The 56,879-nt window shown below is 42.0% G+C and overlaps 3 protein-coding genes across 14 annotated transcripts in view; all 3 read left to right on the top strand.

The window, feature by feature from the left end:
* cel.2 (carboxyl ester lipase, tandem duplicate 2) overlaps positions 1–2,016 on the top strand; it is a 5,570-nt gene extending 3,554 nt beyond the window's left edge. The window contains exons 8-11 of the mRNA XM_010893966.4: positions 209–392; positions 613–813; positions 901–1,110; positions 1,242–2,016. Coding sequence (XP_010892268.2) covers positions 209–392; positions 613–813; positions 901–1,110; positions 1,242–1,416 — 770 coding nt within the window. The 3' untranslated portion in view covers positions 1,417–2,016. The remainder of the gene's footprint in view (positions 1–208; positions 393–612; positions 814–900; positions 1,111–1,241) is intronic.
* Positions 2,017–5,721: 3,705 nt separating this feature from the next.
* zgc:92275 (Rieske (2Fe-2S) protein) lies at positions 5,722–19,438 on the top strand. Its single transcript, XM_010893967.4, has 7 exons — positions 5,722–6,409; positions 13,252–13,440; positions 13,680–13,858; positions 14,051–14,176; positions 14,271–14,390; positions 17,070–17,246; positions 17,547–19,438. The coding sequence occupies exons 1-7, from the start codon at positions 5,980–5,982 to the stop codon at positions 17,706–17,708; spliced, it is 1,383 nt and encodes a 460-aa protein (XP_010892269.1). The 5' UTR covers positions 5,722–5,979; the 3' UTR covers positions 17,709–19,438.
* A 5,247-nt stretch (positions 19,439–24,685) lies between these two features.
* grin1a (glutamate receptor, ionotropic, N-methyl D-aspartate 1a) lies at positions 24,686–54,193 on the top strand. 12 transcript variants are annotated; one of them, XM_010893968.4, is made up of 23 exons: positions 24,686–25,392; positions 27,737–27,871; positions 28,240–28,416; positions 31,295–31,357; positions 32,089–32,186; positions 32,439–32,560; positions 33,866–34,040; positions 34,145–34,289; positions 34,481–34,567; positions 34,834–34,984; positions 35,361–35,488; positions 36,023–36,187; positions 36,321–36,439; positions 36,767–36,879; positions 37,145–37,293; positions 39,169–39,326; positions 39,815–39,976; positions 40,240–40,349; positions 40,672–40,817; positions 41,118–41,174; positions 45,101–45,127; positions 45,945–46,058; positions 51,354–54,193. In XM_010893968.4, the coding sequence occupies exons 1-23, from the start codon at positions 25,144–25,146 to the stop codon at positions 51,420–51,422; spliced, it is 2,919 nt and encodes a 972-aa protein (XP_010892270.1). In that variant the 5' UTR covers positions 24,686–25,143; the 3' UTR covers positions 51,423–54,193. The 12 variants fall into 12 exon arrangements, with proteins under 12 accessions (XP_010892270.1, XP_010892271.1, XP_010892276.1 ...); XM_010893969.4 differs by having other exon boundaries at positions 34,834–34,972; XM_010893974.4 differs by lacking the exon at positions 45,945–46,058 and having other exon boundaries at positions 24,687–25,392.
* Positions 54,194–56,879: the final 2,686 nt, after the last annotated feature.

Here is a 56,879-nt window from a genome sequence, read left to right on the forward strand (position 1 = left end):
CTCACTCAGGTTGATGATAACACACTGTGGAACTCTGAGAGCTATAGCCTTTGAGAGGAAGTGACTAGCATGCATTAATGTCTGTAATGGTCACTGTATACAGATGAGCATTAGCCAGATGCTCATACACTGTACATTCTAAGCCCACTTTTTACCCAGGAATTCTACAGATACCTTTAAACAGTCTATCTCTGCCTGCCTCCTCCAGCCCCCATAGTGGACAACCTTGCCCTCTCGCCTGTGATCGATGGGGACTTCCTACCCGATCACCCGGGCAAACTGTTCCACAACGCAGCTGATATCGACTACCTTGCAGGGATCAACAGCATGGACGCCCACCTCTTCGCTGGCATGGATGTCCCCGACATCAACGGGGTCATTTCCGTTCCTGTGTAGGTGGCCATGCTCTGGTTACCTGGGAAAATGAGGAGACACTGTCCGGTGTTGGACATGTGCATAATGTAGCTTAAATAGAACGGCATATGTTCCCCTCAAAGCATTTCACAGAATCAACTGAGTATAAGAATCAAACTGATCAAATAAATAATAGGGTTATAATGTTGGGCATGTCCCCCAGTTGACTTGGTCATGTTTCTTGGCTTTAATCTGCAGGTCGGACGTGAAACTGCTCCTGGGTGCTTTGACCAAGAAGGGTGAGAATGTTACCAACAGCGCTTTGGCCGAGTACTCAGCAGACTGGGGAACCAAGCCCAGCCAGGAGACTATCAAGAAGACCGTGGTGGCCATCGAGACCGACTACATCTTCCTGGTTCCAACCCAAGTCTCCCTGTACCTACACGCCTCCAATGCCCAGTGAGTCTACTGCGCTGAGATTGTTGCTCCTCCCTTACTCCCCACCCCCATCTAACCACTCCCCCTCTCGCCCCCGCTCTCCACAAGGTCTGCTCAGACATACTCCTACGTGTTCTCTGAGCCCAGTCGCTTGGCCGGGGCCGTCAAGCCCTACCCCAGCTGGATGGAGGCCGACCACGCCGCCGACCTGCAGTATGTGTTCGGCAAGCCCTTCACCACGCCACTGGCATACTGGCCCAGGCACCGAGACGTCTCTAAATACTTTATCGCCTACTGGACCAACTTCGCCAGGACCGGGTAAGGAAGAGCTGCAGTTCAGTCTTCTTACACATTACTAACATTGTGTGTGTGTGTGTGTGTGTGTGGGGGGGTGTACTGACGTCAAGAAACCTAAGAGAAATCTAATGTCCACACCATGCCTACCACAGAGATCCCAACCAAGGAGAGTCCAAGGTGCCCGTGACCTGGCCTGCATACACCCTGTCTGGGCAGAAGTATCTGGAGATAAACTCTAAAATGAATAAGAACTACGTCCATGAGAAGATGAGGGTGCGCTTTGTTAACTGGTGGTCAAACATCTTGCCCAGCCTGCCCTCTGAATGATGTCATTTCCCCTGAGTATGGATGCATCTTAACATTATCACAGCACATTCGTAGTGACACAGATTGGTCTGGTCATGCCACAAATGTATCACAATATATATTTCTGATTGTTTCTGATTTCTCAGACAAGGCTACTTGATGATCCTTTTTACAGTTCACCAGTAACATTTTCAAAAATTATCATAAATGAACTTCATGAACTCTACTAATTAAAATATTTTTTCAAGGCAGATGTTGAAAGAAATTTGAATATTGGGGTGAACCTATTCTTCCAAGCTCAGAATTCAAAATTCAAAGTGGAGTTTTTCTTCTCTAGTGTTTTATTTTTTTTATGCCAGCAGAGATCACGGATGCTTTACTGGAGAAATCAAATGTATTTCAATCAGCGAATATGGGTACACAGTTGTTGGGATGAAGTAGCAGTTAAAACACCAGCCTATAAATTGAGCAACTCAGAACCAATATGGTTGATTTTAGGGCCAACAGACATTGAAATTCAATAAAATGTTTTTGTAATTGAATTCAATTACAATTGGGACTTGTATGTCCCAATAATTTCATCTTTACAAATTCAATATGTATATGTTCATGTTCAATATGCTAGATATTGCATTTATTGTGTATTATGTTTACAAACTATAATTAATAATTTTACACCAAGTCAAATAAGTTGGCTACCAGAAATATTATATGAAGAGTTCATATTATACCTCAATAAACCTGATGTTTACGATACCATTGTACCACCACTGTCCAACGAAACATTTCAAAGGGTCTGTCACACTTTAACTTCTTGCTTATTAGTAGAATACAGGATAACAGGTAGCTTGCTACCTAACTTGCTTGAAAAGATAAACAAATTGCTCACTATTCTGTTGCTTCTTCAAAATCAGGCTTCTTATGAAGGTATGCCAGTAATAATTTACATTTACATATAAGAAATTTAGGAGACGTTCTCATCTAGAGCTTCTTACAGTACTTAGTGCAGTTATATCCACATTGTATCCAAACTGTATTTTAATGAACAATTTATACTTGTTACACAAACAACCATGAAAAACATACCTGCTCAAAAGTACAACCCAAAAATGGTTAATTGAAGAACCATTTAAAAAGATGTCCTTTTCGAAGGGTTCTTGGAAGAACTTATAGGGGTTCCCCCACAGGTTAAATCTGGAGAACCCCTAAAGGACCATCCAAGAAAGAAGGGTTTACAACTAAAATGACCAGCCATCAAAGCCAAAAAACTAACTGAAATTATTGCCACCAACGGGGCTTTCATAAGTTTGCATATCCTGGCAAAAATTGTGAAGTTTTGGCATTGGTTTTGAAAATATGACTGATCACGCAAAAAAAAGTATTTTATTTAAGGATCATATGAAGCCATTTATTATCACAGTTGTTTGGCTCCTTTTTAAATCATAAGGATAACAGAAATGGCCCTGATCAAAAGTTTACATACCCTTGAATGTTTGGCCTTTTACAGACACATAAGGTGACACACACAGGTGAAAATGTCCCACACTTGTGGCTTTTTAAATTGCAATTACTGTCTGTGTATAAATAGTTAATTAGTTTGTTAGCGCTCACATGGATGCACTGAGCAGGCTAAATACTGAGCCATGGGGAGATACCGGTCCTGCTGATGGGTTGATGTCCTTCTACAGCCCTGTGCAGCTCTCCTCGTGTAACAGCCCGTCTCCTGGTATCTCCTCCATGCTCTTGAGACTGTACTGGAAGACACCGCAAACCTTCCTGTGACAGCACGTATGGATGTGCCATCCTGGAGGAGCTGGACTACCTGTGCAAACTGAATGGGCTGCAGGTACCGCCTTGTGCTACCAGTAGTGACAAGGACATTAACAGAACGCAAAACTATAGAAGAATCAGTCAGGAAGGATAAGGAGAGTGCATCTGCAAAACCATTCCCTTTTTGGGGGTAGTCTTACTGTTGCCTCTCCAGTGCATACAGTGGGGAGAACAGGTTTTGATAGACTGCCGATTTTGCAGGTTTTCCCACTTATAGTTCCTTGCGAAAGTATTCGGCCCCCTTGAACTTTTCGACCTTTTGCCACATTTCAGGCTTCAAACATTGTCGTGTCTTTTCTTCATTAACAAGCAGTAATGACCACTGACGACTTGCTTTAAAAAAAAAAAAGAACTGTTTACTGAAATTTAAGAACAGGATTAAACTTGGATACAGCCCACACACATGGAATCACTCTCATATCATTTCTCTACCCTTTTTTTTTCTGAGCACTCTCGCCTAGTAAGCATTAAAATGTCAAACTGTTTCTGTTATTATTAAAGATAATTAATTAAACATTTCTTATTCTAAATAATTCACAACAAACAAAGATATAAAACTGTAATTTTTTGTGAAGAATCAACAACAAGGGGGGGACAATCATGAAGTGGAACGAAATTTATTGGATATTTCAAACCTTTTTAACAAATAAAAAACTGAAAAATGTATATCTTTATGTTTGAGCCCTGAAATGTGGCAAAAGGTCAAAGTTCAAGGGGGCCGAATACTTTCGCAAGGCACTGTACAAAGCATGTAGAATTGCTCGTTTCATCTCTATGCTCATTTATCTATCTATAATTCATTTCTATCCCTCTATTATTCAAAATCTATTTGTAATATTCATCTGTCTGTCTTGATGTATTGCTGATCTATATCTATGATATTTGATATGTCTATGAATTGTTCATTGCTCCTTTCAAATACATTTTGCATTTATGAATCTCTAATCTATCTCTCTTTCATATCTATCTTTATGCTTGTTCATCTATCTATCTACCTGTATTAGTTGTCCTCCAAGATCCTTGTGAACTTTTACTGCTGCACACTCGAGAGCATTCTGACAAACTGCGCCACAGTGTGGTTTAGCAGCTGCTCCATAGCTGACCGGAAGGCCCTGCAACGGGTGGTGAAAAACCATCACTGGTGCCTTCAGCAGAAGTGGTGTCTGTGCAGGGCGCGCAGGATCGTCAGGGACTCTTCACACCCATGCCACAAACTGTTTGCCCTCCTACCATCAGACAGGAGTCTTCATTCCCACACCAGCAGGCTCAGGAACAGTTTATTCCCATCCACTGTAACCCTGGTGAACTCCGTGACCCAGAGATCTCTGTGACCCATCACTTACCATACCCCCCGCCACCTCTCAGGTCCTTGTTGCACTACTCCCTTGTACTACTCTGACACTGCCTTGAAAAGCCTGATAATGGAAGTTTCAGTTTTTTGTTGTTGTTGTTACACACACGTCTACCTCTGGGACCTTAGTGCTGCTATCTCTGTATCCCAGTTGATCATGCTACCCAACTACATTACTCTTTTATTTGCCTGGTTGCACATCTTGAATGCCATTTAGAAATTGCCAATTGTACCCGAACAACTATTATTCCACTTGTAACAAACACTGTACCTAATACTTAAACTTTCTGCCCTCCTCTATTTGCCTTAATTGCACATTTAGTATTGCCATTTGCACTGCATTTGTCTTCATTGCATATCTGCACATTGCACTTGTAATATACATATAGTTAATACTTGTAAATACTTAAATTTTTTGCCCTCTAGTTGCACTTCTGGTTAGATTCTAACTGCATTTTGTTGTACTGTACTTAGTGTTCAATGACAAAGTTGAATCTAATCTAATTTCCACCTCGCACTGCCTCCGGAGTTCGGATTCTCTCTTTCCCTTATAGGTTCCTGCATTTTTAGTGAGTTTTTCTTAGCCCCTCGGCTTAAACATTGCATCCTCTTGGGGATTTTATACTGGGTGTCTGTTTATGCACTTTGTTATTTATAATAACTTTCAATACAACTTTTAACCCAGTCGTTTGCATAGATGTCATTATCTGTGATTTAAAAAAAAAAACTGTTCAGACTGACATAGGTCATAGCCTGAAGGTCATAGCCTGTAGTTATATCCACTTCTACTTGTCTCAGCTGTAAAACTACCATAATGTTGAATTACAACTGTTAAAATACATTTGAGTTGAACATCGAACTTTCAAATCTGAAATAATATTTTGTAAACTTGATACATCGACACTTAATATACCTTTAATTTGATTGTTTTAAGAAAAACTAAATTAATTTCAAAACTGAACGCAATGTTCCATTTATAATATGATAATTAGCCCGCAACAGCAATTCGGTTCATATGTGCTGCTGGATTTGAATATATAGAAAAGATCATCTAAAAGTAGTGGTGTAAATTAAAACGTGGTTGCGCGCAGTTCATCGACTTAACACCTATCGGAGGAGTGGCCTATCTCCCAAGTGTCGCATCTTGTTTCCAAGGCTCACACTATTAGATATAGCCTAAGCATTTTACACCTGACGGACGGCTACAGTTTGGCAAACAGTTAAGTCAGTAGGCTTATTTGCAAAAGCCTCACTGATCACCAGGTATCCGAACCAGTGCGACTAGAGCGCTGCAGTGGCTCAAGCTGGAGGAAAGGTTTTCATGGTGAAGCGTCAGTGACAAGGTGACTGCCCCGGACACAGAACCATACAGTCTGAAGACCTATTTATTAAAACACAAGAGAATGGAGGGTCAACGCGTGTCTCTACTCCGAAAGATGATGGCTGTTGTGGTTATAAGCGTGATAGCAGGTATCATTATGCACGTGCGAGACCCATTGGACTCTATTTTAGGAGGTGGATACCCAGAGTTGTGGAGGAAAGCGGGACTTGTAGGCGCCCCAGCTCGGGCCGTGGCATGCATCTTCGCCGGGGTTTTGCTTCTTGCAATGGGCTGGCTGTATAGACTTCTATTTGCACCCCTGGAACTGCTCAGAACGCGCGATGAGGTTGGATACATTGCCGAAGACGGTCGCTCCCGCGCCCAGGCGGCAAACGAAGTGCGTCGGAGACGGAAAACTGGCGAACTGCCACCGGTTTATCCTAATGGCTGGTATCGAGTATTGGATTCTCACATGCTGGAGCGCGGGGATGTCAAAAACGTAACTGTTTTAGGTATGACCATCGCCAACGACAAAACCAAAAACACATTTCAGTAGGCCAATGTCATTCTCTGTTATATGCACTAACATAGCAGTAGCCAGTCTAGCCTAAAATAATGTTTGCGATACGTCTCACAAACGAATTAAAAGGCTGATGAAAATAGACTGACGCCAGACTGATATAACTGTGATTGTCACGTAAGACATTAAGCTATACATTACAATAACAAATCAAGTTGAAGATGCTACCTATGCAGCCAATGCAGCAATTCATTGTGGTGAAAGTACGCCTACCGTGCTCTCTATAAACCATCCATCTATATAGGCTGATTTAGAAAGTACCCGACCTGCAGTTCACAGTTTTGGACTCGCATTTGCTGTGTAAACATTGTCAAACAATGAAGCCCACGGTATTTTACAGAAGTAAAATTGGTTTTATATTCAACAAAAAAAATCACGGTTACCGTGAAAACATTAAACTTCCAGTCCTCACTGATTAGGCCTACTCCAATGATTTTTCACAAACGAGTTTTGTCGCCTAGTGCATGACAAAAAGACGTTAAGGGTAAAATGTCGGAATTGCTACAAATGACATTGCCTGTCAGTAGGCTCTTCCAAATGTCTTAATCCTTGTTTCTTCTCACGTCTTTTTAAAACTCATTGTGGGGCGGGACCTATAGCTTTCTCATCCAATGGATTTTGAGAAGTAGTCAGGGATTATTTAATTGAATGTCAGTGTTCTTTCTTTCACTAAATGTGTACATTTACTCTTCCTCAAAGGACTTTCATAGAAACTGATTTTATATAATAATAATTTAAAAAAATAGTCTACATCCTCATTTAGGCTACATTCTCATAGATTGTCATGGAAACATGATTACAAGTGCAAGTATTCTAGAAGTGCTGTCTAACCCGTGATATGCTGGAAAAAATGCGGTTTGATTTCGTTTCACATTTTGAAAAGTGACATTCATTCGTAAAACCTTTTGAAATCTTACAATATTGTACTTTTGATTTTGTAAGTGAAAGTGAATTGAGGACAAAAATAATTTGGGGTCTCTAAGTCTGATGACACTTCTGTACTGTCTTCAGTGCCTTAACGAAATGACAATTAACATACATATGTGAAAGGGAGGCAATGATAGGGAACAGAGACAAACAAGGTGTGCTTATCTGATTACATAAAGTCTGAGCTTGATAAAGTCTGAGTCAAGTATCATGGGCTAAGTAGCCTAAATGCAGAGAACTTGCCTACAAACTTGCCAGGCAACAAGTAAAAGATTTTAAACCAAGAGATCTTCAGTAGATCTAAATGCAAAAAAACTTTATTGCACCAAAAACTCTATTACAGTACTGTCTGTAAGTATCGGGGCAGTAAAGTCAAAGCTTTTTTTTGATGTACCCTCAAGGCATATGGATTTACTAGTAAAGGATGAATAGGATAAATTACAGACTGTCCCCTTTTATTTCTTGCTGTTTCAACAAATTTCTTACTAAGAATAACAGGCCTTTCAGAGTTTCATCCCCCAATTTATTCTAATAAATGTGAGGATTGCTGAACATTGTTTCAATGAATTAAATCCCTTTTGCCTTGTAGAGTCGGTGGGGTTTTGGGTGTACTGAAAATGTTCATGTCCTATGAAGACCAACACACAAATACTGCCAACCGAATAATAATCTTGATTATGAAAGTTTAGCTGAGAATTGATCATCTTTTATCATGTTTTAGACAACATTATGATGAGACTCCACAGATCAGGGATTCTCATATCAGACCCATTTTTATATGTAATTTTTTTTTTGCGACACCCTGTTAAACAAGTTATGTATTCAACAGCTAAAGGTAACTTTTATCGTTTGGTCTTTCTCTCTCTATTAAAATGTATAATCATATTTCCAGTGTCTTTGGATAGTATTTCAACCCCTTCAAATTCTCCACTTTTGTGGTGTTGTAGACTTAATTTTGTATAGTTGATTAAATTAAAAAAGTGTTGCCATCAATCTGCACACTATCCTATAATGCCAAAGCAAAAACAAGTTTTTAGAAATGTATGGCAATTTATTCAAAATTAAAATGGAAGTTCCTCATTTACATAAGTATCACAACCCTTTAATTAGTACTTTGTAGAAATGGCTTTGGCGGTGATCACAGCTTTTTGTCTTCTTGGAAATCCTCTCCCTGCTTTGCACACCTGGATTTGGGCAATTTTTCCCATTCTTCCTTTCAGATCCACTCAAGTTCTATCAGTTTGGGCAGCATTGGTGATCTTAGAATTTTAGGTCTCCCTACAGATGTTTAATGTGGTTCAGGTCCAGGTCTTGGCTGGGCCTCTGAAGGACATTCACCAGAAACGACTCAAGCACTGTCTTAGCTGTGTGCTTCTGTTTGTTGTCATGCTAAAAGATTAATTCTCAACCCAGTCCTGTGTGCTCGGGATCAGGTTTTCTTCAAGGACCTCTTTAATTTTGCACCATTCATTTCATTCACTTATCATGATACTTCCACCACCATGCTTCCCCCATAGGGATAGTATTAGCCATATAATGAGGGGTACCTTGTTTTCGCTAGATGTAGCGCTTGGCATTCAAGTCTAATAGATAGATTTTGGTCTCATCAGTTCAGATAATATTTTATCTCAAGCCCTCAGAGTTCTTCAGGTGCGATGTCATATGCCTTTTACTCAGCATTGGCTTTTATTTAAACACTCTACCATAAAGGCCTGATTGATAAACTGCCGCAGTGATGGTTGTCCTTCTGGCAGGTTCTCCCATCTTTGAAGAGCAACTCTTTAGCTCTGTTTGGGTTTATTCAGTTCATGTCCCTGACCAAGACCCTTCTGCCTAGTTACAAAGTGTGTTTGGATGGTCAACTCTCGTCTTGGTGGTTCCAAACATCTTTCATTTCTCAGTGATTGAGCCCACTGGGCTCCTAGGAACTATCAATGCTATACATATTTTTTATAACCTTCCCCAGATTAATGCCTCGACACAATTCCATTTGTCGGTTTTTGGAGATACCTTAGACTTGTAGACCAGTGTGTGAATTTATAAATCAAGTCTAATGAATTGAATTAGCCACAGGTTGACTCCTATCAGGTTCTAGTGCCATCTCAAGGATTATCAAAAGAAGCAGGATGCATCAGCGCTCAATTTGGATCGTCATGGCCTGAGTACTTATGTACATATCAGTTTTTCATTTTCAGTAACCTGGGAAACATCTATATAAAAAAAATTGGTTTGTCATTATGGGCTACTTTATGTAGATTGATGGCAAAAAATAGATCCATCAGTTTTAAATTAATTCTGGAACACACTGTAAATCTGAAGCTCATATTGTATAAAGTGACTGAAGTGTATCTGGAAATGATTGGGAAGATCTTGAGGCAATAATACAAAATTATCTTCTGTGTAGAAAAACCACACCCCTACCCAAAATGCTTCATTACAGCATTTTGCACTTTAGGTGTACATTTTAACAAACAACACTTAGCTTCATCTAAGTCCACTTGCCAGAAGATACCCTATCATGTTGCAAAACAACAGATTTGATTTTGTGTGTTCTGTCTGTATATGTTGTGTATCACTAGCAGTACCTTTAAAACCAAGTAACATTTGAAATATGTGTAAATGTTTGAGGTGAAAAAGAGCAATACTAATTCTAATTTGGTTTAGTGTGGAAAGTTTTTAAAATATTCTGGCTGCCTGTCTTTGTTAACCAAGAGCCACAAGGAACCGTTCATGTATTGACTGCTAGGAAACATTTAAACAGAAAAAAACAGCCTCCCGTAACATTATGACCACCTGCCTAATATTGTGTAGGCCCCCATTTTGCCGCCATAACAGCCCTGACCCGTCGAGGCATGGACTCAACTAGACCTCTGAAGGTGTGCTATGATATCTGGCACCAAGACGTTAGCAGCAGATCCTTCAAGTCCTGTAAGTTGCGAGGTGGGGCCTCCATGGATTGTACCTGTTTATATCGCAAACCCCACAGATACTCGATTGGATTGAGATCTGGGGAATTTGAAGGCCAGGTCAACACCTTGAAATCGTTATTGTGTTCCTCAAACCATTCCTGAACCATTTTTGTGGCAGGATGCATTATCCTGCTGAAAGTGGCCAATGCCATCAGGGAATAATGTTGCCATGAAAGGGTGAAATACAACAATATAACAACAGTGTCAAAGGAACAACCGCATGAATGGCAGGATATATACTCACATTTAACTGCCTGGTTTTGTCCACTAATTCCCACAAAACCATGTTTCATAGGCCAATCACACATTTTATAGAATTTGTCTTGGGACACTTAGTGTGGGAAACTAAATGAAATGATAATCATGCCATTTAATATAGACCACATTATTCCATTAACTCTGTGTCATTTCTAGGAAAATTTCACAGAGGTTTATCTACAGATAAAAATCTGGTGTTTGTCCATGTTTCTAAAATGCTGATATGTATTATTTAATTGAAACTAACCAGGATGTGGTATTTGTTCTTTTGTGCAATGTTCCCGCCATCAGGAAATCAGTGTTGTAGACAAATCTTATCCACTTTTTATCCACGCTTTAGTACCAAAGTAATGGGGTAGTACAATGATGTTTAAAAACCAAAATATCCCTTTAATGTCAGAATTTAACCAGACTCTAGCAACCCCCAAATAGAATTTTTCTTTTCAGAAAATTGCACTTTGACCAGGTAGAGCTTAACATGTCAACCTTGATACCTATAGATAGATAGCAGAAAAGTTTTAGCAGTTTATTAGTATTTTTATCTTGGATTAAATTGCCATTCACTGTTGCAAATCAACCCTTTTACTTTATTGGGCACTTACTACCACTTTTTTATTCAATCTCCTGAGATAAAAAAAAAAATAGATATATTTTCTCCTGTCTTCCCGTGTGTGACTGTGTTTCTGGTATTGCATGCACTACCCCAAATGTACTTTGTACTACTACATTCAGTGCTGCAAATCCATTACACTTACACATGTTGTAAAACTTAAGATATGTCTTACCTTTTGAATACAATGTTTGCTGCATCATATTCCAAAATGTCCTCGTTATTAATGCTGAGTTAAAGTCACAGTGTCAGGCTGCCGGGCCTTGAGATCGCTGGCAGTACATTACACTGTGCACCCTGATTTGTTCATACTTCATTTCTCTGAGCTTTACAACAACCTAAAGTGACCGTGCTGTAATTGACTTGTCTTCCACTGCGTTCTATTGCCTTTCTACCAGAAACAAAGACACACAGCCAAAGTCCCAAATGGGTTCCAGCCCTAAAATGGAAGCTTAATGTGATTCAGTGGAACTCTTGGTTGTCTGTTGTCTTTCAATTGACTCATCACATTACTGACAACTAGGACCAATTGGATAGATGCTATCTTCCCCGCCGCCACTTTTCTTCCCCACATGGACTCACCCAGATCCCCCTGTCACTCTCCAACTGTGACTTTCTCCTTCTTTGTTCCCTCCTCCTAATTTCTCTGTTCCAGTTTTCTAGCCACCAGTAAAAGTATGTCCCAGATTATGCTGACCCAAATCAGTGTTTGACATGTTCTGTTCTGGTCTGTTCTTTTAGCTTGCGGTTCTGTTGTCAATAGCAACACGTGTCCCTGATATTTGTCACTTAAGTTTCCCAGTTTAATTCTATACAAACTGAGTCTAGGACACCTTTGTTAATATGCAGTTAATTTACAAAACCATTAGCCGCAGGCCTGTAAATTCAACGAAGTCCGGGACTGTTCATTTTAACAAGAGGAAACTTTGCAGCGTGGGTGAAGGATGCTTTATTGCACGATAGGAAACCAATGTTGTATTGATTTTAGTCTAGAGGTGGCTGATGTGGTTCTGGAACGACAGTGTCATGGTGTGCTCTGCCTATCAGTTCTCATGTGGATGACCAGGCATTATTCCTGGGTTCCAACAACTGGGAGGGCCTTCTCACTGCTTTCTGTTGCCTGGGCCACAGTATCTGAACTTTAGTGACGGATGGGTGGCTTTAATCTGAAGGTAATCTTAGCTCTGTGGGGTCACGCTAAGTGGCTGAACCAGGCAGGTTGCTGCTTGGCCCCTGGTCCAGCCTCCAAGGCTCAGTACATAGAGTGCTGTGGCTTAGTGTGGTATACACATGCTGCATGTAAATATATAGCTCCTGAAAAAATTAAGAGACCACTGCACATTTTTCTTTCCTTTCCAAAAAAGTCGAAAAGGAAGGTTTAGAGTGAGGAACAGAAGGGTTAAAATTAAGAGACCACTGCAAATTGAACGCTTCTGTTCCTCACTGAAAAGTTTATTTTTCAACTATATATATAAACACAGTATATATGTAGGTAGCACATATATCAACACCTGCCCTTCACTGGTGCTGCGACACAGATTAAACGACTGGAGTCACATGGAGTCGTACTTGAGATAAACAATTAACAATGAGTTTTCCTGAGGATATGTAAAAGACAGCTTTGAAACACGTTCTCTGCGGCTTTGTTTAGTCCTGGAAATGAATAGGGCTTGTACTATTGTTTACAGTACTTAACAGGTGTTCTGGTTGCTGTTTATAGAAACCTCTAGAATAGCTTCAGAGCTTCACTGGAGGCACAGCTTAATTACAGGAGACCAAACTAGGTGAGATCCTAGACTACGGCTACCGCGGTTGTTGCCCTTAATACTTTGTTAACTGGGGACACCTTGTGGTAAAGAGAAATTCAGTTTACATTTCAAGGCCTTCAAGCATTTTACATTGGTGTGGCACAACTGACTTCAAGAGGATGTTTCAAGGATTTTATCGTAGTTGTTTGTTTCGTTTCGAAGCACCATTTCTCAGCCCTTCCCAAATCTTTCTCCCTCCCAGGTGAACAGGTGGCTGTGTTCCGGGGCACAGAGGGCAAAGCCTACGTGGTGGATGCCTATTGCCCCCACCTGGGTGCCAACCTGGCAGTGGGGGGCCGTGTGGTGGGACAGAGCATAGAGTGCCCGTTCCATGGCTGGCAGTTCCGGGGGGAAGACGGGAAGTGTGTAAGGATCCCCTATGCAGAGAAAGGTCATAAGCCACCCCAATTTAATGGGATTTATGCATATTTATGATGTGTCCCACCAAAAGAAAATGAGTAGAATGTCATTTTTGTTAATGGCTCTCAGTATGCTAAATGTAAATGTAACTATTTGATATTTAAAAGTTTTTTTCTGGTATAACAGTTTCACGTTTTATATGTGAACAATTGATCAGTTGTCATAGAGCACTATGATGAATTGAAGTTTTTTTTCTTCAATGGATATTAGTGCCGGAGTTTGCTAAAGTGCGCTGCTGGCCCAGTATGGAGACCAATGGTCAGGTTCTTGTGTGGTTCCACTGTGATGGAGAGGAACCTGGCTGGACGGTTCCAGAACAGGGAGAGATAACACGGGGGGAGTGGGTCTACCGGGGACGCACTGAGCACTTCATCAACGCACACATAGAGGTTTGTTTGGGTTGTTTTCTGTTTTAGTGTGTGTGTGTGTCTGAGTGTGTGTGGATACATCTGTATTTGATGTAGAATTTTATAGCTGTACTTTTTGTTATGTTCAGGTGTGTGTTCCTTTGTTAGTATTTGGCTTAGATAGGGAAGGCCAACTGTGCCTACAGTAAGTCTCTCTGTGACTGCCCCATGTAGGAGATCCCTGAGAATGCAGCAGATATCGCCCACCTGGCCCACCTGCACACTCCAGGCATTGTGAGTGGGGTTGACTTGCGCTACACTAACAGCAAGACCTGGGAGTTTGTACGGCATGACTGGAAGGTGAGGGCTTTTCCTGTGCAACCAAACCACACTGGGCAACGGTGCCTCACTGCTGTGTCCATACAAATGCGACGTGTGTTTTTTTTTTGTCCAGGTACAGTGGGAAGCTGAGTCTGAGCCCCATAAGCACTGCTCCCGGATGCTGGTGAAACATGCCCTGACTGTATTTGGTCGCCACTGGCCTCTTCTGGATGTGGATGTATTGGCGCGACAGGTACAGACCATACCTCACAGACAGAAATATGCTGCCCCCAAGGCAGTGCTAGATGTTGAATGAGCTAGGTTACAACTACACATTTATTTATTGGATGTTTCTCTCATCGATAAGGTTCTTGCTTGTAAATATCTGGGCATAAATAAATATAAAGTATGTTATATTGCCTTGCGCTAAACAGCAGGTAGGAGATTGTAATGCCAGCTTTCTGTTGCCAGTTCTGTATTTGCACAACATTGTTTATAAAATGAGAAAGACACTCTAACATCTTTATATGTAATGTATCATACCACATTTCACTTCTACGCAGGTGAAAGGTTGGTAATATGTCATTGTAAGCTGCAAAACATACTATCTACCGGGAGCATTTGGTTGTTGTTTCATGTACAGTATCACACCACAACCAGTACTGGGCTTTATAGAGCCTCAATGGGCTTCATAGAGCCTTAATCAAACTAGGGCAATAGATGCCCTCACTACTGCAAGTCTGTCGAATAACTTACAAGTAAATGTAAAAATGTAAACGCTAACTGTACTTGCTTTGAGGTGAGTCACCCTGTACCATGCCTGAAAGCACTTGGTGTTATGGAGGACTATACGTCTTCGCTCACTTCAGACAACCTAGAGCAACTGAATTCACATACCAGATCATACAATTTCCATTGCACTCCACAATGCCCTCTCCTACCTGGAAGAGAGAAATGCCTACTGTCCATCCATTATAGCTCTGCATTCAACACCACAGTGCTGTCACCACTAAGCTCAGAACTGTCATGAAGTAGTGGAGGTAAGAAAAGGAGCATGCCCCCATCTACATGGACAGGACTGAAGTAAAATGAGTGGAGAGTTCTTCGGTGTCCACATTAATAAGGAATGAACATGGTCCTCCAGACACACTCAGACAGTTAGGAACAAAGAATAACTCACTGCTATCCGGGACCTCTAAGGCAGGACCTCTATTTTTAGGATGACCTGAAAAAATAGACAAAGGCTCAAGCCACTCAAGCCATTGACTGTTCTGTATTCTACTGCATGGCAGGCAGTATGAACGCGTCAATTCTAGGACTGACAGGACTCTGTTCAGCTTGTCCTAGACTGTTAAAGAAGACTGACAAATGATTCATCAAATGGCTGCCTGTTTTTTCACCGCTCTGTTTCATTTTTGCATCTATACTTTAGTACTGATTATTTACACACACACACACAGTCATGCTTACCCTTTAACACACACTCACACACACCTTTACTGACGCTGCACATCTACATACATTCCAACTCATCATGCTGTATACGCTGCTGCTTCTATTTACTTTGTATTCTGCTGAGTCATTACTCCTGGTCATCAGCTCCACACTTGTAATCACTGTATCAAGCCATATTTTGGACATTTGTTATTATGTTAATATTAATTATTCTTTGTATAGATGCGCTATATTCTTTATGTAACCAGTTCATCATTTTATATCTACATTTATTTATCTCTTTCTCTTATTTTCTTTTAACTCTGCATTTTTGGAAAAAGGGCCTGTAAGTAAGCACTGTCAGTCTACAATGGATGTTTATGAAGCATGTGACAAAAATAACTTTATTTATGTTCATTACTGCATCTTATATCAGAAGTTCTTGTAGATCACTTCATTGCTCCCTAATTGTAAGCAAAGCTCTGCAAGTTGCCAACAAACTGTCACTGTCAGCTTGTAAAAAAAAAAAAGGAGGCACCAAACCCACCTACATGATTGGTTAACTCTCTGGGTCCTTCCGGTCTCCAACTTAGGTAAATCAGCCTTTAGTTTTAATGCAACACCCCCGTTTTTGGAATAATATGGGTAACTCGTTAGTTAACTGAAGTTCCAGTACTGGTCCCACTAGAAGTGTGTTTAGAACTGGTGAGTTTACCCAGAGGTTTTCATTGATTTCCATCATGTATTTGTCTTGTTGAAATGTTATGTATTTTTAAATACATTGATTTATTGTTTTATATCATTTTTATTGAACTCACCATGTTATTTGTTGAATGGTTTGTTCTCAAGGCACCATTGCAAATGAGACTTTGGTCTCAGCTGGGTTACCTGGATTGAAGAAAAGCAAATCGTATTCAGTGAATTCTTTCCTTGCAGTGTTGAATTCAGACATGAAACAGAGCAAGTCGTCCTTGTCAACAAGTGTTGGTCAGCTACCCATTGCCAAGACTGCTTTGGATTTTAGTGTCTCCATTAACTAAGCTACACTGTATATCACTGTCTCAAAGGAATAGCCTTGACATTTACACAGCTTTGTCACCTTTTGTTTTCACCTTACTGTGCTTCAGATTTATGTACATGGCTGCTTCAAAACAAAATGACAGAGTTACAGGTCTTCTCCACATTGCCAAATGGCCAGTTCAGTATCACATTAAATTGAACTAGCCATTTTGCATGTGCAGAAAAGGTCTGTGACTCTATCAGTTTCTAACTGTCAGTCTTTAGTCAACTGGGGTAGGTGAATGATCGCTCTGGTTGCCGCAGAGACCGACAACCCAGTCGTATCTAAATTCTCTCTGTTTAAGACTGTTTCACCATAGTATCAATAAGTGCTTCTATAAAAAGTACAACATTAGACTCTCCAGTGAGTTTAATGTTCCCAAAAATATTTGGAGTTGTATGGTTCATTTATGTGATCTAATTCAGTTGTATTCTTCAGGTGGGGCCAGGGGTGGTATTCCTGCTGTTTGACCACAGTTTCCTGGGTCGGGGGGTGATCCTGCACTGTGTGACGCCTGTGGAACCTCTACTGCAGTGTGTCTCCCACAGCATCTTCTACCAGAGCAACATCCCACCACTGGTGCCCAAGTTCATCCTGAGGGCAGAGTGCATCCAGGTACCATGTGTCCAAGTTCACTCCTGCCCTGAAGCTGTCAAACAGACAGTACTGTACTGTATGGCCATTGATCAAACTGGTCTGAAACTGGTCACCAAATAATATAACATGCATGTAAATTTGCCTTACTAGCCTTCCTAATCAAATCCAATTGTTCAAAACCTTGTGAACATATGGTACATCTTTATACTGGTCATTACAAAAAGTAATTCATTTGCCATGGCTTTTAATGTAAATATAAGTATTTCAGGTTTCAATGTGTAATGGTCTCCATTTTGATCTGTGTGCTTTGTGTCCCAGTTTGAGCGGGACGTAATGATCTGGAACAATAAGAAGTACATATCTAAGCCCCTGCTGGTGAAGGAGGACTCTGCCATCCAGAAACACAGGCGCTGGTTCAGCCAGTTCTACAGTGACAACAGCCCTCGCCTTCGTTATCAGCACGACAGCTTGGACTTCTGACCTCTGAACACACTGGAGGAGGCAGAGGTGAGGTAATGGCCAAAAAAGACATTCATTGACCAAGACGCATTCAATTATGGAAGAGAAGAGGACCCCTCGGATGCTGAGACATTTAATAACAGAAAATAGTTTGTTTTTTTGTAGGCATAATGTCAAACCAGTCAGCTCATTCAGTGAATGCTTGAGCAGTGGGATACAAACTAGCAGTAATGACAGCAGGGTTGTTCCACAAAATGAGTGCTTCTCTTTGAGAAGATATTATACACCAACCTTTACATTTTAGTGATTTAGCAGACTCTTATCCAGACAGACTTACAAGGTGTTCTTTAATACGCAGTGGATTGACATTTTCTATATGAATAAAAGTTTGCCAGTGCCAAAACTGAGCAATGTCACTGCTAAGAAAATGTTAATAAGTTGGCCGAGTAAACCTTGTTACCATGTTACACAGATGGACAGGCTACCAAATGTTTTAGCAATTAAGCTAAAATATACACTTGCATTAATTTGTCTCTGTCACACACAAGCTTTCATTCCCAGAGTTAAGAGGGGATTTATGGCTGATTTAAGATTATATCATCCCCTCTGTCATGGAGATGTCTGTTATGTTATAATGCCATGTAATTGGGTTTAGATGGAAAAACATGTTTATGAATTTGAAATCTTATTTTTACCATGTTACCAATTTCAAACTTCAACTTGACCCAGCATAATTTATTATTGTTTTAATGAGTTGCAACCAAGTGTGCAAAATGCGTTCTTATTGTTCCAAAGCCCTGAAATATTGCTCCGCATAGCCACTTAATTGGACCTCCACAGCAGCACAAAAGGCTGGTGGAAGGATTTTTCTTCTTCTTCCTTCCTTGTTATATTTCAAACAAAGCATGCAGTGTCCTCACATCTCCCATCACAGTTGTTTAAAAAGAGACCAGACTATCTTTGGCCAGTTCAGTGTACCAAACCAAGACTACCCGGGGGCAGCTAAAGGAAGTTCACTCTGGCCTCATTTAAGTGCCTAGCAATAGCAACTCTGTGATCCTGTAGGATTGATTGGACCTGAAAACTGCTACCCTCTTGCTGATCTTTCTTCTAAACTCTCCTGGTGTTTTCAATCCAGTTTATGCTCATGTCAATCTTACAGGATTCAGCCTGCATTACTGTGAAGACCCATCAACACCAAGCAATATGAATACGGTAGATATGCCAGAATTGCCTAGCCAATATTGTAGCTGTAAGTCCAAGTCTTCCCAGCAAAGAAGTATTATATATTTTTTTCATTTTTATTATTTTATTAGATATTCTTTTGGAGAAAGATCTAGAACGTATGTATTAGGTCGCTGAAAATGCACAGAACTGTTACAATTGTGATGATACAGTGTTTCTATAAAACATTTGCCTGATGTTGCAACAATATTCCCAGAACTATTCTTCCACATTTATTACATTTTAAGATGTTTAAAAAAGAATTCATTTGTTTTATCACTTGGAAAGCTAATGAGAACATTTGAGGAATGTTCTGTTGTGGTTGTTAAAGACGTTGTACCTAAATGTCAAGAGAACATTCCAATGATATTACTTTTAAATTCTTTTTTGGAATGTTATAGAAAAACCCTTGCCTCTGTCCAGGACGTGTTTGTAGTTTTCTAGGTATACTGTGTGAATTAACAAAAATATAAAATAATTTGTTGTCTGTTCATTGTCTATGGTTCCAGCAGAATTCAGTTGGATCTCTCTTCCTTCAGGCCCTGTGGACCTGTGACTAAAATTTCAAACTGTAAAGAACATAAAGTTAGAACTTTCTTTCCAGACAAAACACTCAAGGAAAACCCAAATTAGGCAGTCATGGCTCGCGAGGACAGTACTAAGTGTTTCAAAACGAGCGCTTGAGGCATTCATTTTTAATGAACACTGGCACCCAGCTGAAGCTTCAGGACCTGTCAGTTCAGTGTTTTTCTGTGGAGAATATCTTACAACTCAGGTGCTGTTTAACCCTGCCAGCGCATAGCAGCTCCTTCACATTGCCCCGCTTAGAATGCACAAGTAATATATACTATATAGAAGTGTGTTATATGATGATAGCATTACATAGTTATTACCTGGTACCTACCATTATGATGAACGTAGAATTTATGACTTTATTGCTAAAAGCAACAGCTACACACAAAATGTAAAATACGATATAACATTAGTAGACAACAGTACAGTACATAGACCCAACTAAATTTGAATCCTTTGCAATAAAAAATAGAAAGTATGAAAACCAGAAACCAGATCTTTACTTAGGAAGTGAGGATAAAATATTTACTTGAATAAGGTTTGGGCAGTTGCCTGAGTTGGACATCTATTATCATTAGAAATATTTTTTCAATTAACATTTTGTTTAATGGCTTCATACTGCACTTGAGGACTAAACAGTAAACTCTGAAATGATTGATACCCTTAATAAAGATCAGCAATAAATACTGTAATGGATATTGAAGCAAGGACCAAGCTGTATTTTAAAAAGAACATTTAATTATTTCCTGCTAATAAGATAACTGGGTTCAGCTCAGCAATCATGGTAACTTGTTTTGTAACAAGTTTTAGAAGGCGTGAGTGTAACAGAGTTACTCCATAGCAAGCAGCTAGCTGGAAATGCCACCTCCAATTGGAACCTTTTTGTACAGCTCAAGCTATTGGAACGTTGTCAAGCATTGGTTGCGAAGCACAGTACCATTGATTCGAGCCCAGCACGGTCCTATAAGACAGCGCTCCTTAGTTAGTACCTCTTCCTTCAATCAGTCTGACGTCAAGAACTGGTGCTGTAACCCAGATCGGCAGTTGGTCTCGGCTCAAAAATCGGGGGTAGCTCACTATGTAGCAAGTTCAGATGAGGTGAGTGTAAAAGAGCTAGGATGTGAAACTGAGTGAAATGATCAGTGTACAGCTTGGCCACCTGAGCATCTGTAGACACTGGGAGCCCAGCAGTCCTCATCTGTGAAAGTGCTTATCAAGACTGTGGACCATAATAAACAAGCATTACGTCAGAACTTTCATAATGAGTCATGTTTTGTGGAAACAGAACGGCCTAAGCAAAGAGTGCTGTTTAGTTTAATCTAAGCAAAATAAATGAAATGGCGGGTGACCTTGAGATGGGTCAAGCTGGGAATGGCTTGGAAGTCAAGGAAGGTATCTCACTGCTGTTGTGGCCAGGTGTCCTGCATTGTTAGGTATGGTTGAGAAAACAGAGGAGGTAGAGAAGGAGAGGGAGCAGGGAGAGTGCTCGGTGGACACAGCCCCTGCTCCTGCAGCAGCGTGTTCTGGGGGAGGTCAGGAAAACGCACAGCTCAGTCACACAGACAGATCCAGCAGATGGGGCTGACCAGGCATCTGTTCCGCAGGAGCTCAATTCTGATCACACCGAACAGCTTTAAAGTGTTGGGCAATAGTAAGAACCTAGGGGACAATGAGTGGTCCAGCTTCAGTGAACCGTACCGCCCTCAGGGATCCGCTGGCCCCGCTGCCCGATCCCAGTAGGGTGCAGAGCCCATTATGTCCACTGAGATGCAGCGGATGCAGTAGGTTGTGATCTAACAGCGGTTCTTGTTCTGGTCCTGGACACTTCGTTGCAGAGATTGCCAGGGATCGGGCCGCGGCTCCAAGACTTCACCGAGGAACAGAGGATGCCGGTCTCTCATGGAGTCCGTGTGGCTGCGTGGGTGTTACCTGTGACCTCCTAGTCTGGTGCAGCCGCGGCGCCCCTGCTGTCAGAGCTCAGATGTCTGCTGCCTTCCTGTTATCACGCTGGGGTTGCTGTTCACCCTAGTGAGGTGGATGATTTGTTCATCTATGCACTAACATCCTTTTGATTTCGCTACACATTGCAGTGTTGTCTTTGTTCTCAATAGGCCTCTAACAACCGTCGTTGCACCATGCGGTTCCAATTGCTCCATTGAGGACGCTGACTTAGAATTGGAGTCTGCTGAAAGTATCATCTTTTACACATAAAGAATGCACCGAACAGTGGTGCCCTGCAAATGTTTTGGAAAGATTGTTGTTCTTCCTGGATGTGTGGATGGCCAGAGAGGCTAAAAATACCCAAAGATATGAGTGCCTGTCTTACTGTGTCTGGGCCCTCTGGTTTCCCCCTGATCTACTGGAGCAGTTTGGCTGTATACTTCAGTGTATTCCCCCTGTTTATTCCCAGCTACTGCATTCCAGCCTGTTCCATTTTCATGACATGCACTTGGTCATAAATAACAATAAAACCTCCCAAATGATCCGACACGCCGCATCATATTTCTATGTATATTTTCAGTTTCCACACGAACCGTAAGCCACTTCTTGTCCAGGTAGATATAGATCTACTGAGTGAAGGTTCTCTCAACACCAGGACAGGACGTGAGTACTACCGCTGTCCACTGGGACAGGAGCATAGAAAACAAGGCAACGCTGCTCATCTAAATTTTATGCGGGGACCGCTCTCGACACAAGAAGCACATCAGACGCGCATCTTCCGAATACACCCGCAGACAACCCTCCTCCGTGAGTTACAGTTCTCTGTGTGCTAACACGCTGACAGCAAGAACACGCTTTGACGCCCATCTCTTAATCAACCAATGTGGCTGAACATGCGCAGCACTTGGTGGATGAACTCTCACTCATGTAAACGCCTAGAGACAATAGTGGCAGATCCCCCCCCCCCTGCGTATTATCACTCCCCCACTTGGAGGCTCACCTGTGCGCTGCTACTTTACATTCACATGTTTGAAAGGTATGGCTGACACACGCGCAGTTTGCTGCCAGGCTATGTGGTAGCGGGTAGGAGGGAAACGTGTGAGAGAGAGACACACGCGCAGGTCCCTCGACCCTGTAACCTTCCTCTGTGTAGGTGGTACGTGTATGTATGTTCCTGTCTCCGCGTGGGTGGCGTGAGTGAGCGAGTTGTGAATGTGTCTGCGCGGACTCCGGAGCGCGTGTAAGTGATTCCGTGCGTGCCTGGGTGCGTGCGTGCGTGCGTGCGTGCGTGTGTCATCGGTCCGCATGGCTCTTGAGTCTCCGTGTGTATGTCTGTTCTCTGCCACTGCACATGGTTATATAACGGCTGCATTGCAGGCTGGCCCAGCTGTGTTGAAGTGTGAGTGGTGGGCGGGGGTTGGAAAAGGAGGGGCATTAAGGGCTACAGGAATCTAGCAAACAAGAGTCCTTGTCGCTGCCGGCCTCCCCTCTGAGTGGTTCTCATTAGGCAGCGTTTAGCACACACCCACAGTGACACAGTCTTCCAGCCATCCCACAGCCTTATATAGTCACACATCGCCACGGCCCTTAGCTATCAGAAAATCAGTCGTGCAGTTAAGACGTTCTATTCTTGACACATGTAATTAAAGGTTACTTTGCATGATGCATACAGTGAAATGTAGGCTATTCAAACTAATCATGAGGCCTGAGGGGTTAATGCCCGATGCTGGCATTGATCTATATACAATTTCATGCTCAATAAATCTATGGCATACATCTATAATGATATGGGATTTTTCCATTCCTGCAGAAACCACAGACTTCACTGTATGTGTTCTATATACTTACTAAAGACCTTTGGTCTATTGTTGTGACATATAAAGAAGGAACTATGTGTTATGTTCAAGCTATGTGTGTGCTTCACAGAGACATAGCTGCCATTCCAAATGTATTCATTTCAATAGGTCAATTGTGACCTCATTTCCAAAATGCATCTTTCATCTGTAAATCAATGTGCGCATGACATTCAACACACAACAGGACTCAGTTTTTTTCTGTTAAATTAAATTTTTATTGACTATTGATTAAAAGAGATGAAACAGATAAGCTTTAACCACTAATAATCTTATTTATAAATAGCCCATCCCTCTTACAGCCCTTGTTTTCCTTGTTTAATCAGTTCCCTCAGAAACATCAGATTTTACATGGAACTGTGTGGGCAGATCTATGATAGCATAAATGTTCCAATTCCAATGGTTTTTAGTCTAAATAAACCTAGGCTAATATGCCTTTTCACTTATCCAGTGTAGTGTGTATAAAAGTAATAGCCTTGCAATAATGTCTTTGATGTTCAATACATTTATTTGGTATTATGCATTTTCATAAACTTAACACTCTGGAGAGAGGCTTGTTTCCTAGGTAACCAGGATCGTTGAAAATGTTCCCCAAGCTTAGCAAGATGGATGCTCTTGTGCCTGTTGTGGTTACTTGGACTCTTGATTCCCTCTCTATTCAGGGAAATTTAAAATGACACACCCCAGAGATAGAACGATGCAGACTGGAGATTAGTCAAGCCTCAATGCTTCATAAGACACAGGCTGGGCAATGCTCTAAGATGAAACTTTAAAAAAAAAAAAAATGCAATTTTTATATATGGCATGTCAAGGAATCCAGTAGACAATCGTCATAATTGTGGTTACGTAGGAGTGTTGGAGGTTTTGCATGATTGATTAAGTTAAAATATTTATAACATGGTTTCATAATTGATTGGATGCTTGGATCCAGCCTGGTTCTGTGGAATTATGGGAATTTACATCATATACCAGCTGAACTGACACTCTCAGCAGAATGATGGTGGAAGCTTGGGTCCATATTCCATGCTTTGTAGTAATGCTATTGGCTAAAGAATCCCATTGGAATCTTCTGGGTGACTGTATTATAAGTGTCAGTTTTTATTGCACTGGCAGCAACCAAGTGCAATATACCTTTATCTTCCCTAAAGTAGCCTACAATAATTCACACTCAGAAAGTATAATTTTGTCATCACATGGACGTGATATTATTTTTTACATAGATCAATAGGTGATCTGAAAAACCCCAGCCTTTTTTATTTTTTATTGGATGCCTAACTCTTCTTGCCATTCAGTTGCTATGGTTTATAATGTTATTGTAGAGATGTTGAAAATACACATGAACTAAAAAGAATAATGATTTGCTTCATTAAAAAATCTCGCGTACACTACGGAGGCGCGCACAACAGCGCGGGCACAGCTGTTAGCACCAAGGACAGCCGCTCAGCCCTGAGCGTCGCATCAGGTTTGCCACTTCACAGCAGATCTCCGCACCAAGCCCACGGAAGACCGGGAGAGCAATTAATTGCACAAAGGGAACAGCATATACCGCGAAAAATGCTCTCGCTAATTTCTATCGATATTGGAAACTAATAAATGTGTGAAATTATGTAAGCAAAGGAGAATGTTTGAAGAAAGGTTGCTGAAAACTGCAGAGATAATCCAGCAGCGGTTGAGAACCTGACCATGCACATTCCTCCGCATTGCACATAAATCAGCTGTTCAGATTTTCCACCCTGTCCAGTGGGACAGTGGTTTTAGACGTGGTAACCGGGTGAACCGTGCAGTCCAGAATCCGGGCAAGCCGACCCGCAAACACCAGGGAGAAACGCAAGCGGGGTCCACTGCGCGGTTTGGTCGTTCACACGATGCGTCTGTTTCTGTTGGCAGTGTTCCTCTCGTGCTCCTGTGCGCGGGCCGGCTGCGAGCTGAAGATAGTGAACATCGGAGCGGTCCTGAGCCAAAAGAGGTACGAACAAGTCTTTAAAGATGCGGTGACCCAGGCGAACCAGATCTACGGGAGGGATAAATTCAAGTTGACCGCCATCTCGGTAACGCACAAACCCAACGCTATCCAGATGGCTCTCTCTGTCTGTGAGGACCTCATCTCCAACCAGGTAATAGCTCCGGAAGGCTCCTGAGTCTCTGCATAGGTGTTCATTGATAATAGCTTAATTTAACGAGTCAGTTAGCCAGTACATCATCCATACAGTAATGTATGCAAAATGTCTATCATATCAATTATAATTGAAGGCTATATTAGGGCTATACGGGATTGTATTGCCTGTACATTTAAATTGCCTAAACTATGGCCACTATTGGAGAAATGAATCATATTTTTTAGCGTGATGCATCATCCAGCTTCTGTTTCAAGGGAGCTGACCGGCATGATTAATAGGGCAGATGAGGTCGATATATTGTGACCAGCACTATTTGCAATAAACAGAACAGTAACCATCTCATTGTCAGCTAAAACCCCAGTGCCTGCCTGTGAAACACTCGTCCACATGCTTCAGTCGCGTTGCTGTTTTCTAACAGATTTAGCTGCAAGCATTTAGATAGAGTTTTTTACTGTGTTCATTTTCAAGTGTAGCCTAAAATGATCTAAAATGATCATTTCGTTACTCAATAAACAATATTTTTCGAGTCTACGAAAACAATACTAGGTCTAAGAAATTTCAAACTAGCCTTTACTTATCTATAAAGTCGTAAATTCATAGATGATTTGTTATAAACATTACCCAATATAATGGGTAACTGCCCAACTTGAGACGGAAAACAAAGTGTCCTCAAAATGCGTTGTGGTCATTTCTAGCCCTGTAGCATATTATGTAGGCGAAGTTAAAGGTTAAAATAAATATTACACAGCAGTTAATAATAATAATAATAAATTCCAAGTTATTTTATTTTATTTTAGTCAGAACTGAAAAATAAATGTGGTCGAAGGTCGAAAACTGTTTTTTGGGAATAAGAGGACAAGTGCACCTCACTCTGCGCTGCTGCAGAACCACGGAAGTGCAAACGTACTAGTTAATCAAGATTAAAATGAATGACGCGTCATTTTACAACTAATGATTTTACCGCAGTTTCTATTTTCACCGCTTATGCCATGTGACGATATGATGCCTATAAGGAGGCCAACATGGCCGCGTGCGGGATGGGCATCTGCCTCAAAGCATCCTGAGGGTAGCAGTTGGGGTGTACATGCCTCCCTCATCTGCGGTTATATCCTATGAGAGTAGGGCATTAGATTGTTTTATGTATAATTACAGATTCATAATTATGAATGATTTTACCTAATAGATCAAACGAATCTAGTATGATGTTGTGCTGAAACACACAACAGTGTAGGTAATTGTTTTTCCCTTAAGGGAACATTACTCTCTTTTTCACTTCAAGGGCAATTATTTTTCAGGTCATTATGGCTTTTGCACATGAAATGCAAATACATGTTGTGCAATGTAAAATAACAATGAAAACAATGTTCATAAGTTATGTATTGCAACGTTACCCAGAGAGTTGTTCCAACACTGATTCACGTTGCTAAAACCCTGGTCCTTCCCATTCACATTAAGCATTACATTTATTTTGAAAGCAGCAATATAATGTAGTGAAAAGAGCTGAGGCGTGAAGAACCCCCCACTCTCTCTCTCACACGTACACGTACACACACACACACACACACACACACACACACACACACACACACACACACACACACACACACACACACAGCCTCTTCTCTCCATAATTCATCCACATTGTTCTAATGCTCCCATCCCCTTTATTGTCATGATAGTAAATGACAGGGATGGTTGAGTTACTAACACATCTTCATATGCTGCTTCCTTACGTTCTGTGATATCCAAGTCCCAGCCTCACGAGGGCTGCTGTGACGACAAATGCACCAATGTTCTACATGTACCTTTACTTGTCAAATGTGGGAGGATGTGTATATCCTCTCACATCGCTCAATTAGATAGTTTTGGCTCTGTGTTGATGCTAGTCACTCAGAGACAGAGTCCATGGCAGATGGGATAGTGGATGCCTGGAAGCGCTTTTTGGATGAAAAGACCTAATTTGAGGCCCAACCATAAGGGCTACACACACTAGACCATGATGCCCGCCTGCCATGCCAGTTTTATCTTCCCCCTCAGTGGCATAGATCTCACTGGCATTTCTCAAGTATCCTAATAATCAAAGAAATGAAATACAGTTGCACAGTGATAAGTACAGCTGAATTATGGAGCATCTGTCTGCTTTGTCCAGGATGAGTGTCAATCAGCTTTGAGACGTTTGAATATACCAAGCAGCCATTAAGTAAAGATGGTTGTAGAGGAAAGAGATTATTTTATACTTCCAATTGGCAGTGATAGTGCAATAACCCCTGCAATGATTGATCCTTTCACCTCTGTACAGGAAGTCTGCCAATCATAATTATTTATGAACGTGTGTCTGCAGGTGTATGCCATTCTGGTGAGTCATCCCCCACAGTCCAACGACCACCTCACCCCCACGCCTGTGTCCTACACTGCTGGATTCTATCGCATCCCTGTGGTGGGCCTCACCACACGCATGTCCATCTACTCCGACAAGGTAAGAAACGACAGACAGAGAGAGAAGGACAAAAAAGAGAATTGAGATTCAGGGAGGGAGTAGAGAGTCTGAAAAGAAGAGCGAGAGAGGTGAGGCAGAAGGTAGAGAGAGAAGAAAGAGAGTGAGGGGGATGGGCATCCCTGGGGATGGATACAGATGAGAGAGAAAAAGAATATATCCACACAACTTGGCTAGCTACCAAAATAGCCGGGGCCAAATTGCATCCTGCTCCAAATAGTCATGGAAAGATAACATTTGTATTACTCTTGGTTTTAATAATGAAGGGCAATGTAAGAAATGTCACAGAAGACCTGAATGCAAATATTTCCCCGTCACTTCATCCTTGGTTCTTTGTTTTGTCTCCACAGAGTATCCACTTGTCCTTTCTGCGGACTGTCCCCCCGTACTCCCATCAGGCCCACGTGTGGTTCGACATGATGCGGGAGTTTCGATGGAACCACATCATCCTGATAGTCAGCGATGACCACGAGGGGCGGGCCGCGCAGAAGAGACTGGAGACCCTGCTGGAGGAGAGGGAAACCAAGGTGAGGCGCTGGGACCCACAGGACCCCTCCTGTGTCTGTGTGGTCTCTGTTTAACTCAGTGGTCTTCTGTGTATGTAACTGTTTTCCTTTATGTCATGTGAACATCTCTCACTGACCATTGTGCAAACATTGGCTAACATCAATATGCTAGAGACATCTACAGCGTCTAATGTGATCTAATCTTTTACTCATCTCATGTTGCTTTTCACCATAATCCAATTCTCCTGTGTCAATCCACAACGGGAGCCAAATAGTGGACTTTAACCTGGGGCTTTGCAAAACATCAATGATTGCCAAGCAGAATGATGGTCAACAGATCCTTCATGTATATTCGTGGTGACATATGATGTTGGGAAGAGATGTAGGTCATACACCCAGTGATGTCTTTACTTGGAGCACTGTAATGTGATGCAAGGGGGACATAAATGAGTACATCAGGCTGTCTTGCTGTCCTGAGCTAACACATTACGGAGGAATAATCTGTGGGTTTATTGTGTCCTTGTCAGATGATGGATTATGGGCCCCATGCAAGTTAAATGACCAGCCTCCAACTGGTTTCTGTTCCCTAAAGGAAAATTTAAGGAACAATTAACACAGTTAAAAATAATTTTAGCATAGTTCACATCAGAATGTGGTTAGGGTTTGCCATGTTTATTCCCCTCCGGGGCTCCATGCTGTAATTGTGCGATGGAGTGAAATGAGTCCTGATTTGAAGAGTAATTGAATCAGAGACTGATTAAATGGTTCATGTGACATATGCTCACAATAATCCCCACTGAAGGCAGTGGAGGAATGTAGAAGATGTCGTGGTTCACCAGATACACTCACACTTGATCAGGATTGATTTAGAGTTATTGGAGGGGATAAATCATTTTGTTTTTAAATATGTTGAATTTATTGGATTTGACATATGACTGTGTTAAATTGTTGTGTTCATTCTTGTTGTATACAGTAAAGACATACATTACATTATAGAGTAGTCAATCAATTATTATACTTGTTCCTCCCTGGAATCCATATTTTCTGCCCTGGTTTTCGATCTCTCTTTCTCTCTCTCTCTCTCTCTCTTTCTCTCTCGCCCTCTCTCTTTCTGTCTTTCTGTCTGTTTGTACATAGATACTAATTGATTTACAGTTATCAGAAACCTTGGTATTGTAGACACTGCTATGTAATGTTGTAATGAACATATCCACATATCCAAGCTTGTGTTTCAAAATAAGAATTTGTGTTATTTCCTCGTGAATGAGAAATATTCTATATATTCACTTTTCATATTCTGTTTTGTGCGGATTATACTCACTAACTGTTGGTTAGTATACTGTGTTGTTGTGATAAGCCAAAGAGTCCGTGGTTTGATGGGGTTCTGTACCAAAGAGACAGTAGTTTGATGGGGTTCTGGACCACAGAGACAATAGTTTGATGGGGTTCTGTACCAAAGAGACAGTAGTTTGATGGGGTTCTGGATCAAAGAGACAGTAGTTTAATGGGGTTCTGTACTGAAGAGAAAGTAGTTTATTAGGGTTGTGTACACCAGATACAGTAGTTTTATGTGGCTCTATACAGCAGAGAGAATTGTTCAATGGGGTTCTGTACCACAGATACCTTATTTTGATGGGGTTCTGTAGCTGAAAGACATTCATTTTATGATGTTTTGTACCAAAGAGACAGTAGTTTGATTGGCTTATGTACGTAAAGACAGTAATCTGATAGCGTTCTGTACCACAGTCAGCAGTGAAACATTTCTAGCAGGAGTTGATTCAGTCAGAATTCTAACATTAGCGACACAACATACAATATTCATGCTTGACTAAAGTAGTAAAAATAGAGCAGTCAGAGGAACTCCTGTGGGAAAACAAAGCCAGTCATCTAGCCTTTAAAAAAAAATAAAACAGGGCACAGTTTCTCACAGAGACAGCTGCAACATGGTGGAGGTGGGTACTCAGAGAAATATACAAAAATAGGTTTGGGTTTGAGGACTCATTTCATGTTTAGATGATTTATATTCTAATTGAGTGCCCTAGTCCCATTCACTCCGATTAGATTAATGCTTGTTTTGCATCGTAATGATTCATGACTGTGTCCTGCCCTTGACACACTACAACAATTGCAAGCTCGCAACATTTGAAATAGGGAGCAATGTTTAACAGAGTAGCGCTGACCACAACAACCTCAGATTACATTTGAGGCAGAACTCACGTTTAATCCTTTCAAAGGAGCGTGAATACAACGGAGGAGAATCAGATTGATTCTGGATTGCTTGTCAGGCAGTATAATGAACCAATGCGGCAGAGTAAAAGTGGCATTTGGGAGGTGAAGGATCCCCAACGCTCTGGCTCCTGCCTGGAGTCGAAGCTGAGAGGTCAGGCATCAGGGGAGGCAAGTCTGTCAAGCAGAAGATGCTGTGTTGTTCTGCAAAATGGCTTCCGGACTAAGGCAAAAGCAAGAGGGACCTTGCGGCTCCTTTCACTGTATACAGGAGTTGAAGGGAACTCAAAATGGAGAGAACCTGAGGGGCAATTAGTGTGCTGCATTGTTGTTGAAATTGCTTTGTCCAGACCACATATTAGTCCTCTCAATTAAAATTTTTCTAAGGAGATTATAACTGTTTCTCGGGCCAATGCTCGATGATGGCTATAGCGTTTAAAATGAGTTATCTGCAGTATAAAAGATGCTAAAGGAGGTCATATGACATAGTAGCAAATAGGATTGCTTGTGGTGCGTTTCTGTCAATGATGTCCTTTGCAAGCCCCAGTGTTAGGGATCCCAATTTGAAGCAGAAAAGTGGAGATTTGTTGGAATGCTTTACTGCGATCCATTTTCAACTGTTTATAATATTCTTCTGTGTCTGCATATTTTCTCTGTGCACATTATTCATCAGAATAAAAAAAGGAACTATGAAAACCTCGACCAACTGTCCTATGACAACAAGCGAGGACCTAAGGTATATTTGCATGGTCAATGCACGCCGCCCACCAACTTTCCAAATGTAGCAACTAGACACCAGCCAACCAGTCACCAGCCGACCCAGAAATGCCCCTATCTCGGTAGCACGTGTTTCTTTTTTTCCTTTCAGACATTATCCCTATGATTTCACCGAAGAATGGTTTTTGTTATGGAAAGACTATAATTTTCAGTAAAAAAAAAAAAAAAGAGAAACGAACAGCGCTCCACTTCAGTCATATTCATTTTTCCTTCAAATAAAGGAATGCATGTTCTCAGAAGAAAAAGAGATTGCAAGTCTATTCCTTTGTGGAGATCCGGTAGTGTGGGACCAAACCCTTTCCCAGATTACTACCCTCCTCTTTTGTAGCACCTCCCTAGTTTTCAACAGCTTTTTGTTGGGGGAAACGGTTCCCCTTACTCCCCTTCACTTGTTTTTAGTTACTGGTTGCATTGACCTTCTTCTACCCGTACCTAACATGCACGTCCTTCTTTGGAGCCTTGATAACCCTCAGTTTGCATGCGAAAAATGCAAAAGTTTTTTTTCCCCTCCAAGCTTTTTTTTTTTTTTTTTTTTAGTTGAGCCGATTTTCCTGGATCGCTTTCCTTTTTGTCCTCTCTCCCTTTTCAACAAAAATCAACAAAACCTAGTGAAACAGGTAAAGGTGACAGCATGGTTTCTGAGGTCGGGGGTAAGTAGCTGGCTTGACTTATTTTGTGCCCCGATCACAGGCAGAGAAAGTCCTCCAGTTCAGCCAGGAGACTAACTTAACCGCGCTACTTCTAGAGGCCAAAGAGCTGGAGGCTCGTGTCATCATCCTCTCCGCCAGGTGAGACCCTCATACAGAACCTCCCATCATACCTCCCATCACTAACAATAACACTTCCCTTCTGACCACGATGCGTAAGGAACATTCATTAAGTGATGTTGTTTTCCTCACTCCTAGTTAGACCACAACATGATTTACTTTGACTTACATTTGACACTTCCGCAATTTCTCTGCAAGAGTCTGGCTTGATATCAAGCAGTAGTGATTGACGTTCCCATAACAGGTCAGTAACCTTATCGTTTCTGCTTCCAGTGAAGAGGACGCTGCTGCTGTTTACAAGGCTGCCCGTTTCCTTAACATGACCGGATCCGGTTACGTGTGGCTGGTGGGAGAGCGCGAGATGTCCGGTAAAGCACTGAGCGAAGCCCCAGACGGTATGTACCGTACACTGATGCCCAAAAGCAGAACGGAGAGAATGCCAGAACATGTAGGAGCCACCTATTATCACACCTCTACGATTAGAGAGGAAAAGACAGATTCATGCTTTGTGTTTAACAATGTACTGTGTGATATTTTTGTTACGTGTTAAGCATTTAAACGTTTAAGCATTTAATATGTTTAAAGGTTTTAAATGAGTCACTAAAGTTTACACTAAGTTCTTAAATACTATTTTGATTACAGAGTTAGGTTGAGTGACTCCAAACCAATTCATTTGATACAGTTAGGTTTTGTGTCTCCTAATCTGTTTCTTGACATTTACCTCATTCATATGTTTCTTTAAAATATATGTTGGGTTTTCCAAAGCTTTGCGCGCTGCTATTATTGTTCTATCCTTATATTAATAGCTTGGTTCTCATGAGTTTGTAAAGGGTGTTTTGCAACCCCCACACTGAAGTAGAATGGTAAGCTACAACAGGTCTTTATTAAAGTTCCCGGAGCCTGCACAAGTCTCACGTAACATGTCACTTTGTGGTCACCAATGTAAACATCAACCCAAGGCACTCCAACACTCCCAAGCCCATTATCTTACGTCTGACGGCACATGCAAACCTTTGTTACTCAGTGCAGATGGTTAGTAGCGCTGTTTGACGTAAGACAATTCCCCAAACCCTGTAGATAGATTATTTGTAAGACATGTCCATGTCTCACCACGTATAACTGTCTTAAACTCACCTCTGGGGCTTCTTTCAAGAGTCTACAAGACTACTGGACCAGTTGCAATAAAAAACTTAGCTGAAGTTGGATTGTTAATGTGATTTGTATATACATTTTTCTAATCTAGTTGATGTATGTTTGTTTGATCCCACACATACACTATAGCTTTTCTGCTTGTGGTATTTTCCAACCTGCCCCATGTGCAATGGGTAATAGAATTCCATCAATCCAACTTCAAGGGTCTCTTTTTTTTCCATTCTGAGCAAAGTTCATCAACAACCTCAAAATATGGATTCACCACTCTCTGATCAAGCAGAAGAAGAAAAAAACCACTGTCAGGTGAAATAACTCAGTCAGTATGAAGTTAGTGCTTCAGAGACTTCCCGTGCTTGTTTGTTTTAGCTCTGGATGAGTCTTCACCAGCGTCAGCAGCAGAGAGGGTGGTGTTGGACCTTTCCTCAGGATGGCTTAACAAGAGGCTCCTATAAGTTTTTATTTTGGGTATTGCAAAAGGATCCTGACGATTGCTTTGTCAAGCAGGTCATTTAATGGCTTTATTCTGCTTGTTGGCGTGATGTGAGCAGGTCTCATCGGCCTCCAGCTCATCAACGGCAAGAACGAGTCGGCCCACATCACTGATGCTGTTGCAGTGGTGGCCCAGTCCATCCAGGAGCTCTTCGAGAAGGAGAACATCACGGAGCCTCCCAGAGGCTGCGTGGGAAATACCAATATCTGGAAAACGGGGCCCCTCTTCAAAAGGTGCATTTCCGTGACTCTATATATAATTCAGGAAGACATCTACACTTGGCCGTTGGTATTTTTCTATATTTGCACGCTCACATCAAATTCAATGTCTGTCTCAGGGTATTGATGTCTTCAAAGTACCCAGAGGGCCTCACTGGACGTGTGGAGTTCAATGACGACGGTGACAGGAAGTATGCTCACTACAGCATTCTGAACTACCAGAAGAGTCGACTCATTCAAGTTGGGATTTACAACGGAACGCAGGTAACCTTTTCTAGAATGATCTGTTAATGCTTAATAAGCTTGGAAAGCGGTGCCTTTATGAGCTAGTTGCTGAGCCATAGCTGAAGCAGAAAACACTTCAGTATTGGACTCCCCTGTGCTTGGTCTTCATCAGCGCCACTCATTATGTTAGCACTTGTTTAATGGTTGTTAATGTTGTTATGACGCTGTAGGTTGTGATGAACAATCAGAGGAAGATAATCTGGCCAGGAGGAGAGACAGAGAAACCGCGGGGTTTTCAGATGTCCACAAGATTGAAGGTACCACATTTCACACTCCTCAAACAAGGTTATTTCCTGTAATGTAAAGCCGCCCTCCAATCTTACGGAGTCTTCAGGTGAATGGATCTCTGCTCTATTCTTTACCATTATTTCTCTACCCTTCTATTTCTCTCACCATCTCTCCGCCGCGACCGTGTGTGTTTCTTTTGTTTTTCTTGGGGTGGAGACGTAGAGGTCCCTACAGTGGGTCTAAGGTGAGCTGTACCCCAAGCGTGACAAACAGCTTCCTCTCCCATCTGTTGTAGATAGTGACCATACACCAGGAGCCCTTTGTGTATGTGAAACCCACAGAGCAGGATGGTACCTGCAAGGAGGAAAAAACATTAAATGGAGTGGCAGATATTAAAAAGGTGATCTGCACCGGACCGAATGAGACCATCCCAGGTAACCCAGCAGGGACGTTTATGATATCACTACGGCTACCAACTGGAGATTCATACATACAGTGTATATGCAGTATGTATCTATATGTGTGGGTTGTGTGAATGTTGTCAGTCTTTCTTTTTTTGAGGGGGGGGGGGGGGGGGCTTCTGCGTGTCTGTGTGTGTGTAAGTGCATATTGTCAGTTGTTTGCATTAATGTTTGTTTGTAGTGTGGGCACCGGCCGGCCTATCTTTTGAAAAATGTGTGTGTTTGTGTGTGAGTGAGTTGTGTGTTATGTCTGGTCGCAGTGAAGACGTGTGCTGTGTATAGCTGGATTTGGTCATATGGTTGAGCTGAGGATCCCCTTCAGATTGATTGTAACTTTCAACCCTCTCCTGCTTTGTTACAGGACGGCCAATTGTACCTCAATGTTGTTATGGGTTCTGTATCGACCTACTTATCAAGTTGGCCGGAACCATGAACTTTACTTATGAGGTGCACCTGGTGGCTGATGGGAAATTTGGAACACAAGAACGGGTCAGTTCCTATAGAAACTCAACTGTTCAATGAATAAAAAAACTTGTCACATTATTAAAATGTGTTTTGCATTCTATTAAGTTCTGTTGTTTACTTATATCTCATCAGATCTCTGAGATGTGCTTATTAAATACATTTTATGCATGTGTAATATTTGGACAAATATACAAAACCATTAACATCACTAATTTAACTGGGCAGTTAGCAGAAAGGGCCATGGCAGACTAGGGTCCCACCTGACTGGGGATTCCATTCCATGTTGTAGAGGGAAGGTGCTGGTAAGACTCAAGCTGACCTGTCAGGACCAACTGAACAAGACAGGCTGAGCAGAGCTTCTAATAGCCAAGCTCTGTTCACACATCTCTAAGCCGGAAAATACCACACTACTTCTGCTCATTTCCTTTCGGGGACTCCGTTTTTCAGCTTTGGTTGCCAGAGTAAAGAGCTCAGTTGTTTTTGTTTTTCATAAAGGAAACCTAATTCTAAAATGTATTCGCAGGTTGTGTTGTTCTTAACCTTTTCCACTTACCACAGGTAAACAACAGCAACAAGAAGGAGTGGAACGGCATGATGGGAGAGCTCCTGGGGGGTCTTGCGGATATGATTGTTGCCCCGCTGACTATAAACAACGAACGAGCCCAGTACATCGAATTCTCCAAACCTTTTAAGTACCAAGGCCTAACCATCCTCGTTAAAAAGGTACGTTCCCAAATTCCTGATGAATACCAAACGTGTACACAAAACCAGTGTAAAAACAAAGCTCATCCAGAATATACCCGATGTAGCGTGGCAGTAGACTAGGAATAGTGTAAACGGTTGTGGTGTGTTCCAGGAAATCCCTCGCAGCACGCTGGACTCGTTCATGCAGCCCTTCCAGAGCACACTGTGGCTGCTGGTGGGTCTGTCGGTTCATGTGGTGGCGGTGATGCTCTACCTACTAGACCGGTTCAGGTAACAGGGGATCCGTGTTTGTGTGGGTCTGCATATCCGTGTGTGTGCGCGCGCACGCGCATGCGCACCCGCACGTGCGCGTGTGTACGAGTGCATGCGCGTGTGACCTTCTATTTCTCCGCTGTTGCTCCAGATTGCGGACAAGGGGTCCGGGGTGAAGGATGGAATCATTCCACTGTTCTGTTCGTCTGGCCTTCTCTCTCTGTTGTCTTTTATATTGCTCCTGCTTGGCTACTCACACAGATTCCCTCACTGCCTGGGGTTTCCAAGGTTACCGCTCCGTCCTCTCGCGTATGTCTCACTTTATCTCCTGCTCTTTCTGTGTAGCCCATTTGGGAGGTTTAAAGTAAATAGTGAAGAAGAAGAAGAAGATGCCCTCACCTTGTCATCAGCAATGTGGTTCTCCTGGGGAGTGTTGCTTAACTCTGGTATTGGGGAAGGTGAGATAATACAATCCCTGCACCGGTGCTTGACCAAAGCCAGATTTATAAATACAGTAGTAGTCGCCTATTCTAGATTAATAAAAACAATTATTAGTAGGCAATGCAACATAATAACTGTACTATTTAATACTACACTGATCCGTTTGTGATACTAACTGCTGATACTGTCATATTTAAGAGAAACAAATGTAATATATTGTACCACATTCGATGTCCCACATACTGAGCATTTTGTAAGGTTTAACGGGCTTTGTTCATCCAGGCGCACCGCGCAGCTTCTCAGCGAGAATCTTGGGCATGGTGTGGGCCGGCTTTGCCATGATCATAGTGGCATCGTATACTGCCAACCTGGCTGCCTTCCTGGTGCTGGACCGGCCTGAGGAGCGCATCACCGGCATCAACGACCCGAGGGTGGGTATCAACAAGTCCAGAATAAAAGACATCCTATGACCCTTTCAGTACACCTCCACCTCTGTAATGTGGGGTTATTTGCTTATGTACTGTAAAATATGCAAGTTTAGAAAGTTAAGTAGTTACTGGGGGTGAGAATACTGTGAAGGGAGAAGTTATGAAGGGGTCCTATGTACTGCCCCAAAATATGCAACCCAAAAATACCCTGAACTTGTACAACCCTGTTTCCAGAAAAGTTGGAACGTTGCGTAAAATGGAAATAAAAACAGAATGCAAATCATTTAAACCCTATATTTAATAGAAAATGGTACAAAGACACATTATCAAATGTTGAAACTGAGACATTTTATTGTTTCTTGAAAAAAAGATGACCACTTTGAGTTTGATGCCAGCAACACGTTTCAAAAAAAGTTGGGACAGAGACAACAAAAGACTGAAAAAGTTGTGTAATGCTAAAAAACTAAACCTGGTGGAATATCTAATTAATTAGGTCAATTGGCCACAGATAAGTAACATGATTGGTGATTAAAAGATCATAACAGAGAGGATGGGTCGGTCAGAAGTGAGGATGGGAACTTCACCACTCTGTGAAAGACTGTGCAGGCAAAGAGTGCAACAATATAAGAATAACGTATCACAATGTAAACAAAAAGATTTTGGGTATCTCATCATCTACCGTACAAAATATAATTATTAGATTCAGAGAATCCAGAGAAATCTTTGTATGCAAAGGACAAGGCCGAATACCAATACTGGATGGCCATCATTTTCGGGGCCCAAGACGGCACTGCATTAAAAACAGGCAGGATTCTGGGCTCAGAAACACTTCTGAAAACCATTAATTGACTGTGAACACAGTCTACCATGCTAAGAAGAAACTATAAACAATATTGGGCCCTTCTCTGGGCCCAAGATCATATAAGATGGACTGAGGCAAAGTGGAAAACTGTCCTGTGGTCTGTCGAATCAAAATTTGAAATTAGTTTGGGGAATCATGGAGGCTGCATCCTCTGGAGTTAAGAGGAAAGGGACCATCCGGCTTCTTATCAGTGTACAGTTCAAAAGCCAGCATCCGGAATGGTATGGGGGTGCATTAGTGCACATGGTGTGCGTGACTTGCACATCTGTGAAGGCACCAGTAATATTGAGCAATATACAGTACACAGGTTTTGGAGCAACATATGCCCCCATCCAGACAACGTCTTTTCCAGGGAAGGCCCTGCTTATTTCAGCAAGACAATGCCATACCACATTCTGCACATATTACAACAGCATGGCTCCATAGTAAAAGTGTATGGGTGCTAAACTTGCCTGCCTGCAGTCCAGACCTGTCACCCATTGAAAACATTTGTCACATTATGAAATGAAACGTTTTACAAAGGACACCCTGAAATGTTGAGCATCTGAAATCCTATATCAAGCAAGAATGAGAATACATTTCACTTCCAAAACTACAGCAGTTGATCTCGGCAGTTCCCAAACACTTGCAGAGTGTTGTTGAAAGAGGAGGTGATGAAACACATGACCCTGTCCCAACTTTTTTGCTAAAAGAACATGAAAGGACTCCAAAACTCTGATAAGAACTAGAGTATGGAACTTTTTTCAGTAGACGGCAGATATTTGGAGGAAATATCGCACCTAAAACATTATAACCCCTTCTCTTTTTAATTATCTCTTATATTTCTTATATTTGCTCTTTTCAGTCTGTTTGGTTTCTGCATTACAACAATTTTTGCATGAATAAGCTCCCTCTGATGATTACCTTTTCCCGAACATTCCTCACTTCACTTTTGCGGAGTTAAAGAACTGCTCAGAAGTGTATTTGAATGCTTGGTGTGACACTCCCTCACGTCCATTCTTTCTGTCCCTTAACAGCTGAGGAACCCATCGGACAAGTTCATCTACGCAACAGTGAAGCAGAGCTCAGTGGACATCTACTTCCGGCGGCAGGTGGAGCTTAGCACCATGTACCGCCACATGGAGAAGCACAACTACGAGAGTGCCGCCGAGGCCATCCAGGCCGTGCGTGATAAGTGAGTTCTGGCCAGGCCGGAGCTGGTCAGATAGTCAGACCAGAGAGACAGAGAGGGTCAGCCAGTCAGACCTGGGGGGTTTTGGACCTCTGGACCAGCCAGACACAGCAGTTCTTCCTGCAGCGTTCCCTCTGGTCCAGGCCCAATATTCAGCCAAGACAGAACCAGTCTCAGACCCAGAGCAGAGCTGCATACAATGTGTAGCCAATATGTAGCCATGGCACCAGTCAAGTTGAGCTAATGTTGAGCTGAGGAGCATCCTTTTTCAGGTTTTATCCCAGACGGGCTTCTTTGATGTGGGGAATCCAATGGGGGACGCGTGTCGTCCGTCCGGCATTGGATTTCATTTTTCAAGCGGCGGTAGACATGGCTGGTAACACTGACTCCCGAGGGGAGCCATAAATGTGCTGTGACAATCACTGTTCTGTTGCACTGTAACCGCCTCCTCCCCCCTGCCTTCCTCCCCCCTGCCTCCCTCCCACCAACAGCAAGCTGCATGCTTTCATCTGGGACTCTGCGGTGCTGGAGTTTGAAGCCTCGCAGAAGTGCGATCTGGTGACCACGGGAGAGCTGTTTTTCCGTTCGGGCTTTGGCATAGGCATGCGCAAGGACAGCCCTTGGAAACAGAATGTGTCCCTGGCCATTCTCAGGTCTGTCCCAGCCCAGGCAACATTGTTTGTATGTTGTTATTTTTATTTATCTTTAATTTACCCTTTCTTACCCATCCGACACACAGCTGTGTCAGCTCTGTTCTCTCTCTGTACCTCCCCATTCCTGCCTTCTGTCGGTCTGTCTGTTTGTCAATGTTTGTTTCTTCCGTATCAGTGACAATCTGGGATTTAGATTCTGGAGTGAATGACCTGGTCTTTGGTTGACTGTCTCACCTCTCTGCCCACTCCCCCACCCCCTGCAGTTCCCATGAGAATGGCTTCATGGAGGATCTAGATAAAACCTGGGTGAGATACCAGGAGTGTGACTCACGGAGCAATGCCCCAGCCACACTCACCTTTGAAAACATGGCAGGTAGGGTTCTTCTTTTGGGTTTAACGAAACCTAAAAGTGATTGGACAAAAACCGCAGTGGTAAGGTACTATAGGCTATTTTTGTCCAATTCCTTTTTTTTTCTTTTAAGTGTGTACTGTTCAGGTCTGTTGTGGGATACTGGAAGTAAAATGGTTCCAGCTGTGATCCTAATAAACTTGCCAGGTTTGCAGCTGACGGCGAGGAGTGGAAGCAGGTTGACCTATAGACTAGATTCACACAGACACAGTCATGGGGTTTCCGACCGAGGGTCAGGGCGTCTGCTCACCACCCATCCCTGTGTCTGTCTGTCTCTGCCTGACAGGAGTGTTCATGCTGGTGGCTGGAGGGATAGCAGCAGGGATCTTCCTCATCTTTATTGAGATCGCCTACAAGCGGCACAAAGACGCCCGCAGGAAGCAGATGCAGCTGGCCTTTGCGGCCGTCAACGTCTGGAGGAAGAACCTGCAGGTATGGCATCTCTTTCCCCCCGTAAGCATTGGCCTCCAGGGGGGGAGGGGCCGAGATGGGCTGAGACACGCCCAGCATAGCCCTTCCTGCAGGTTCCTCCAATACAGGTGTACGACCAATCTTTTTTTTTTCTGTCACAATTAGCATCCTGTCTGATCATGTCGCCAACTGGTGACAGTCACACATGGATTGCTGTCACGGTCAGCGATGAAGCTATTCCCAAGGCATTATGGGCCGTCGTCGGCCCGTCCTGCAGTCCCTCAGACCAACGGCCCCCCATGTCTCCTCTCTGTGCTGCAGGACAGTAAGGAGGCTTCTGGGAGCCAAGCTGTGGGCGCTTCGATGACTCCATCGTTAGTACGTAACATAGACAAGAGCCGTCACCACCCCACATCACCCTTCACTTAAACAATAAGAGTTAAGCTAGAATAAAAAGACATCTAAAACAAAAGTAGGCATTCCACATTCATGGCATGAGCCAGTTAAGCCTTACGCTAATCTTAGCACGTGTGCAACGCAAGAACGCAATTAGCTACGCAAAATGGCCCTTCTGCGTTCTTGCGTTGCAATTATGCGCAAAAGTCTTGCAGCCCAAAATGTATAATGCAACGCAACTCCGCAGAACGGCCATTTTGCGTAGCTAATTGCGTTGTTGCATTGCATAATTGTGTAGGGTATAAATTAGGCTTTATATTCTGCTGCTATAACGCTTTTAGGCTTTGTAAGGTCAGACGGTGAATAGATGCAAGATAATAAGGCATCGACGAGTCATTTAAATAAGGAGAATCAAACAGCTATGATTCTCAGATTAATGTCCCACTTTTTGACAGCTGTAACAGTGCGCTGTTACACTGTCATTTCTGACCCCAACTCCCCTATGCTTGATGTCCATACTATTCCAGTATTTACATCACCCCCCAGTATCCTCCCTCTACAGGGTTTACGGGCACTGAACACGTCCCCTCAGGGAAAGCCTGCCTGTCAGTGACTGTTCAAAACAGCACAGGCTAATCAGGCGTAAAACACTCGTGGTTACGCGCTCGCTTCTCAGTCTGTCTTGTCGCTGAAGAACATGATTTGCCCCCATCGCCTATCTTCCAATCCGAAGCACTGGCAGGCCCCGTCTCTGTCCTGCGCCCTCACATCACGTCGACCAGCCCCACCCCCCCGTTGCCCCCACCCCCCCGTCACCTTCCACACCCGGCGGCGGCGGGGGGTGCGTGGCGTTGGGGGAACAGGGGAAGGGGATTGACGGGAGCAGTGGGCATTATGGGCCTCTAACCTGGCTGTGTCCGCCAGCCTGGCCCTGTCCTGTGGGTTAAGTGCTCACAGAAGTTCAGCGGTGCTTCTGTTGTACCAGTGGCAGGGCTGGAGGAAGGTACGGTAAGATCCCAGACTCCAGTGGGTGTCAGCAAATCAGTGTCCTTCTGAGACCGTCTGTCATATTCTTCTACCACTGGTTGTAATTGTTGTCTACGTCTTCATGTGTGTGTTGGTGTATAAGCACATACAGCAGACAAATGCATGCAGAGCCACTGAGAAAGGAAAAGGGTCACATAAACTGTTGGCCGGTGGAATATGGAACAGATTGTAGGTTGTGTTCACGCAATTAAGGATGATCACTGCACCAGTGAACTGAGGTGGCTTCATCCGCGTAAATGGTACGTGGTTCTCAATAGGACCGAAAGCTAATGGGGTTCACATGCTGAAACAACAGTTTTCCATCTTAAATTAATGAAATGGGGAATCATGCACGGATAAGTTTGACCACGCTTGGAGTATAGAAGCAAAGCGAGTCATTACAGCTTAAACTGTATGTTATGGGGCTTTTTCAGATGATCACTATGTGTCCGGAGGCCAGAGATTAAGCAGAGGACTGACAGTGTTGTACATGCTCCACCCCACTCAGGACCCATTCAGAATAATCACCGTCATTAGGTGGCAGTTTATGTGAACCTTTCTTTCTCTGTGAGTACCTAGGTGTTCAGATGTCGGCATCATTTTGACTGCTCGTATGTTTTAGTTTTTTTTTAGTTTTTGTTATGTTTGTATGTTTATGTTTATGTTTGTTTCTACTCATGTGCATATGCAAAGTGTTTGTACATGCACGTTGGCCATCACAGGTGCCTCCAGGGATGTGCACTTCTGAGGACCCTGTTTGAGCCTGTCTTCTTCTTCACTCTTTTGCTGCTCGGATTTCTGGGATTCATTCAAACCAGCGATATCAATGTTTTTATACAGTGGCTAAAACCGCTACTGCATAAATACCGAAATGCAGGTTTGATTGAATACAGCCTCTTATTCTCTTCTTCTAGACTAACGGTTGGGCTGAATTCCATTTCGAATTTCAATGAATTTCCCAAATTTATGGAATTGAATGGGAATTTACCCTAACCCACACCTCTTTTTTTTTTAACATTATCTACTGAAAAAAAAACTGAATCTGTCCTCATCTCTATACTTTTAAAGCAGCTGCAGTAAGTTAGATTTCTTCGGTTGTAGCAGGTCTTATTCAGAAGTGCATTGCCTTAAAGTGGTGGAGATATTTGGAGTAGATCATTGAAATGTCAGTGGGAGCTAATACACTCCAGTAGCGGTCGTTTCCAATTGGAGACAGGCAGCTGCTGCACATGCATCCAGTGGGACACTCTCCTCTGCTGGACCAGCATGCATTGCATGACCGGGACTGTGCAAACTCAGCACTTCACCAGCGGTCAGTCTCGCTTGATGTCATGTGAAAAACTGGAAAGTCTAAATGTTTGCCAAAAAATCAGAAAAACACAAAATGATGCTTTGAGTTGCTTGGACAATGAACATTGTCTTTTTCTATCTAAATATCTGTATGCCTTCTCTTTATCTCATTCATGGAGTTTCAACATGGGGTGACCATTGACTAACGTCTAGATGTCATCTTCCAACAGGAAATCCATTTGATTTGACTTTTTTCTCACTCAGAACGGAGTGGTGACCGGTGCATCACTCCTCAGCTCCACCCATCTTCCACACCACCCGATATAACATCACCTCCTCATGCGGTGGCATTATGAGAATGGGGATGGTTTGGGTGGTGACTGGTGGTTCAAACAGAGACCCAGACATGTGACCTGATGAGAGGGGATGTTTTGTGGGTCCGGTTCTGGCCTGGGTTGACTGTCATGCTATGTGTTCTGTGTCTCCTCTTTTATTCTCTTCCCTTTCTGACCTTTCGGAGCTCTTCCCATCCTCCCATGCCCCTTTCTGCATGTTCTCAGCTGAAATTCACACCACCCTGGCCAGCCCTGTCCTAACTGACTAGTTCACCTTCCTTTACATCCCTATTTATCTAAGGCCTCCCTCAGTGCTACAATTAACTACTCTGTTACTCTCTGTTAATCTCTTACTAGTCCTTCTAGCTAGCTAACCATCCCATTCCAGAAGATTAAACTGTCTTACCCCCAACTAATTATACATGACTCATACTGCCCTCTGAACGATCTCATAGTTATGTAACCCTGCTCTAACTCCATTATACAAAATATACAGTAGTACACACCCCTGCTCTAACTCCATTATACAATATATACAGTAGTACAGACTCCAGCTCTAACTCCATTATACGATATATACAGTAGTACAGACTCCAGCTCTAACTCCATTATACGATATATACAGTAGTACAGACCCCTGCTCTAACTCCATTATACAAAATATACAGTAGTACAGACACCTGCTCTAACTCCATTATACAATATATACAGTAGTACAGACTCCAGCTCTAACTCCATTATACGATATATACAGTAGTACAGACTCCAGCTCTAACTCCATTATACAATATATACAGTAGTACAGACCCCTGCTCTAACTCCATTATACAATATATACAGTAGTACAGACCCCTGCTCTAACTCCATTATACAGTATATACAGTAGTACACACCCCTGCTCTAACTCCATTATACAGTATATACAGTAGTACAGACCCCTGCTCTAACTCCATTATACAGTATATACAGTAGTACAGACCCCTGCTCTAACTCCATTATACAGTATATACAGTAGAACACACCTCTGCTCTAACTCCATTATACAATATATACAGTAGTATGTTGGTATGCATTTTAGCGGCTCCGCTGCCTCGTAGAGCACTTTTTTATGACTGCTTCGCTTGTGGTTGTTTCCTTTGCAAGCTTTTCTACTCGCTTGTTTGGTTCCCTTGGCTTTGCTTCTGGATCTTAAAGTGATAACGATCTAATAGCAAGAAGATGGATGTTTATTTATTTTTCTTTTCTCCCCCTACGCAGCCCTCTTCCTCTCTAGAGACTCAGGATGTAAGAATACCTTAATATGAGCTTTTTGCACACAAACACTATCTCTACCATGTACCTATAGTGGACTCAGAGCAGCTGTGGGGCACTTGGATGGATTGAAGGAGGAAAGAATCCATGTGAATGTGTTAACACATTATGATGTAAAAACATGGTTCAAATGGGGTCGGGAAGAAGTGTGAGGGAACAATAAGCTGGGTCAGGGATTTGAACCTCCAGTGAATACTGTTGATATGGTTGACTGTGAAATACGATACACATAGTATTCTGGCTATTTTGTTGTTCCCGAGTCCTGGCTAATGTTTATTTTCTCCTTGAAATGGTGTGTGTCTTGGGTGAAGGGGGTGGAGGTGTCCATTTGGTTGTGTGGGTTTGTGCTGGTAGGAGTGAGTGTGTGAGCAGGATGTGCTGGATGTTTAACGCAGCGTAACACAGGTATCATCCACACATGCTCCTCAGTTCATTCCAATACATTTGCAGGGACATGTAGTTTGGGTGTCTAGACGCGTCAGTGCCTGGTCAGGGATTACCCCGTCTTGCCCTGTTCCGAAATGGCCCTCCTGACAGCGTAGAGGCAGTACCTGATTGGACCGGCCGCAGTCCCAGTCACACTGTTGAAAGCAGAGCACACCTCATGTCGTCGCCGATATAGAACAGGCACGACTTTGTGCCGAAACACTCACTCTGTACCACATCAGGCAGTGAATGAGATGCGGGGGGCGGACAGAGGGTGAGGGGGCGGACGGGTGGGTGGGACTGAGACCAAGGTATCACTCCACCCCAAGAATATGAATAACTGTTCTACATATATTTATTTTAGGATAGGAAAAGTGGTAGAGCAGAGCCCCCCGACCCCAAAAAGAAAGCCTCTTTTAGGTCCATCAGTACCTCCCTGGCCTCCAGCATCAAGAGACGTAGGTCCTCCAAAGACACGGTAAGGAGACGAAGAAGGGAACAACATCTTCCCTTACTCTTCCCTCTCTTCTCTGGCTCTTTCTCCGTCTGCCTCTGTCTGCTCTTCTCTCTCAGTCTCTCCCTCTCTTTTTCCTGTCTTTCCTTCCACCATCACCATCTCTGAATGGAGAGAGAGCCCCGCTCCTCTCACCCATCCTACATGGCTCAGTAGCCATGGCCACGTGTCTGTCAGTCTGCCATCGATCAGCCATCCAACCAGACGCCATCTGTAGGTCCACGCCCCCTACAGGATGCTAGGCAACAGTGCAGGATGCAGGACAGAGCAGGTCAGGGACTGGATCTGAAGCTGGTGTGCAGGCTGTGGGGAGAGTATTTGCAGGGCCAGACTGGGCTGGCTTCATGGGATTAGTGGCTATAGTTCTGAAGGGGCAACGCAGCAGTCTGTCTTGCTTGTTTGGGCTGCTCTTCCTCCCTGCCCATGATATGGACGTGGTTTTCACCTATTTGTCTCTTGGTGATTGTGTAGTGTGTGTGTGTGTGTGTGCGTGTATGTGTGTGTGTGTATTTGTCTCTTATTCCTTTTATTGCCTGATCCTATTCAATCCATCTTTTACACACTTAAATCCTGCACTTTATCTCCTTTTGTTTCACTTGATGTTGTTTTTAATTTCAAAGCATGCGCCAGTGTTCTGCCATTTTTGCGAAAGTCAGTCCAACGATCTGGAAACAAACTAACATTTCTATTTTTACCAACAGACCATCTATTTCAGGATTTTACTCATGGAGCCATATTATCAGACCTACTATACTTTTGATTTGTCATGTTTCCGTTGTCACGTTTGTAACCATTTTGTCTGACGAAAGGCTTTATTTCAGTGTTCTTGTGGTGTCCATTTTGCACACCTTTTGGGGTTTGTTTCTAGGTGGTGAAATGCAGCTGGTTCAGTTGTCTTCCTTTCTTTGCCACCTTTGTTGGCTTGAGATTCTTGAAAGCGTCCGTGTTATATTGTGTCCGCAGCTTAGACCCAGTTTAAAAAAACAACTCCGTCTCCATCCACCTGTCTTCCTATGGAGCTCTTCTGCAGCATAATGATGGCGTGATGCACTATTATTTCCTCCACAGTCCTGTTGGAAGGGCCCGTTCACTGCTGGTGGGGAAGCACCTCCCCAGTACTGACAACCCAGTGACCCACAACATTCTCTGTCCTTCTGTTCAAACAGACCTAGCTGGCTGATGACCAAATCGCAGCATCACAGTAGATATCAAAGCTCTATGTTTCTCCCCTGATTACTTACCCGGCCCGATTGAACATCTGAAAGGTCTTTGTCGGTCTGTTTTTCTGTTTGAATACTCTCTCTTTTTCTTGATCTTGAAGCTAGTATTTTCAACGTTACTTTTGATTTAACTGTAGTCTATGAGAATAAAGAGCTGCACACTGTGTATAAGCTGCCGATAACATACTGGGTAAACAACCTAAGCTTGTCAGTCCACATGTCTATTTCAGGGTAATGTCATGACTTTAGACATGTTGACTAGGAAACGTTGATGCCTACCCAATAAATGACCAAGTGCTTATATAGAGTGTGCAGATGTTGATTCTTACAACCTACAGTTGACGCTCCCTGTCAGCATCTCAGCTAACTGTTTTTTGGGGTGTGCACCAGCACATGCGTTTTGCTTATTTGACCCGAATCGAAAAGGACAACTCTCCCACTCACCACTTCCTCTGTCTTGGAGGTGTTTCTGTAGAACTGGTCTCAACTATGGAGCGGAGAAGATGGAATTACCATCTCAGTCTTGATGTACCATTCTCAGTCTTTGACCATTATTTTTTTATTTTATATAAGTGTTCTTCTTTTATATTAATGGTTATCAATGGACTTTTTGAGTGTCAGTGTCCCTCACCCACATGCCACACTGCTCCTCTCTCCCTCTACTAGCATGTGAAGTATTGTGTTTTCAGTAGTAGTAGTAGTAGTAGTAGTAGTAAGATAAATCATTTAAGTAGTAGTAATCATAGTAGTACAAAACTCATTGTGGTAGTGGTCATATGCAGCCTGGTAGTGTCTCTCTTTTGCTGGTCCTCCTTTGGCCAGCAGGGGTTGCTCTAAGTGATACCATTAACAGCAGTTCCCCGAAGTACATCTTAACAGGTGTGGTGGTACGCCTTGTTATGATGCAACATATACATGTAAAGGATAGGTCCTTTATAACCATTGGATGTGAATACATCTATTATTCCCAGAGGGAGGGAATGAGGTGCCAGTGAGGGGCAGAAACATGTGGAACAGAAGGGAACAAATACAGTCACGACTGACAAGTCCCATTACATGGGAGACAGCCAGGAAGACCTAGGAAGTACTTAGCATACACTTGCTCTCATTGATTTCAGGACTGCACGTCAGGCCCAGAAGGAGTGACACCTCCTTCCCTCTCTCCGGGAATGAAAGTTGCATTCATAACCAAACGTTCCATTTTGGTCAGTCACTTCAATGCCACTGAAAGGTACAGCAGAAGCAGGTCGCAAGCCGAACACACCAAGCACATCCCAAAGGGATCAACCAAGAAGAGGCCGAAACAACATGAGCGAGGACAAAGCGTAGAACACACCACAAACGAGCAGAGAAAGGCATAGAGCCTGGCGTCTAGACAGAAAAGGATCACAGAATGCAACCTCACATTGATAAATTAAAATCAGCAGCGCCCAGGGCAATGTGACCTAAAATGTACAGTTCAATTGCAGAGAGTAGCGGTTAGCAAGGTGCACCAAGAACGGTAAGAAAAAACACTTTATATTTACTAGAAAAACACCAGCAAAATAATGTGTGAGATGAGTGGACAATCAGGTGTAAGTTGGGCTCCCGGTTGCTCTGCACCTGCTGGGACTTATCAGGCCTGATAGTATTTGTTATAGCTGTTACCTATGCACCCTTTGAGTGGCACTGAAGTGACAGGCTGATAGGGAAGTACAGTGTCTCTCAAAAATATTCAACCCCACTTTTCCACATTATGCTTTTTTTATTAACATGACATTTAAATGGATTCAATTAGGAGTTTTTGCCACTGATCAACACAAAAAAAATCCATAATGGCAATCTACAAATTCCTGTGTAATTATTACATTACAAAACAGAAAAGTCTTTACCAGCTTTGCATAACTGTATAAGCTCTCTCAAGTTGGATAGGAACCTTTGGTGAACAGCAATTTTCAAGTATTTCAAGTATGTTTGGGGTCATTGTCCTGGTTAAAGAAATAACTTCTCCCAGGCCCCAGTTATCTTGCAGACTTCAGCAGGTTTTCTCCCAGGATTTCTTTGTCCATTTTGCCTTCTATCTTCACAAGCCTTGGTCCAGGCCCTGATGTAGAGAAGCTTCCCCATAGCATGAAGCTGCCACCACCCTGCTTCACAATAGGGTGGTTGTTCTCAGGATGATGTTGACTGTGAGGCTAGCATCTAACATGGCACTTAGCGCTGAGGCCCCAAAAACTTTTTTGCTTTCCAAAAAAGTTTTTGCTTTAAATGTTCCTTCATCTTCATGATGTTGTATTATTAGTTATTGTACTTACCTACTATGGGGCCTTCCACAGACAGGTGTATTTAACCTGAAATAATGTGAAACATTTTGAATGCACACAGGTGGACTCCATTCTATTAAATATGTGACTACTAAAGACAATAGGTTGTACTACAGCTCATTCAGGTGTGTCATAGCAAAGGGATTGAATACTTTTGCAATCAATCTGTTTTATGTTTGTAAATTAATTTAGAACAATTTGCATACTTTATTTTTCACTTTGACATCATGGGCATTTTTGTGTTCAGTGATCAGTGGCAAAAACAACTGATTAAATCCATTTAGATTTCATGTTGTAACAAAATAAAATGTGGAAAAGGGGGTGAATACTTTTAAGAGCCATTGTTATTGTACACTTGTAATATCCAATGAGCATATTGACCCTTGACTCTGTAGTTACATCATAACTTCTAAAGGTCAATATGCTTGCAAGCTTGAAGAAAAGCTTCAACACAGCCTAAAATGCGAGAGACAAAATCATCAACACTGAGTGACAGGTGTAATCAATTTCATCAGGTATTTCATTCAGGATTTTTGTAAAGATTAAATGGATAATGGTCCACACTGGATTATGATTGGCCTGTACTGAAGTTACCTTGTTCTGAAAATACCTACTTTATAGTCCAAAACCGTATTTAAGGCTTTGTCCTATAAGTTTGAAAGATGTGTTGTGAATCAGGTTTTTCCATCCTTTATACTGTAAATTGGAATCCATGACGAAGTAAGTTGGATTTTGATTTGACATGCTGGAAACAACACTGATGAAATCATTGTCTTGTAGAGAGCATGACTCAGCACAGTGGTATGGTTTGGTACTAAAGGACGGCAACAAATGCATACTATATTTTCCAAGATCAATTCATGGTCATATTTGCAATAGATAAGGAAGAATCCAGAGCAATTGCAACGGTTTGTGACACTGCGACTGTATCAATTGCTGAAGGAAACAATCCTTACCATTGTCAAGTATGTTACCTGCCACCAAGCCCTGGGCAGATTAAAACGACGTTACACAATCCCAAAGTCACAGTTGCCATAGTAACTGAGCACCTGCATGTACCGGGTATGTTTCTACCCAGCACTGTAGATGCCCATTATAATCAGCCACTCTGCTCCACTGGAATACAGTGAAATATGGCCTGGAAGTAAGAGTCCCACTGCACAGCACTTTGAACTAGCACTGACTGCTCTAAGGTTGAATTATTATTCATACTTTTTTCTCAGCTTTGCTCGGCTGTCTTATGTTATCCACTGTAGTAAATGATTGTCCACTCTGTCAATTGTTGAGATCATTTTTGGCTGATTCAAATGTGCTCTACCCCCCGGGCCTTACCTCCACTCTACTCTAGTCATGTTATAACCCTCCTTAGGCAGAGAAACACACTAATGTACAGGTGTTTCAGCTCTAGCTGTTAGAGCATCTGACCAGTAACTCAAAAATCGAAATGTCTGTCCCTGAGCAAGGCGATTAACCCTAATCGCTCCCAGGTTGTTGTAAATGAGAATGTGTTCTCAGTGCTTACCTGGTAAAATACCAAATGTTCCTTACCAATCTGAGAAAACCGCAGCGGAGAAGAAAATGTTGCCATCTTTCCTAAACAAACTACCTTCGGGGGGTTATAAAAAAAAAGGTTTCAACTGAAATGGAGCGGAGGTGTTCTTTGTGAGAGTTCTGTTCAGGGCTTTGTAGGGGTCTGACTGGGGCACTGTTTTCTCATGTTCTCTCCGTCTCTGCAGCAGTACCCACCAACCGACATCACGGGCCAGCTCAACCTGTCCGACCCGTCGGTCAGCACAGTTGTATGAGATGGACAGAAGGAGAGAGAGACATTCACTGCTTGGGGAGAGAGAGGGAGGGTGGGCTGGGGGCAGAGAGAGCCTTCCCCCAGCCTGCAGCATTTTTGGATCCATCGTTACTGAAACTTTTAGTCTCATTGGCTTTGCAGTGCAGCCGTGGAGTTAACCCCACTTGTGAGGGAGGACTGCTTTGATGATGGCCCCTGTCACAGCGGTCTGCCATTACTTAGCTTTAGGGTTTTGAGCTTTACTTACACATCCTGGGTTTTATTCGGTTGACTCGCATTTACGCTGAATTTATGCTTATACAGTCCTATTTTTGTCCAGTTTTACTTACTGCAGACATTGTGATGTTGGCTACTACAACTATTTAATATATCTAATTATACATTTAAAACAATCCTGTGTGGTTAGATTACTTAAGAATACAACCAACTTTTTACTTAAATACTTTTCTGTACATATCCATTAACTTCCTAGGAGAGACTATAACACACAGTATTTAACAGCACATTAGGTACACTTGGCTGGATAACTTCAGCATTTTAGTACCGTGTCTTTAAATTGATATATTTATTTTGATAAGTCTTTGTTAAATTGGACACATTTTAATAGTGAAAATCTGAACTTTTGTGACTTTAAATCAACCATACTAGAGATGGAAGCATGCACATATTGTAAATGTGTAGAACTGACTATTTATTTAATCATTTGTCCATGGTGTTAATACTGCTATTGTTTGTTGAAATACTCTGTCGCACTTAAAACATTTAAACTCCTCTTTTCTAATCAGTTGCAGTTTTCATAGATACAAAAAGTTAGGTATTTGTTTACTCTATTCTTTGCATCTTAATAATTGTAAAACTGTTTGTTAAATTCATACTTTTTAAAGTGTATTATATACAGCGGGTATTCTCCTTAAATGTTCTGCTTGTAATGTAATTTATGTATTTGGTCCAAAGAGGTCCTTATTACACCTTTGCTTTTCTCCTATTTGTAGGGGATTTTCAGTTACTAGTCTAGTAGAAACTATGGAATTAATTTCTGAAAAAACACTCTCAAAGGGGGACACCTTTTTGTTTTTGCCTGGCACACCTAATTCAAAAATCCACTTCTAAGCATTTTGTTGGATGAATCAGGTGTGTAGTCCAAGGACAAAAAAGGCAAATGTACATCCTTTTGGTTTCCCTGGATCTGGATTAAGAAACACATGTTATCGGCCATGTTTAGAAACACAGTCTCTCTCCCTCTCCCTTTCCTCAGTCTTTCTCATCTCCATTCTCAAAGGGGTTGCATCAAAGGGCCAGGTTTTTCACCCAACCAATGCATGGTCTTTCATGCAACACATCCTCCCTGAGGATAATAGTCTATTAACGATTTGTAGGTCTTTTAAATATAAGGTACTCACATAAATTGATAACTCGGCTAAATAAATGGGAACTTCACCTAAAGGAGACTTTAGTGTTTACATGTAGACTTATTTTATTTGTACTTTTTCTGTGAATATAGTTGATCACTAAAACTTTTTTTTTTAATGGTTTGGGAGTTCAACTACAGGCACAGAAAGAGTTAAAGTAATGTTCAGTCATTGAGGTTGTGTATGCATATCTTGGTTAGATGCAAAAACAGGTCATTTCCCAGGCTCTGGAGGTGAGAAACTGTTGCAGCATTTTGAAACAAAGACTATAGTACATTTCTGGTATGGTACTGCACAGCACTTTAGCCCCAGGGCTTGTCCATACTGGTCCCACCAACAAGGCAGACTCTATGGCATGATTATGCATTCAGTATACTGGTACATAACATACCCAATATTTAAAAAGATAAGTTGTGGTGTTATTGAGCAATTACACAGGAGGGAATACAGTATATCATCATTATGGTTAAAGGTTTTCCTTAGGCATGATATAATTTCAGGTGCCTGGATACAGCTTTTAGCTGTGATATATTGGCCATATACCACAAATGTGCCCTATTCCTATTATAAACCATTTTCCAACACAATTAGAACAGTACTTTTTTTTTTTACTGTGTAGTTTAGGTGTTCAATGCTGATTGGCTGAAAACAGTGGTCAGACAATATATCCGGAGTATGGTGTAAAATGACTTGTTTACTATTCTAATTATATCGAAGTTTATAATAGCAATAAGGTACTTCTGGGGTAATAGCTCACCAATATGCCATATACCACACTCCGGTCAGACACAATTTGTTAATAATATTGTTATAAGTAACAAATGACCAACAAACAGAAAATTATTTATTTATAATTGTATTAATTTATTCTTTTGACAGTTTTTTTTATTTTAAAAGATTATTAAAATAGATTGTAGTACATCACTGGAGAAAAAACATGTTTGTAGTTTAAGCACTAAAATAGCATTTGAATGTGTAATGTTATCACTCATGAAGTTCTTCTGGTCATGTTCATATTCTGGCACATGCATGCTTGTGTGTTTATTTGTATTGTTTTGGATCTTGAATGCTTATTGATTATTGATCATGCCGGATTTGTGTAGTTTACTGAAACATGCTTTGAATGCATTGTAAATAGAAATTGGTTTGTAATTGATGAGGAACGGAAGATTGCATTGCACTTGCTGTACTGTTACTGAAGAGAATGTCATGGACACAGACACAAACAAACACACTTCATTGTACATATTTGGAAGTTTGACCTCAATCACGATGAAATAACATTGTTTTTCAATTAAACTCTCTTGTTTGTATAGATTTACTTGTAAATAAAACCAACCTATTGCCAAATGCAATCAGAGATGCTTTTGTTTGTGCATTTAAACTTGGTAATAATATATATAATTTTGGAGACTGTGTTTGCCCATTTATGAAGATTAGTTTGTGGTCACCATTCTAGGGCCCGCTTAAGATTCAACAAGATACCAGCAAAATAAGAGAGAGCATTCCTTGGATCCAAAAAGATACATCCTGAATATAATTCAGACAGACCTTAGTCCCCTGTCAAATGAACTAATGCAATGTAAACATTGCCAACCATGCAGGAAATAATGAGTTTGATTAAATTAAATGAACATAGGCCAGTGTCTGCTCCAGATTCTAGGCTTTGCATTTGGCATCTGTTGTTGGTGTTTGACAACATGAGGACCAAATAATGCCAGTATAGCTAGCCATCATTAGGCATATACAATACATTTGAATATTTTAATCAGAGACAAAGTAAAAAAAAAAAAGTCAAACTTTCAACTGTTTGAAATGCCCTGATTTCCAAAAAAGAAATCACAGCCTCTGTTGAGATTTCTGGAAAACCTGGGAAGTTTAACAGAATTTTACAACACTACCTGCAAGGCATTAGCCTGCAAAGTAATGGGTGATTCCTGTCAGAATTCAGTATATATTTTAACAGCGAGAAGCAGGAATTAAATTATGTTTGAGGTTTGTGTATATAAGGTTAATTAATCAGTCAATGTACATACAAAAAACAGATAAAAAAAACTATTCCAAAATATCAACCAGAAACTGAGCATGCTGGGAGCATTATAATTTTGAACTTAAAAAAGTGAGTGAAAGTATCACAAACATTTTAAGTCATCAAGAATATATCATTAGCTTTGAGTTACACTTTGTGTCATGGTACGGTGAGGATCAGCGCCACCGTGCTGTGCACTCCCACTTCCCATCACTCCACAAACTCACCCTGGACTCATTCATGGTCTTGTCTCCCATCATCACTAACACCAGGTCCCAAATCACTATGTGTTTAAATGTTTCTCCTCTGCTCCCCTCACTTGTCCATCATTGTTGTTGTTATTGTATGTCACACATAACGGTTGAGTGCTTTCATTTTGCTGTTTCAATTCAGCCCCTTTACTTTCATTCAGTTTGTTTGTACTCCGTGTTTGTTTCGATTAAAAAGTCTACATCGAATGCATTCTGCCTGCGCCTGGTTCCTCTCCACCACCACCGTTACACTAAGTAGAAATATTTCAGTAAAACGCACCTTTACAATGTACAAATGCTACACTATATGGCCAAAAGTATGTGGACACCCCTACTAATTATAGAGTTCAGGTGTTTCAGCCACTCCCATTGATCACAGGTGCATGAAATCTCTATTGACAAAGTGCAACGGGTCGTTCTGAAGAGCTCAGTGGCTTCAAATGTGGCACTGTCATAGGATGCCACCTTTGCCACAAGTCAGTTTGTCAAATTTCTGTCCTACTAGATCTGCCCCGGTCAACTGTAAGTGCTATAATTGTGAGGTGGAAGCATTTAGGAGCAACAACAGCCCAGCCACGAAGTGGTAGTCCATAAAGACATTGTTCGACGAGGTTGGTGTGAAGGAACTCAAGCGGCTTGCACTAGGCCCTGACCTCAACCCCACTGAACACGTTTGGGATGAAGTGGAACAGCAATTGCGAGCCATACTTTTTGCCACAGTAGTGTATCTGCTTTCAGTAGAGGTGGTAGCACATTACTGCTACCTAGTGCAGGAAAAATGTAGCACGCTGTGCATACACAGCAGACTCTACAAGGTGCATTCCACACCATGGCTGGGTTCCATGGATTGGACAGCATTAAATTAATCTTTCTCCATCGTGTCCCAAATATGCTCTGTTGGGTTGATGTCTGTTGACTGCACTGGTAACTTTTCTGAGATTAGTCAGACTAGGCAATGTTTTTCAACTCCTTAATTGTGCAAAATTGGTGCTTGCGTGCCCACTGGAAACATTCACAACCATACCACGTTCAATGTCTTAGATCACTTATTTAACTTATTTTAACATTCAAGCAAACAGTAATTGGATGCCTGCTTTAGAAGTACATTTTTGTCAACTAGACAGTGTATTGACTCACTGAGTGTATACTTAATACATATCTGACAATGGCAAAATGCTTTTGTATTATAATTTGTATGGGACACTTTGCTTTTACTGTTGTGTATATATATACAGTGGATATAAAAAGTCTACACACCCCTGTGAAAATGCCAGGTTTTTGTGATGTAAAAGAATGAGACAAAGATAAATAATGTCAGAAATTTTCCACTTTTAATGTGACCTATAATGTGAACAATTCAATTGAAAAACAAACTGAAGTCTTCGACAGGGAAAATTAAAAATAAAAAGCTGGTTGCATAAGTGTGCACACCCTCTTATAAATGGGGATGTGGCTGTGTTCAGAATTAACCAATCACATTCAAACCCATGTTAAACAGAAGTCATTACACACCTGCCATCATTTAAAGAGACTCTGATTAATCACAAATAAAGTTCAGCTGTTCTAGTAGGATTTTCCTGACATTTTCCACAGAAAATGGAAGCTCCACAGAGAGCTTCCAAAGCATCAGAGGGATCTCATTGTTGAAAGATATCAGTCAATAATTTCCAAAGCATTAGATATACCATGGAACACAATAAAGACAGTCATCATCAAGTGGAGAAAATATGGCACAACAGAGACGTTACCAAGAACTGGACATCCCTCTA

The sequence above is a fragment of the Esox lucius genome, chromosome 14 (assembly GCF_011004845.1).
Source record: "Esox lucius isolate fEsoLuc1 chromosome 14, fEsoLuc1.pri, whole genome shotgun sequence".
NCBI classification, from domain to species: domain Eukaryota; kingdom Metazoa; phylum Chordata; class Actinopteri; order Esociformes; family Esocidae; genus Esox; species Esox lucius.

Coding starts and splice junctions, on each gene's coding strand:
- zgc:92275 (XM_010893967.4), top strand. CDS start 5,980: ATGGAGGGTCAACGCGTGTCTCTACTCCGAAAGATGATGGCTGTTGTG. Junction 13,859..14,050: donor TCATCAACGCACACATAGAG/GTTTGTTTGGGT, acceptor TGCCCCATGTAG/GAGATCCCTGAGAATGCAGC. Junction 14,391..17,069: donor TGGATGTATTGGCGCGACAG/GTACAGACCATA, acceptor TGTATTCTTCAG/GTGGGGCCAGGGGTGGTATT.
- grin1a (XM_010893968.4), top strand. CDS start 25,144: ATGCGTCTGTTTCTGTTGGCAGTGTTCCTCTCGTGCTCCTGTGCGCGG. Junction 34,290..34,480: donor GGATTTACAACGGAACGCAG/GTAACCTTTTCT, acceptor ATGACGCTGTAG/GTTGTGATGAACAATCAGAG. Junction 35,489..36,022: donor AATTTGGAACACAAGAACGG/GTCAGTTCCTAT, acceptor CACTTACCACAG/GTAAACAACAGCAACAAGAA.